The sequence below is a fragment of the Anomalospiza imberbis genome, chromosome 10, assembly GCF_031753505.1.
Source record: "Anomalospiza imberbis isolate Cuckoo-Finch-1a 21T00152 chromosome 10, ASM3175350v1, whole genome shotgun sequence".
Taxonomy (NCBI): Eukaryota; Metazoa; Chordata; class Aves; order Passeriformes; family Viduidae; genus Anomalospiza; species Anomalospiza imberbis.
This window is the reverse complement of record NC_089690.1, coordinates 13709469-13781557: the sequence shown is the minus strand read 5'-3', so window position 1 is coordinate 13781557 and position 72089 is coordinate 13709469. Positions and strand designations below refer to the sequence as shown.

The following is a 72089-nucleotide window of genomic DNA, read 5'->3' as shown; positions in this document are numbered from 1 at the left end:
TGCTATTGATAATCAATAGGGGAAACACATGGAATTTATTACAATCCTTATCTAGTGTGGATTTTCCAGAAAAATCATACAGTAACAGTTATCCATTAGCATCTCAAATGGGTCAAATAGAATCCTAGGAACTTATCTGGGACACCAAGCTACACAGTAAGTGTTTTCTGCCTCGGTTTGCCTGGACCATTCAGTGGGCACCGAGCAGTCACTTTACTACTGGTCCAACCACTCCTTTTTATAGACATGTTCATGCTTTAGTCTTCTTAAAGCAGATCTGGAAACTTGATTCTTTTTTCCCGGTTTGTTTTATATTCCTCCCTTCCTGTATCACAGGTCAATTACTGGCAAAATTAAAATAATAAAAAAACCAACCAAAATCACAACAAGTTTTTCCATTTGTTCTTGATCCCGAAAGCAACAAATTTGTACTTTTGATTCCTGCAAATCACTTTGCAGATTGCCTGTTATACGAAGTAAGAGAGAAGAGGAAAATGTTAGCAAATCACCAATGTGATTAAGTAAGCAAAAAAAGCTAAGGAGAAAACTTGTGCATACATGAAAATGTAGACATGCTCAGAACTTCAGAACTGCTTGTCCTGCAAAGACAGGCTGCTTCTTTGACCTAGCACCATCTGTAAAACAAATGAGAGCAAAAGTGAACACTAGGAGGTTGTGTGTGCACAATTTTTCTAATTAGTATGTCTTGACAGCATTTTCCTTTCAAACTCCCAGGTTGATTATTTTCAATGTTTTACAGCAGTACAGAAGCCAAGACAGTTACTGTGTAACAGAAAGAGAATTACCAAGAAGAGAGTTTGTAGAAATAGGTGAACAACTTAAAAGTACGTGCTGTAATGGAAACGCCATGTGAACGTCTCTAACACATCTGCCATGGCTGCACAGTTCCTCTCCTCAGCACTCACAGGAAGGGGAATGGCAGGAGCTGCTCTATTCCCATAACAAGATGCTCTGGTAGGAAATTGGTCCTGCTGTCTCCCCATCTCAGCTCCCTAAGGATTGATCAGTTCTGTTGTATATCCCACGAGATCCCAAAGTGACACCCTGGTGCTACCCTGCCTCTGATGTATGCAGGAAAATGACAGATGCTGTCTCACATATTGTCTCTAAGGACTTTACAGCCATGGACAGTTCATTGTCATAGGCAACAACTTCTTGCAAGGCTGTCTAAATACTTGAGCTTTGTTTGCTTTATTTTTATTTTCATCTCCTTTTCATCTCCATGTGGTCCATCGAGGAAGCCTAATTAAAATGTCCCTCTCATATCTTTGTTTTTTTCTTCAAGCACATAATAGCAATTATTGCCTGTGTTTATTTCCTACTGTTTATGTCCCAGGCATGTTAAAGAAGGATGATTGTCAGCAGAATTATTAACATGCCTTATCATCACTTTATTATGCATCTTTTTGAAAGGCTTTGTAATGTGTTTGGTAGTTTACTCAGAAAAACACAGAAGTTTAGAGAACTTTCCCCTCTACACAAGAAAACAGGGCAGTGCTTTCAGAGATTCATTGCTCTAAAATTTTATCTTCTCAGAAGAATCTGAATCATGGAAGACTGAGACCACAGAAGCAGGGAATATTCTTATTTCATATTTTATGTTTTTTAATTAGAGTTTCAATATCTCAGGATTTATATTTTTGCTGTAGTGAGGACTGGCACAGATAGATTTTTTAAAAGTAATTTTTCATTAATAGGACTGCTAAATTAATGCTTAATAATAGACTAAATAACATCTTCATTAGCCTGTGCTTGCCAGCTCTTATACTTCTTGAGTAACAGGTAATACAGAACCAGATACAGAATTTCAAGTGTCAGATCTGTTCAAAAGAATGGGAAGTTAAAAGAATAATCCCCCTCCTGCTAAACGCACACACACCATTTTTATGATGTAATTATACTATTTTACTCTGATACTTACAATGTGAATGCAGTAGAAAGCCAGGGAGAGACTTAGCATGTCAAAACCAGAAAATGTATTACTTATAGCAGCAAGAAATAAAAATAATGAATTACTGGGAGAAATTCTACTCTTGTTTATTCCAGCACAATAGTTTGTTCTGGTGACTAGTATATGAGTGTGGCATATATATATATATAAAAAAAAAATATATATATATATGTATATACACAGAACTATACATTATATTTTATGGACTCCAACATTTGGTTAATGGTTACTAAATCTGGCATTTACAGAGACATTAGGAAGGATGGTATTTATTTGCAATTCTATTTCCCTCAGAGTGAAACATGGAATCCATACAGCTGTACAATGAAGATGATTAGAATTGCCAGAAATGAAGGCCTCCTGGGAAAAAAAAAATATCAGTAGCATAGTTTAACTACATGAACCATAATTGCATTATTAGCTCTGCTGTGCTCTACCACAGGAAAGCTAATGACATGATTCTGAAGAAGCTTTATAGATTATGGAAAACTATATAACCTCTTGCTCTCCCATTGACAACACAACTCATTTGAGATCCCTGTCATTAAGGGAAGGAAGACTGTCTAATTTTTCACAAACCCCGTGAAAATGTCTTTTCATTGATTTTAAACTTTAACTGTATATATGCCCAAGGACCAGTAGTTGAAATAACAAATAACCATTTGTACAACCTTAGCCATGCCAACTTTAGCTGTGAAATGTATTTTCAGTCCCAGTCCAACACATGAATGCAGAAGGAGTGAGGAAGAGGCATTCCCTGCTCCAGGTATGGACTTGGCGGCACCTGGAAGGTAGCAAGAGGATTATTATCATAATAATTACTATATTATACAGTTATATATTATTATCATCATATTATCATAAACTGATAGCAAAACAAAATGTCTGGGGTTTTTCAGAGTTCTAATTGTACTCACTGTTTAATCAGTCTGCCTACAGTTTACTAGCAGGTGTCCATCTTAAAAGCAGAAGACCAATGTAATTTTCATTATGTTCTGACAACATGCAACAGTTATTGCCTGTGAGTGACTCCCACTTTGTCCCTCCCAGCCTCCAGGTTGCAAAGACATAAATATATGATAACCATGACTTTTTCAGTAATTACTGAAATAGAAACGTGCAATCAAGGTTATTAAGTCTTAAAACACAAAACAATCCAAGACACAATTTTCAAACACTGGGCCTGGGAGACGTCTCCTCCACCACATGACACAAAGCCAACTCGCTTGAGTGTTTCACTAGAACACTTTTGCTCCAGGACTCCTTGGAGACCTGCAACAACCCTCAGGGATTTTTCCTCACTTTACATGCACCCTGACAGGCACCTGTGGGTCTCCCCCAAGTTCTCCACCATACAAGGATCAGCCGTTTCTTTTTTCACTGGGAAGGCTTAAAAGTGAATTTGTGAGCTCTGTGGGAACTGAGAGAGAACCAGCCTTGGGGTTTTTCCCAATCCACAGCTCAAAGTTGGGCATAATTCATTTAATCCAGTTTTGGTCTTGGATCACTTCACCACCCTCCAGGACAGGGCAGCCCGGCCGGGCACTGCGCTCACCCCACAGGGCTTGGACGGGCAGGTCTGCTCCTCTCCTGCTCTGGGGCACCACCGAGGGCACAAGAGGAAAGGCTTGCCTTTAAATGGGACATAGGGTAGCAGGGTAAAAAACGAGCACTAATTTATCAGCAGAGTGTCCTGTCATTATTTACACATTATCTACTGCATACCTGACTGCTGGGGTGATCCCCACTCTGCAAACCTGTTGTGCCCGGCGATGATGGAAAGGGTTTCCTGAAGGACCGCCAGGAGGCCAAAGCAAACCCTGCAGCAAGGGCATTCCCCAGCGGACACTCCGTCCGCATCCCCCACACGGCGGAGGACAGCCCTAGCGCCCAAGTCCCGGAGCCGCGCCGTGCCGTGCGGTGCCGTGCGTGTCCCCGCTGCCCGGCCCTGTCCCCGCTGCCCAGCACTCCGCGGTGCTCGGCCCTGTCCCCGCTGCCCAGCACTCCGCGGTGCCGTGCGTGTCCCCGCTGCCCGGCCCTGTCCCCGCTGCCCAGCACTCCGCGGTGCCCGGCCCTGTCCCCGGTGCCCGGCACTCCGCGGTGCCCGGCCCTGTCCCCGGTGCCCGGCACTCCGCGGTGCCCGGCCCTGTCCCCGCTGCCCAGCACTCCGCGGTGCCCGGCCCTGTCCCCGCTGCCCGGCCCTGTCCCCGGTGCCCAGCACTCCGCGGTGCCCGGCCCTGTCCCCGCTGCCCGGCCCTGTCCCGGCCCATGTGCGGGAGGATGTTGCCATCCAGCGGCCGCTCCCTCCATTACAGAGCGCTCCCCTCCGGGCCCGCCTCTCCCCGGGGCGATTCCCCACCCTGAGCTGGCTGCTGGGCGAGGGCAGGAGCTCAGCTGCTTCTACATCACTCAAAAACACTCCTGATCCCAAGTGCTTTCAATCTCCAAAAAGGAGGAGGAGATTTAAAGCATCTAAATTAAAGGTATCTGACATATTTATTAATAAAATCCAAAGAGGTATTTTTTCCTCTGTAGCTCAGAAGCATAACATATAATTCGGATTCTACTAAGAGAAGGTATGTAGGAAAGCATTGCCCTTAAAGCTGTTGTACATACTGCCTTACAAACCATAGGGGGCATTATGTTACCATGGTTTGTTCTTCTCATTTATCAATTTAAAATTATGTTCTGCTATTGTCATATTCATCCCGCTCTCAAAATCCCTGTCTTTACACCAATGTAAGAAATAAATGCAGAAAAATGTGTTCTACGTAGTCTGCTGTTTCAAAAGTCATTTTCAGGACATTCAAAGCATGGGATATGTATGTTTTTATCTCTAACTTCATTTAGATCCATTTACATGCTCTGAACTGTGCAGGTTAATCTGTAAAGTGTCATAAATCTGTTACTGGGTGAATGTACAAAGAAAGTAAGGGACTAACTTCCGAAAAGAGATGAAAAAGGTCATTTAACATCCTGGGCTCTGCACAGCATGAAAGTATTCCCCCATTGTTTACCTGAGAGGAAATGCAACTACAGGTTGCGCAAACTAACAGGTCTCTAAACAGTGCCTTCCACAAACCTTTCCCAGTCCGTGCCCCACTTCAGCTCCCACAGCCAGTGCCAGGTGTCCACGGAGGAAGGGTAAAGTTCTTATGGCTACAGGTGCTCCCAAAGCACAATTTATAACCTTTGCATGCTTGCTGCAGTAAGAAGGTTTGAGGATCCTGTAAAGAGCAGAAATAAAAGTAAATTCAAAACTGGCTCAGATTTTTGCTTACAGGAATTATCTTTCAGGCAGCAAGAACAAAGCCTTTAAAACATAGAATTCACTGTGATTTAGCCCAAATTTAGGTTGAAAAGGCAGGTATTAATTAGCAGACTTTGCATTGAATCTAAATTTATTTTAAACTTTAGTCTGACAGGAGAAGGTTAATTGAAGAACAGGTCCTCATCTTGTTCCCTTTATTAAGAAATATAGAAAAAAGAGGCAGATTTTGTAGATTGTTTTAACAAACAGTATTTAGATCACTTCAGGATAAATACCAACCTCTCAGGGTGAGATTTGATACCCTCTATGGTATCAAGAGATCTGCCCAGTTCCTTGTTCAAAGACAGGCTTGCCAAAACAAAAATCAGGAGTAATGGACAAAACCTAAAGTATTAGATTGTAAAATGGCACTGAGGGTTGGGTTTCGCAAGGAAAAAAATGAAATACCTGCCACTATTATTATCGGAAAATTTCAAGTTTTTAGTATCCATAAATTCACTGTTTATTATAGACTGTGATCCAGAAAAGAAGGATAATATAATGAGAAAGGCGGGAACATTTTGTGGTGAAATGTATTTTTCTGAACCACTTCTAGGAACAAACTAGCAATTTGATTCTAAGGTAGTTCTCCAGAACTGCACTCTGTGATTAATTTTGAAAGAGTTGGCACTCCATCATGCCATCCAGGTTCTCTCCCGTTCCTTTCAGCAGAGACCCTCAGATGCAGAAAGGATGCACTGATACTTCTTGGTCTCACATCACATCTCAGCCACTAAATGCTGCCAAAAATCTTCTGCTGAAGAGAACAAAGCCAGCTGCACCTGTCTAACAGCAAACAGTGCCTGAAATCTCTAATAGAAGGAAGGTGTGTACTGACAGCAATCACCATGGGTTTGGATAGCTCACAACACAAAACAGTGATGCATCACTGAACAGGCAGCAGAAGACAACCTCTAGTGCAGGAAGAGTGGCAGCTCCAGGAGCACTGGGAAAGTGCTGCTTGTGCTGCACACAGTGGTTGAACGAGGGTTCACTGAACAAGGTTGTTCCGTGCTCCTGACACCTACAGAAACACTGTCCAAAGAGAGAAAGGGAGATGGGGCCATCTGATTTTGCAATATTTGTAGAATACTTGCCTAATTACAGGGAGCCTGTGGCAGCTGCAGGTGGAGATGTATCCTTAGGTTTCCCATTCGTCTGAATGGAAAGCAGCAGGGGCAGCAGGGGCTCTTGGCATCCCCTATAATGGCGAACACTTCAAGCAACTACCATGCCCTAGGCCCCAGTTTTAATTCTGGGGAAAGGATATGGACTCACCTAGTGCCAGTTTTAGGTCTGTATTCTTTATTTTCAGAGATGTCATGGGACAAAGAGGAGATGAGCAAGGAACTCAAAATTCCTAGGACTGTTGCCTATACAGACCTGGTTTCTGGAATTTTCCTTTATGATGTATTCCCTATTGAGTGTTTTTTACATGAGATGGTAAAAGAGAGCTGTGCCATTTAAAATTCAGTACTCCAAAATATCAGCAAGTGCAAAGACAACTGTTGGTAGTTTGAAATAATAATACATGTCTACAAAAGCCTTCTTTGTTATTTTATTTATGCCTCAATTATATCACTTCTAAAAACACAGTTTGGAAAGAAGGGCACAGCTCAGTGCATATCCTTTCACCTCCTTCATGCATATGAGTACACAAAATTCACCTCAGGGTCAGAAATCAAATGGTTATTATGGCTTCAGAAGGAACATCACACATGCCGTGCTCTGTGGTATCTCACAATACAGTCTCTTCATCTCTTCAGTTACCATCCACTCTTTATTAATAAGCAGTGAGCTCAAACAGAACAAAGCTTTAATCCTATACTTCTTTTAAGCAGGATGGTGTGCTAACTTCACTTGTTACAGCCTTCTCTTAGTGGTATCCACATACCATATACTTACAGTGATATTTACTTTCTTTACTTTCTTTTCATTTCCATTTAAGAGTATATTTTACCACTTTTTCCCTAGTGTATTTTAATCACTTGTTGAGCAATGCTATCACAGTCTGACTGCCTTGGTCTTACCATGCTTGGTGAGCCGCCAGAGCTTCCAGCAATAACAAAAGCCAGTTGAAGCCATTCCTATTATTCTGTCTGCCACTAGGAAAAGCTGGCAGACTCTGTCACTTTGCAGCTGGGTGGCATTTATGAGGTGTGTTTCATGTTTTCACAGCACTAAGTTGCATCACAGAAAAGCACAAAACTTTAATTTTAATTGGAATGATCATAGGTATCATTCTTGCCACTGTATATTACATTAAGTTAATGAACTCTGGGAGATACACTTGAACACATCGTCGCCATCAGCCCAATTCATTACAAACCCTATGCCTCATTTACATGGGTTCCTGGGTTATTTTAATGGGGATGGGGAATATGCATCCACTGTTAGCAGCTCAACTTTTTTTCTCCCACTCACAAATTATTACTTCTGACAGACAGTCTGAGGTGGCAGGGGAACCAAAGAAGCATAAAAAGAATATACAGTACCTAATTCAGTACTGTACATTCAGGATTGGATGCTAGATATGAAGGAGGTATACAATAAGGTTTTGCAAAGCTGGGTTTTTTTTGTTTTTTTTTTTTTAGGGGGGGTAGTTTGCAGGGTGGGAAGGTTTGCAGGGTTGTTTGGTTTTGGCGTTTCTAATCCTTTTACTTGTATATTTGTCATGGGAGAGTGAGGCAGATTTTCCTACCATTCAACAGGACTCTGCAATTGTGCTTTCCAGCAGACTTCATGCACAGGAGGGAGGGCTCCTACCTTGCAGCTTTTGGTTCTTGTTTCCCTGCTCCCCCTTCTCCTTAAAGCTCAACTTGATTTAAAAAGAAAATAATCACAGCTGGTTTAGAGTTAAAATTAGCTTGAAGGAAAATGGAGCATCTCAAAAAGAAAAAAGGAAAAACCGCAGAAAAGTCACGCTCCCTACAGCTTTGTCTGAACAATCACTTCCGTGAGCTGACTTAGGAATTCTCCCATCTCATTTTACTGTTGTGCCATATATAGGAAGCTATTTCTGAATGAGAACATACCTGTGTATTTTACTTTACTGTAGCTGAGACTGTTAATGTTTTAGAGCTTGGTGTAAGGCCATTCCAGGGACAGGAACAATGCTCTTTCTCTACTCGCTGCTTTTCCTTGGAGTTGTCAAACAGTCCACCTAGAAACTCTTTGCTCTTGCATAACTGATTTCTTTACTTCATGCATTTTTCCTTGCTGTTTTCTGAAGCCAAAAAACAACAAAAATTTTGCAGCTTTCATAATTTTTACATATGCCTGTAAAAAAGTGAGCATTTAAAAAATATAACTGTGGAGAAACTGAAAGCTCCAAGGGCAATTTTTTCAAAAGAGCAGTTCCAGGGAAGCATGCACAAAGTATCAAAACCTCAAATTTCAAGGTCTCTTTCATCAGAAAGCCTAACTTAAGCCCATGGTGTGACGGAATTAGCAGGTAGCTCATGCAATACTTCTTAGTAAGTCTGTCTGGGAAGATGATGAGTAGAACATACAGATCCTGATGACAGCATGCATCTAGAAAATAGCTCACGTTAACTAAAGCTGGCAACTGCAAATCAGCCAAAGAATATTTTGTTCCCAAAACCCAAGAATTTTCCTTCTAGTTTAGTCAACTCAGGCATTGTCTTCTGATTTGCACATAGCCATGTGATATCACTTTCTCCTCATTAGCTATTAATACATTAAAAATGGACAATTGTAATTAAGATCATCAAAATTCCCATTACAATACAGATCACATCTCTCTGTTGTAAGGATGAACAAACTGCAAAACCCAGAAGCATTAAAAGACCTCAAGCTCTTATCACAACTCCCAAGCTATATGAAAGCTGAAAATTTTGTTGTGGGACAATATATTCTCTGGTGGAAAGCAGTGCAGCCTGTAACACTGCAGTGTTGAGAGCACGTATCTGTGCCCATGCAGGAGGAAAATTCCTGGTGCCCATTCCAGGGGTGCAAGGACTGATGCAGGAGGTGAGTGCTGTACCTTAAGATTCACATATCTGTGTGAATGAACACCAGAGACACTGTGCCAATAACCAAATCTCAGCTGCTGTCAAGTGTTCTGTCATCCTGAAGGTGACTCAGGCAATCTTGAAGGATAGAGATTTCAGCATATTTTGACTTCTGCTAATCTTACCACCGAGGCAATACCAATGTTTCAGTCTCAAAAATTTCTTATCTGCCCACTCTTGCCCCCTTTGCAAGTTTTCTACAATGAGAAGATGAGACTATTACTTGGTTGTAAGAGCGTGGGTGGATAAGATTAAAAACAAAATATTAAAATGGATGATGTGAATAATTAAAACCACTTTTCTATCTACTGAAGGAACAGAAAGCACAAAGATGAAAGTGAAGTTGCTTGTTTTATGAGTCGCCTGGCCAATCAATACCATCCGTCAGCAGCAACTGTATAAACACATCCCCTCAGCAAAGCCTTTGTAGAGCCACCTGCACCCTGATCCAGACTGAACCTCAGTGACATTTCAAACATTCTCACGAGAAGTTTTCTTCATTCAGTGAGTACAACATACTGCGTGGTTGAGCAAATTACTGCAACATATGCAGTGGCAGTTTAGGATTTTCAAGCAGGAATTTGAGTTGTTGGGAGTTTTTCTAACAAGTGCTGCTTTTTAACATTTGAAACCCCATATTCATTTCCATCCATGTCCCAAACAGATTTGACAAAACTTCTGCACACTTTGCAGCTTGGCTCACAACTGCCAAATTCCTCAACCACTGTAAATCAGTTTAGCAGCACTGAACTTAATGGAGAGGTGAATTCAATCTAGCTGAGGATTTAGCTATTGCATTTTATAGCAAAAAAAAAAAAAAAGAAAAAAAAAAAAAGAGGCATCTAGAGCAGCTATTTATTATTGGGCTACCAGGTTTATTTGGTTTTTGCAATGTTTGACAGAATCATAGGAGTGAATTGTCACTGCAGTAAGCAGGGGGTTATACATACAATTCTCATTAACAGTAGTATTTTTCTGGGGATTTTGCAATGCCAATGCCATCTAATCAGTCCTAGCTTTCATGCTTCTGCATGCACAAAGCAGAAGGAATAGGACTTAAGGAAAGAGAAGTGAAATTACTATGCAAAAAAAAATCCCATCCTGATTTCATTACTGAACTTCACAATCCCCAAGCAATGTGAACCATGATACTTAATGATATTTTACACTGAATTCAAGGCAGTCATTACCTTAACCAGTCTGCTCTCAGTCTCCAGGTTTGCTCTATAGAATGTTACCTTAATATAGACTTTAATATAAAAGGTCCATTTTGAAATTCTATTAAAAAGTCCATCTTTACATTAAACTTCTGCCAAAAGAAAATTTATTTATTAAAGATACTATGTACTCTTCTGTTTAGGCCTGAAATCAGCAGGTGTTTTTTGGTTTCTTCAATGATCAAAAAACATAACCCGCAACTGCTTTACTGCATGTGAATAAAAGGGGAAAATAACATTGCTTCAGTCTCCTCCTCATTTTTTTTTCCAGGGTGCAATTTAATTTTGTTGCTCCATTCTCAAATTGTGTAGTGGTTGTCTAGAATTAGGGTAATTCAGTGTACAAAGGGAGAACAGAAATGAGAGCTGTGGCAGGAGTGATATAAGGGGTATTTCCTGCTAGCATTTTTACTTTCCTCTCTGCCCAGTTGTATACATGGATAGTGGTGCTGTGGATTCACCAACATTTAACTACTTCTTCTTACACAATACTGGCAAATTCCTCACCAAAACTTTTCAATCAATTGATTCTCAGGTACTAAATAGCATTGTCATTGACAGATCTTCAAAGGAGGTGGCATTACTACAATACCTACAGTGACACTGGAACATAGAGGGGACGGAAACCCAAGGAAAGAACACAGGCAGATCTACCAAGCTTTCATGTGAAACTTCCAGTATTTCTTTAATCTCAGTCATGAGACAGCATTCATTAGTCAGCTCTCTCTCTGCCATCAAGACCAGGAGAAGGAAAAAAGCAAGCACAACCAAACTGTGAAAACAGTAATTCAGAATCAATTTTGGCATAGGAAAAGGGAAAGTTTCTTCACCTGCCCTGAAAATGAAATAAGCAATGAAGTATGGCATTAAAGTTCTTTAAATGAGCTCTGTTACTATGATAGAAACTGCTGTAGTTTCATAAGGCAGACAAAATATTTGATAACATATCTTCTGCTTCCTAAAAAAGTGTAGTTTCACTGAAATTGAAATATTCCAAACAAAAGCTTGCACAAAGTGGTATGCAGCACATCTCATATATTTCCATGGGAAATATTAAAGGAGTAAAAGGGGTTGAAGCATAAAGAGCATGGCAGAAAATTTGTTTTTCCAGTAAAAGCCAAATACAGTGAGATTATGAAGCTCCACAAGACTAGTTAGGCAACCCTATGTGCCTTGCCTACACAAAACTTTTAGTGCAGTAACCACCCAATAATTCATTGATAGATGTGTCAAAAAACAAACAAACCAACCCAAAACAAAACACCCCTATAGGCAGAATGTGTTAAGTCTCCTCATAAATCAGTAATTATCTTTCTCAGTGTACTTCCCAGAACAGAACAGTATTACTGGAAGCAGTGGCTAAGCAAATACCTCACATTCCAGCCTCTTTCTGACCTTACCAAAAGTATAATACAGCATAACAGTTTGTTTGCTCGTTTGTTTTTTTTTTTTTTTTTCTTGCAAAAATATTGTGAAAATGGATGATTCAAGTTTAGAACAGCTTGTATTTTAGCTTGGGAGTCTTTGAGCAGGGGCCATCTCTTTAGCCAGGACTTGGTGTTCACCTGTGCCAGTGCACAGCAGCACACATGGAGAGCCTGGATTGTTCTGCTGTGGGCTTGGACGGCAGAAACAGCACTGGCTCCAGAGGAGTATCTTCCTGCAAAACCTCTTCTTACGTTTCCACTGCAGAGCTGAGGAGTGCTCAAAATCTTATGTTCTTCTAATTAAATAAAATAAGCATCAGGAAAAAGCACTGAAATATATTTTTGAACCGGAATGAATTCAAAGGTGCTGCTGTCAAGATCATACACCACACAATACAGAAATGTGTCTTAGCTGATCACATCCCACTGTAGTAGAAAATAATTTTGAAAAGGCACCTTTTTCTGTCACCTTGTCTGACAAGCTTTATGTATTTTATTTGTATGCAAGTGAATGGCAGTTTATTGTGTCCCGGGGGATGAAGTATTAATGATCATTTGCTCCCTGCTGTGTGGCCCGTCATAATTTTGAAGAAAGACTGACAGAAGTAACAACCAATCAGTCTGGTAATACTCACCTGACAGTGGCCGCTCATTCCCTTTTAACCAAGGTCCTTTGCCAAATCCTTAGGTAATTTTCATTTTAAAAACACAATTTTTGATAGCATCTGCCAATTGCTAGATAGAAGCAGACTAAACAAACTGAATATTTCTTTTGTGCAGCTGCCAGACTTCTATCTCAGCAGGTGTTTTCCGGAAAAAAAGACTTCCAATCTGAAAGCCCATTTTGGTCAGCAAGAATCAATCTCTAAAACATTTGGCAATTTGTTATATCAATATCTTAACATGGTGAATTCCTTGCAGCATATAAGAATTAAATCCAGTTCTGACAAGTAAATAGAAGGCAGAATTTTTTAAAATGATAGTACAAAGTCAAGTGTCAAAAAATCCCACAGATTTATACAATGTGTTGTCATTCATTTCTCTCTTCTCTGCAATGCTGCCTGCTTCATTTTACCTCAAGGTTCATGGAATAACCCAGATAAAGACAGTTGTTACCAACTCTGACATGGAAATAACCCTACATTTTATTAGTCATTTTATATCCTACAGCCTCACAGTAGATGCACTCTGAGCTATTAAAAAAAGTTTCAAGGAAATTATTTCTGAATGTTTACTGAGAGAAAGGTACAGATGATTATGGGGAAGATTAGCAGATGTTGGTATCGACAGGCAGTTGCCATGTCCCCCACAAAAAGAGCTTTGCTCTTTTCCAAGCAACTGCTTTTCATTCCTATTCACACTGAAACAATATGGAGTCCCAATACCCCTGCAATCTGTCTGAAAGCTAAATACTGACATAACTGATCTTAGTGAAAAACTGATACTGGGGAGGAGGGAAATTAAAAATGTGTGTGTGTGTGTGTGTCAGTGACAGGTGCACATCAGCTTGAGGCAAACCCTGCCTCTGGGGTGACAGATAGGTTGTGACAAGGTGTGACACGGCTGATGGACCCTACCTGGAGGAAGCAGCATCACCCACTCCCATCCCAGGGAGTGCTTCTGAGACCTAACGACAGCCAATATCACTCAGGTGTTGCAGCAATAACATTTTGATGGAAATTAAATAGATACATTGCATCAAAGGCATTTGTATAAATGGCATAAGAAAGGGAAAGAGACTTGTTTGCTGCCTGCTGTTCTTTATATGCAAATCTTAATATATTACATGGCAACATACTTGCCTTCCATAGCCACATAAATGTTTTACTGTTTTATGAGATGTTTGTAATAAATGTGATTGATGATGATTTTTTTTTCATAATTGCCTATTAGAAATACACTATTTTGGTGGCAAACCCTTAAGGGATATCTCAGTTTCAAAACTGAAGAGAATGAGAAGTACCTGTGCTAGGAATAGGGTGGTGCTGCTAACAAATGTCAAAAGGCACATTCAATCTGCTGGTTAATTTTACTCATACATTTCTTTAAGCTTGTTAGCATCCTTTCCAGGTTTACTGAGTTTTGCATTTCAATCAGATACAAAGATGTATAAAAATACTGCTACTGTACCTTAGGGCAGGCAAATAGCTTTAAGCTACACACACAAATAGTCACAAGGGTGAATAGCTATAATTATATTGGAGTGCATCCAAGAAACCAGCTATTCTGTTTATACTTCTTGCCTCTGAATTTATGTGCACTTCAAGCAAACATACTGTAAACTGATTTTAATACTAAAAATGTTGACCTTTGTATTACAGCTTCTTGACTATTTTTCATAAGATTGCTCTTGTGCCGGAAAAGATGTAAATGTCTGGATAAAAATTTATATCAGGAAAACTGGACCATTTGTAAAATAATCTTGGCTATCACTAATAGTCACTTTAAATGCAGGAATGTTAAAGATCTTTGCCCTACAGATTTCAAGCCAAATCCTGTCCTGAGCAATTCTGAAATTGATCGAGGCACACAAACAGAAAGAAACCAACTCTATTATGCTGAAGTAGACAGGCATTTTGAAATCCTGGTATCCATAGGTTTCTTCCAGCACAAGCCACATCAGAGCGTGGAGACAGCTGCACGAATGCTCTAAAGGTCATACATGGATTTGCACTCATTAGTGGCCCTTGTAATTTATTTGTCAGAGGTTTGGCTCCATTGTTTACATTAGATCTCACATACATTAAGGAAGTGGCAGGAAAGCAGGACTATAGCTGTTGGCATGAAAAATATGAATTATCTTCCCAGAGTATATGCAACTATATCCCTTTTATCCATATCCTGTCCACATAAAATCAAAGTAGCAGCATAGGCAAGCTTACTGAACCCACTCCCAGCCACAGCTTTGCTTTGGCTTCTCTGGGGACTTAGAGCTTTGGTTTTTGCAGCATTAAGACATGAACAATGAGAACTCTTTTTGTACCACTTTGAGTTCTAGCAAAATTGCCAGGGAAACACTGTTGCTGATGAAAATGCATCATCCACTTATTAGCAGTGCCCACAAGATATCAGTAACATATCAAGGAAATCAACTGGTAAATATAACACTCAATAAGTATGCAAATAATCACTTAGGACAGAAAAATCTTCTACAACATTAACTGACAAAAAATTAATTTGCTATCATTTATGAAGCTTTTCAAATACATACATGGTACAATGGACTTTTTTGAGTTAAATTATAGGAAACAAAAATAGCAATTGTAAGCTACTAAATGAATGGAACCAAACCCGGGACTTTCACATCTGTGAATTATTAGTCCCAGATTTCCATAACAATACATTTTTTTTCTTCTAGGTTAATTGAATTAAGAGGAAATTTGTCCAATTTTTTGCCAAATAAATTAGATTTAATATATTAACTTGGGAAGACATCAGAGGAAATTTACTGGGTTCATTAGGCTTAGGAAATTAAGTTACAGAAAATTGTGCTTCCTTGTAATGGACTTAAGCAGTAATATTTAGCAGTCTGCCAAAGATACACATTTCTCATACAAAATAGATATCTTATAATCTGAAAGAGTCACTACTTCACAGCACCTGCAGTCATAATTTGTAATGGAAATATTATTCCTACTTCTAAAACATCTAGAAAACCCTACAGAATGGCAAACGATATTAGTTACAACCACAAAAATGAACCACTTACCCATTATTAGGGGTAATGGCAAGGGGAGATTACTCTGAATAACCAAAAAACTTGGGTAACCTGCTGAAGACATCTCAGACAGACACTCCAGACTGGGCAGTAGTTGCATTATCCCCTGCTCAGCTGTGCTCACCCTCAGCACCACCCAGGGAGGGCAGGGAGCCCCCAGTCCAGTGCCCAGCCTGGCCTCTGTGTGGCTTCTCTGAATTCACAGGTAGATTAATCTACAAACCAGACAGAACTCCCGTGATAAGAGTATGTACTGAGGTACAGAGGTGCAAATTCATGGCTTGGGATATATTCTAGTGGAATGCAGGTGTGCCCAGGAAGTGTAGGATAACATGCACAACACTTCATGGAAGTGCTCGTACAGCACTACCTTGAAGCATTTTCCAGTGACAAGTTAAACAAGGTGTTCACTCCATAATTCCACACGGAGAGAAGCCCAGGCAGAACTATTTTGTAGAAATTCTTTTGTGAATACATTATCTCCTATTAAAAAATAACCATGTCAAAGAAACGAGAACAGGTAGGAAATAATCTTCGTGTCTTGCAAGGAGGGAAGGATCAAACCCTTTTCCAAATGAGCCAGAGGAGGAACCCCTCCCCTCCTGTGGTTGTATCCATGGCTGTGGCAGCCCAGAGCTATTCCTAATCTGATCAGGCCAAGGAGTACAGTATCCTGTGTGGTTACAGCCATTTCTGACAGCTCAGAGGGTACAACAGGAGACACTGAAACCTCTCAATCTAATGCCCAACCTGAACAGGAAGAGAAGAATTTAAGATGCTGAGTTCTCCTCCTGAGCAGGATGACACAACCACCTGGGTTGTGACCTTTTAGGAGAGCACTGTCAAATCTCATTAAATTCCATCCTAGAGGTACAAAGATTTTCCAAAAAGTATTGGCACAACTGTACCACGTTCCTACAAATGCTTGATGTTTGAAAAAGTTACCTCTATGGCATGAAATTTTAAAAAGAACTTAAAAATTCTGAAATAGAACAGCCTTCACATGAAACAGAAACTAAAAAGGTTTGTCATGATCACCCTTAATTCTAACAGGAAGGATATTGCTCAATATGAGGTCCTCCCTACTAAAGCAAATTATTCTGTCCACATGAAGATTGATCTGAGTGAGAGAATAAAGTGGCAGCCTCCTCATGATATCACATGCATAGTTAAAACTCGTGTGAAATGTTGTCTAGTTTGTAGATAAATTTGGCCAAAATACCACAAATTAAAAACTTTTATTTGCAAAAAAGCACTAAGGGTTACAACAGTAGTTCCGTAATCTAAACACTTTGACAAATTGGGATCACAAACTCACTAAAAATCTATCCAGAAAGAGCACTGCAGACTCCACAGAAAATTCTCAGTGGCTACTGCTTAAATTCACCCACCCAACTTCAGTAGCCAACCAGTGTCGGTTCCAAAGCAGAGAAAGACACAACTTTTTCAGAGGGAAAAATAAAACCAACTCCCAGTAATTGAGAGACCTTATAGCAGACCTTCTCAGTGGCCCTTGAATAACTGATAGCAAGGTTGCTTTAGAGCACTATTGCAGAGACTTGCAGCAAAAAGGAGCGGAGCAAGACAGACCTCTACCACCGCACTTGGGTCAGTGTTGTGGGCAAACACCCCTTTCTTCCAGGGATATAAGTGAAGTAACTAGAGTTGTTACTACTTCCCTGCTCTTTTCTTTCCTTTCTTCACACAAATTGTCTTTTCCATCTTATTGCTCTCCCAGTTAGCAAGCAGATAGTTTGATTTGCAGAAGAACGCACAGAGGACTCCTTAAGTGGCTTATTCCAAACTACTGGCACTAACAAAACACTTCCATGGGCAACCTTAGCTCCCAGAAAGGTTTGTGTGATCTTGCAAGTATCAAGCACATAGCACTTCATCAGAGGTGCATAAGATGGCATTTAAAGAAGTGAATTGAGCCACGGGTTTAATATTCTTTATCTGGTAATAACCAATTTGGTATTTGGTAATTTGGTAATTCAATTTTGGTAATATTTGGTATTTGGTAATAACCAATAACAATAATTTGATGATTGAGACATTCTGGTATGTGATACTGGTGTAACTGCTAAACAGAGCAGAAGAAATGTGGTTTGGGAGGACTCCTTTTTTCTTGTCTCCTTCAGCAGTATTTCTAAATATTATGTTTGTATTTTCATCCTATTTTCATCACTGCCTTTAAGCATAGGCTGCTGGATGGACTCTCTGAAATATTTGATGATATCTAGATGTAGCTGCTTAAGGAGATGAACAAAAATGGGTGAGAATTTCTGGCTTTCTTTCAAATTCTGGCATTTGAGTACTAACATTTGAGAAGAATAAAATAAGAGGCAACAAAGGTAGAAGATTATCCCTTGTGGTTGTATGCTCAACTCAGTCATATTCCACAGATATGCTTTTTATCTTAAATTGATTATATGGCTAGAATGCAAAGGGCTGGAAATATTTTTTTTATTTAAAACTGCTTCACCCAGCAAATAAAAAAATATTTTAGATCAATAAGGATGTAAAAGCAAGTGTAAGGGAATGGGATTTTCTAGGAAGGCAAACAATTAAGTAGAAGTGCAGGCCAAACTCTGGTGTGAAGCTCTGAAATCCTCTTCATCTGTTATATTTCTCTTAAAAGGTTCAAAAGAGTCAAGATAACACAAGCAGCTTAGCAACCAGGACTATCCTACTAGGATATCCTAGGATATTTGACCATCCTAGAGTAAGGATGCTGCTGCTGATTTCCTCCACTTCTTCTCCTTTGTCTAATGATTCCCTTCCCCACTCGATGACCCCAGCTGAGAGACAAAGTTTTGTACCTTGCTTAAGACACACAGTAAAGACCTCTGTTATTTTTTCAGCTAAAAACTCAAAAGAAGGTGCAGGCTTACAAGTGCCAGTTGCACTGCTGAACTTTGTGAAAGGCTTGCTTGAAACTACTTAAAACACCAACTTCATCCCATATAAAATATCAGCTCTTCAGCATTTACTCCTAAAGCTTGTACAGCTGGGACTTTGACCTTAGTGGAGCAGATGGCGTACATGGCTTAGCATATATTTCCAGGATCCACAAAAATGAAAAGCACACTATCATATGAACTTTTCTTATTATTACTCCTTGTGGCATCAATGGTTGGTTAGAGAGAAAAACAAGACCTATAGATTCAAGTTTTCTAGACATTTTAGGGGTCTCCTAGACTATATACTGCAGACTATAAAACCATTCTTCACATTTGATGAACACACTTAGAAGTGACCATCTGGAAATTATCAAAATTCACAGGAACTAGAAAATATATACACAGTGTGGTTTCATTACTCCCCACACTCCCACATTAACTCCCATATTTAGAAAGACAGAACTGCTCATTTATTTATTTTTAAAATTCTTGAGCAGATTAAACTCTTAGAGAGGATGACTAGAAGAAGAATGTAATGAACCAAACCAGACAATAGGGTTTTTCTACTCTTGGCCATCTCGTCCTCCTTCCTGTACCATGTCCCTATTACACAAAAAAATGCCACTGTCCCCATGCCCTGGGTACAGGCTGTCCCCAAATGTCTGTCCCCATGCCCGGGGTACAGGCTCTCTCACAAGACACCGTCATCCCGGTGAGCTCCGTCTTACACTTTGCCCATGCATCTCTAGCAATCTGTGGCCTAATGAAAGCTCTGCTTTTTCTCCCTTTAATTATCACATCTTTACTGACATGCAATGGGAGGCATGACTCAACCTCCCCACTCCAGCACTCTCCTAAATCTTTTTACTTTCTTCTGAGGTTTACAAAATGCCTGGCACTATTGCAAAACATCAGCTAAGCCAGTGAAAAGTGTAATTTCAGTTTGGGGCTGTCTTTTACTGGAATGAAAAAAAAGACCAACAGTTTTCACACAATTACCTTAGGCCTGTGGGGATTGATTCATTAAAAAATAACTTTGTGGCTTCCATGGTTTGATGCCAGTAGAATCATTAAAATAATGTGTCTTATATTTCTTAATATGAGAATTCTCATTAACATGATACATCCACTATTACCATATTCATCTCAAATTCAGTGCCAACAATTTCCAGAGTGACTTCCCATATAAAAAGGCTGATTGGAGAACTAATAATTGAAACAGACATTAACGAAGACAGTTTGATTATTAATTACCAGCCTGGGCACCTTCCTATGGTAGTTTAAGCATGAATTGGTTTTCTACCTGTAACATCTATTTTTCTATGAAACTTTGAAAATAAATCAAGAGAAATCAGCTACTGTAGGTCAAAGTGTATGAAAAAAGTTTTTCCTACTTTTATTTTACTCTTTAAAGGAAGGCTGAGTATTTCAGGTAGTGTACACAGAGTAGCTTTGCTTAAGACACTGTCTCAAGGTTCTGTAAATTTTTAACAGTGCCCTTTATAAATGTTTCAGGGCTATAGAAATGAGACAGGCCTATAAGAAGTTTAATGGGTCCCTGTTTAGCCATTTGTAATGGGGATTTAACTGCTTTGTTTGTGAGCTTCAGCCAAGAAAACAGATTACCTTCATCAAGTACTAATACTCCAGAGTCAATCTAAACTCTGCTCAGCTATGGAAAGGTATCAGGGGATGTCAATAAGTATTATAAACACTAATCCAGCAAACCTGTCAGCTGCTTTATAAAAAAAATATTATATCTAAATTCAAGCTCCAAGTTCAATACTGCTCTTCCATGTCCAAAGCCTTTAAAACATTGTGATGGATCATCAGAGGCACATTTCAAAACATTCCAGTCATAATTTAAACCCTTGCAGGGAAAGTGGTGTTCTCTCAGCAGTAGCAAGATAAAGGCATGCATTAAAGATTAACTAAAATAACAATTTTAAGGCCTCAGAAATGACATCATATCCACCATTTCCATCAGAACAACTTCCTCCCCATATTTGTTGTGTCCAGCTCACAGGAATGAAGCTGTTGCCAGAAGAGTGTAGAACCACTGCTCAGCCCAGCCAGAGCATCCATGGGTAAGTCTATCCAGGATTTATGGACACCACTCCCTGTGAGTCCCCTTGACATTGCTACAATGAAATCATAGACAGTACATGGGAATCAAGAACAAAAGTCTGCCTCGGCCTCCTCTCCAGATCTACTGGCACAAGGACAGAGACTGTGCTCTGCTTCACACCCTGGCAAAGCCAGAGCAGGCTGCAAGGAAAGCTGGTGCAGGATGCACTCAGAGCCTGTGCTCCAGAGGGGACAGTGGGACAGAAACCCAGGAACAGCACAAGCTAAGCCATTTTTATCCACAGGACCCTTCCAGCAGCAATCACGTCACCCCGGCTTTTGCCTTGTGGACTACGAATTCCCATTTCTCCTTCAAAAGTTGCTTTTCCATAAACCAAGCAGAAGAATGGTTCATAGCCAGCAATCTTATCTTTTACTAGCACAGCTAATCCATTTGGGATGAGAGAGGAGCTCGGGGCTGGGTAGCAAGCTGCTGCAGCACCTCTGCCAGCCAGGACTGCTCCTGGCAGAAGGCACCACGGGCAGCCTTTGCTGAGGTGCTGCTGGGGCACAGGCTCAGCCTCTGGAGGAGCTGAGCAACCTGATCCAGCAAAACTCTTGAGGGTCTGCTCAGCTCACCTTGTTTTCTCATTGACTTCAGACAGACAGCAAATGTGTCTTTGCAGTCTTTTAGACCAGGGACAGAATCACTGTGCTTTGGCAGATGGAGCCCAGCCAAAGAAATTCTGCAGTGCTGCTGCAAAAATATCCTTTCTTCAGAGCTTTCAATCTAGTACCTTTTATGACCACTAAAGGAAAAAAAAGAAAATAAAAAAATGAAAAATTGGGGAAGTAATGTCTCACAGGCTTTATCCTTCAGTTCCACCTCTTTGCCAAAAATAATTCTTTACTAAATATTTGTAATGGCATTGTCATTCTCCTAAAACAAGCTCTGTTCTCAAAAAGTTTGGGAAGCTATAGCAGGCTGCTGTAATATAACTGTCGTACTTACTACATATTGTGTGCTTGGTAGTAAATATTCCTGTGAAGAGGAATGTTTAATGAAGAAAAAAATCATAAGAGTTATACATGATTGGCATATGGAAAATATAAACAGAACACCATTTGCATAAGAGTACATTAGGAGAATTTCTTTTATGTTTATTCAACAAATGTTTCCTAAAAGGTTTTCCTCCAAACCAAGCAATTTAATTTTCTTTTTAATGTTATTCTCAGTGGTTATAAACTTAATTAGCTTCTTAAGCTTCACATTTATTTGCATTTGAGATAAATGTAATCTCTTCTTGGTATAACTTTTTGAAATCAAAATATGGACTAAAAAGGTGCAAGTTTGATTAGTGGAACAGATACTGTAGCAAGTAATCATAGCAATGAGATGTTAATTGGTGTCTGGGTGGTTCTATTCATAGCAACAATAGGCCATAATAACACCCGGTGTCCTCTACTGTTCAACAGTATTTTGCCTTCTCATTTATCATACTGACAATTATATTGTTCTCGAATTTCCTGCCTGACTTAACAACAGAAAGGTATATAAAATGAGTCAGGCATCTGTGATTTTTTTGAGGCAGATGAAATCAGAAGGAATGTACTGCAGCTTAAGTCCTCTTTCTTTCTGGAAGTTAGCAGCCTGGAATAAGTCTATTATTTTTTTCCACAAATAAATTCTAAAATCATTATTTTAAAGCTGCATTCAGGTGTGTTATTTTCCTCTCCTGAAAAGTGTGCTCCATTCTTATTGTGCTCTGTATATCCCCTAAAAGACCTAGGGATTGCAGTGGTACTTCACCCAAGAGAAAAGGGATCAGGATGTGTCCCAGGGACAGTCCTACTCCCGTTCAAAATAAGCACAGTGAGGGACAACATTTAGGGCATGACACAAAATCTCCATCCACCAGCCTAATTGCTACTACTTTTTCTTCTCTCTGGCTGTATTTTCCACCCCTATCATATTTTCTTTATTCGAGCAGAAAGATTTTCACTGTTGAGTTTCTCTGGTTAGAAACTCAGCTAGTAGAACTCCTACATTTAGTTGATTTTCAGTTAGACCTCAAACCATTACTTGTGCCTTAAAGCTTAAGCACATAGGCAAAGCAGTTATCCATGCTTGATTTCTGCCCAGTTTTGTGGGTCCAACAGCAAGATCATTCGTTCCCAGTAGTCCCAGGAGCATAGGAGGAATCATTTGCCCATGGGTTCATGGGAACAGACAGGTCAAATCATAGACAGGGCTCTGAAAAGGACAGCAAGGGCAGGATGAAGAAATCCAAGGATCCAGGAAAGAAGAACCCATACTGCAGTTGCTCCTTCATTGATATTGTATACTTTAAATTTTCACTCATTATTTTAAACTGAATGTTATTTCTTTTCCTCCATTTCCATCTGCAGAGTTTCCAATTATGGGGTCAAATTTATGCTCAATTACTTTAATTCCTAGTTCCCCTTGTCTGATATTTGTACTATTTATCTCAAAAATGCACATTTCTTGTAATTTAATTTCATTGACAGTTCTGGTTTTTTCTTCCTAGCAGAAATCTGGGATTCACATTAACTTACCTTCCTTGCCATTTTCTGCTAATAGCATTTCCCTCAGTAAGCCACCCATACTTCTGGGTCAGGAGCCTTTTCCATTTCCCTTCAGAATTTTGCTATTTAATTCATCTGAACATCTGCTAATTTTGAGTGGTACTTTATAGATAGCAAGTTATGGGGAAAAACAGAAAGTTCCTGAATTCCAGAAAAATACACATTTGGGGGAGAAGACGGAGAGTCTTGCAGTTTATTTCAATTTCATGAAACAAAAGTCAACTTCATGTTTAAGAAAAGAATAACCCACTTTATGCTGTAATATGCATAGTGTTTGCTTAAGACATGCAGACCATGAAATTATACTATGGGGTGTGTTAGGAACTCAGTGATGAACACAAGTTCCTTCTTCTTTTTAATGGGACACATAATTTTGCTGGATTTAAATATTTCCTTTCATTCTGAAAGTTCTGCTTTCATTCTATATGCAGTAAGATACATCCAAAGCATTAACTGGCTCATTAGACAATGTACCTTATTTGACTGCCAGACAGGGAAAATGAAATTGTAACAGAAAAGTAGGAGAGGACAGACTTCATCTCAAAAAGTTTTGAGTAGATGAAGTCTGCTTATCAAGAATTCTGTAAGTTGCCCTTCCAGTTCACTACATGGTCATACTTCACAAACTCTTTCCACAAATACTTTGAAGTACTGTCCTTACTAAATAAACAACCCTATGTAGATAAATGAGGGTTCCTGCGCAGAAATCCAGTGTCAAGACACTGATGCTTTATCAGAAAAGCAACCTTCAGTGCTGCTGGAAGTATCAAGCTCAGAGACAATTCCTCTCTTTGACACTTTTATTTCTCTTCAATTTAAAAAAAAATGGTGGGGGATAAACAGGTTTTAGGTATTTTTGTCCAACTTGTATATGAAGGATCCATACTCTCCTCATAGCTGCTCAGCTCTAACACATTCCAAACCCAGTGTCACCCGGAACATATAAACCCCTTAATCTCTAAATAAAGGAACAACTGACCTAAGGTAGTTTTCATCGCTTCTGTGAACTGCCTGGAAGCAAACAACTCCAGCATGTAAAACAGGTTCCTGATCCTCTGAAATTGATTAACTAAAACAATTACAATCGATTAACACTCTTCGAAGTGTTGCTGCAATCCAAAGAATGAAATCAGCCCGATGACCTTTAGCATTAAGACATGCTAGAACATTTACATATTAAGTTCATATTTAAAAAAAGAAAATAACCTTCTATTACTCCAAGCCCTGATCCTAAGCTGATATGAATAAATAAACATGAATATATTTAAACAACAGGGAGTTCAGAAGCTTCAACCAGCTGAGAATGGAGCACTCCAAATGCTTCAAGAGAAAAGTGCCTCAAAGGAATACCTATTTAACATTTAAAAAGTGAAAAACGAGACACTGAACTACAATTGCACTATGCAAAAATGTGGGAAAAATATTATGTAAATATTGTAAGACCATGAAAAGATAGACAACAGATTCCGCTTCTGTACACCCAACTTTCCTCATCAGAAACCCTTAAGAATAGGCAGAGTTCCTTCATTTTAAGGACAGTGAATTGACTCTTAACTTTTTCCATATAAGCAATTTCTGAATAGTTTCACACACACATTCAGACTAAAGTGATCAGTTTGATTACAGCTGCTCCTAAGAACTTACTGCTCTTCCATGATGACCTCTGTTGATAAATGTGCTGACTAAATTTAATCTGATTTTTTTTTTTTGTTTACTAAAATCAGATTTCTTAATAGTTTAGCATAAACTTTTCTCAATACCAAAATGTTAACTTTCTAAACTTGTTTCAAAAATACCTCCTGTCAAAATAGTATAGACAATTTCTTTAGAAATTTAACACATGTTGTGTTGTCTTAAATGCTAGCCAACAAATACTATTTTCACTTGCTTCCACATTTTGTATACACTGCACAAGAGATTATAAAGGAGCCAGTGAATCATTTCAAGGTTACCAAGGTCCTCATATCCATCCCATCATTGCAGAGTACAAATTCCCACATAATTTATATTTCTGTGCCTGATTATACAAGCCATCAGCATCTAAAAGTTATTCAGTTATTAAAAATTTAAAAGTCTGGCTTAACTCACTGATGAGAGGCCAAAGCAGAGACACCTGCCAGTACAGAAAGTGTTTTACATTAAAATTTCTGTGACATTTTCAGCATTAAAGTGAAAAAACAAATCATGGAGTTGTTTTCATTCATGCATGGAAAGATATTGTTTGACTATGTCTAAATCTTGCAGAGCCACACCAGGGAATTTTACCTCAGATGTTGCATTGCTTGTCATTTACATCAGTGAATACTGCAGATTCATTAGAAAGAGAGTTAAAGAAAAAATTGTAAATAATAGCATCTCACCAGTTGGATCACAATGACCAATTTTATTTGCATGTCTGGTAACCTCCAAGATATAAGTGTCAGCATTCATTAGCTATTTCTGAAAAAAAATAATATTTCTCCATTATAACAACGTAGAACACATTTCATCGCTTCCTTGGAGAAAAGGGCATTCTTAGTCTTGCTATGTGGACAGTAGGAAAGACTTGCATAACTCAATCTTGCTTTATTTGAGAGGATGTTGAAGATGAAAGATATAGGGTAACATGGGAAGAGTGATTCTGATTGCACACTGTCTCCAAAAATTTGGAGTTTCACTCTGGATTAGATATATAATCTCATCCAAGACTTATGAGAGTGTCTCTGATTGTGAAGAGGCAGGGCTGAATCAATGCTGTTTCACTGGAGGCTTCTGTATCTGTAGGTTAGACAATGCTTGTTCACAATATAGTGGCAAAAATACCATTATTGCTCAGAGGATGGACATGTCAGTGATGGTTGAAAAGATGCTTATTTCTGTTCCCTTCCTACATTCAAAACCGAGAGTCTCACAAATAGTATCTGCTGCTTTCCAGTTGTTTTCTGTCTCCCTTTGGGCCATATTAAGGATGTATCCAAGGTGTGTCTCATATTTCATACCTACATAAGCATATTACCTACCTACAGGCCAGCACTGCCTTACACCAGCAGCACTTATCTGTGGGATCAGCAGGAGCCAGTGCATCCCCCTAAAGGCTTCAACTGTTCTAGAGAGATGATTGCTGGTGCCTTCTCCCACCCAGGAGCTGACAGCTCCAGCCCAGTAAGGACATCCCACAATGCTAGTCTGGGCCTTCTTGAGGCAGCCAGGAAGAGGGATCACTTTTCTAGGAGCACAAAGGGAAGAATCTGTCCCTCCTGCAGGATGCAGGAGGAGGTGGGGGGCACTGGGCTCTGCATGCAGAGTGGCTCCAGGCAGGCAGCATGGGTCCCAGCCACAGAAAGGCACTCAGAGTTCAGGAGTCAACTGAGGGTCAATACAGAGAATATAAAATATATTACACTTTGCAAGAACCAGTTTCTGTGCTGGAGCCAAAGAGGAGAACAAAGCTACAGTAACCAAGATAAATTTACTCTGAGTGGGGTACTCACAGGGGAGAAGGGATTGCAGTCATGTGCCCAAGTATACTGTAAGTATCTTATTAAACTAAGCCTTCCCCAGTTGTCCCCTTGTGGTCAAACCATACGGCTCTTGCACTTAACACTGAGTTGCCTTAATATGATCTTTTATTAGTTTAAAATCTCTTTCAGAGTATCACAAATACAAGAGAAATACACAGGCTGCCAAGTAGGGCTGAACAAGGGGAATGGTGGATCTGCCATTTCCCCAATGTCACATAATTAGTAAACCCAATGTTTACAGACCCAAGCTGCAAAATGCCAGGTCTCTTCTCCTCCTTAAGATATAGGAGTGTCATCTGCTGAAAGACCAAGTGATCCAGTGTTTGGATGTGATCAATGCAGTTATACTGCAAAGGCACAATGGATACATGTGCATGAAGGTCATGGAGGGAAAAGCTTATGAACCAATCTCCAAGTGCTACAAAAGGTTTTGGCCATGTGAAGAAGACTGAATATGTGCAGTATAGTGTTTCTCTATATCTCAGCAGAGTTGTTGTAAAGGCTACACCTGGAACGTTTCACACTTGCAAAGTAAGCTCTTAAAAACATTTCCTGTAAGATTTAAAAAATTAAGATTTAAAATTTAATCGGAAATTCTTAAAAATCTATTCTTAAAATTTAAGATTTAAAAAATTACTTATCCCACAGGAAAAAAAAGGGTTTATGCCATTGCCTGCATATTTGGTACTGTTCCAAACAGTTAGACAATTTTATTGATTTTAGTGACATATGATCCAGTAACCCTTACTCTATAAGGAGATTAAAAGTAAATTAATAATGATCTAGAAAACCATCTTTGAAGATTCATGTCTCTTGGAGCTTTTAAAATTACTGATAAATTTTTGTATAGAAAGAGCATCCCCTTCTATTACAGAAGGATCTCTATTAAAGAAAATATAAGTCCTTATGTTTCCAATATTAGCTTAAATTTGTAATGAAACATAAAAATGTTCCTGAGCTCTCCTCAGAGTTAAAATTACTTGTGCTGAAGTTCAAACTTCACTCAAAATTAGAAGAAATATTTCAATAAGTGAACAAAAAAATGTCAGCAAGATTAATGACAAGCAAGTACTAAAGATTTGTTATCAGGTTATCTGCTCACAGTGCCTGTGCCTCCACATCTCTTGTCACTGAATGTTCAGTCTGCATCTTAAACTGTCCCTGCCTTTTTCAGTTAAAAAGACATTTGCATGGTAAAAGTTTTTCTGTCATTATCTTATTTAATAATTACTGAAGTTAATATTACTCTCCAGATAAGTGCACTTTTTGCACTCGTGTTAACCTGAAAAGAATAAGGTGCAAGACCCTGTATGTGCCTTGTACCTTTTATTTTATAGTATCACTTTAAATAAGGCCAAAAAATTATTTCCAGACGGAAAATTCTACTACATATGACACATCTTTGTAAGCTAAGTTTTCTGTGTAAGCTGCAACTATGACGATGAGGTTTCTTGAATTGCAATAAAATTTCCTGTGATTACTGACACTTCCATGATGCAATTCGATGCAGCACATGCTCCTTTTGTCCTAAACATGTACATGCTTAAGTTGCTCTAAATACAGGGGAAAGCTGCAGTGAACTTTACAGCATCACTGAGGTAATAGATAAATTCTGCCACTTCAGCACTGAGTTGGGAATTACCCACAGGCCTGCTGCTCCAACCTCAGGTCTTGGAGGCTGCATTATATTCCCACGTGCCTTCCAGCACTTGCCCTCGCTACAGCCTCATTTCAAAATAAACGATGCCTTCTAGAAAGGCAGTAGACCCTAACTGGCTTCTCAAACTGGTAATTCTTAGTTCCACTTCCTGGGGGAAGGAAACCTTCATTGGAGAGAAGTAAAAGCCCTTTGGCATCTTTGGGATGAGGAACGTGCAGAGAAGTTGCAGGGCTGTACTCTCTTCCCCTCTCTGGGCAGCTCATGTTCTAGGCCACTCCTCTACCTCCTCCAAATTCACCACAACAGTTCATAACAGATGAGAGACTAAAATATTTATTTATAGTTTTAACTAATTTATAGTCTGCAGTTGCATATGTCATATTATATTTTATGCAGTAAGGCACTTTGAACTAAAAATTAACATTTGACAGGGCCAGAGCTGCTGAAGTGACATGAATGAAAGCAGTTTCCTCAGCAAATCGAATTCAAGCTTCCACAACTTTTAGACAAAGATTTCTCAAACTGCTGGTACATTCCAGTACCCTAAAACACAGAGCACTTCAAGAAAAATTAATCATTATAAAAGACATTTACATGGTATAAAAACACATTACTCTTGCTGGTATAAGAGCACAGTCAGCTGCTTCACCTCCAAGCACTTCACTAACGAAGACATCTTACAGTGTTTGAAGTCCTTACAACAAAACACTCTGCCAACACAGAATGTCCCAATTTTCACCTTCTGGAGAGAAAATCAGGTCATCAAATCAACTTCTGAATATGATCTCAGCTGAGGGAAAGCCAACCCTCATACCCTATAGAGTGGAAAAGACAAGGAACTGGAGCCAAGGGACTTTAGGGAAGCTCCAGCCTGAAGGATGTGGCAGCACAGCCCAGGGGCTCCTGCACCCCCCTCCCCACGCTGACCCTCCACGCTGGCAGCAGGGACAGAGCCGGCAGAAAAGATCCCACTTGGTCTCCTCTGAGGCTGTTCCACTGGAAAAGCTGCTGCACGGGGGTTGTGTATCTTTGATGGATGAGGACAGAGCAGAGTGTGGCGTATGTCATCAGAGGTCTGTGTTTGCCCACTTAATTCAGCTGTTTAGCACACTACTGAATCTGCCCAAAACAGTCATGCTTATGAAAAGTAAAAGAAATCTATAGCACTTTACATCTCCTGGCTCATGCAACTGAGATCAGTCCTATTGAGTGAACTAGAAAAACAAAACCTGAGTGATTGCTTTGCATCTATAAAAAACTTTCTTATTTCATAATAGATAAACTAAATGCTTCTTGAGTAAAGAAAAATATGATAAAAACAATCTATTGCTAATTAAACCCAATATATAAAATTATGTTGGAATAAAGGCTATCACTTTTTTAATAAACTAAGAATAGCTGTAATAAGCACACATATTTCTGATCATCTCAATGAATGAATAAAATGCAATAAAAAATTTAAGGAACTTGTTTTTCTATATAAAGCTCTACACTTTTTTCCATCAACTACTCAGTTAATTCAGATAAGTCAAAGAAGTTTTCATTATATGAATAAATTGACAATTTTTTCAGCACCTGTATAATAATGCCATGTAAATTACAGGCAGTAAATAGAAAATACTACAAGGAACAGTGATGGTATCATATACCATAATTCCAACAGCTCCTAAATTGGGAAACAAAGGATAATCTATATTTTCTGGATTCCAATCTACTAAGATCATAATGTTATAAAGGTTTTGCAACTATTGCCTAAGATACAATTTTAAATTCTAAACTGCTCACATTTTTACTTCGGAATTCACCTCATTCATTGAAATGATACCTCAGCATCTATTACTGCTTTGCCTTGAGCAAGGAATTATTGGGCTTTTTGTTTTATTTTGTTTTTCATTTTTACATTTAAAAGCTGTCTGCTTCTAAAATGAAGCTATTTAATCCCTTGTCATCACATGGTCATAAAAATTGCAGGCAGAGAGAAGTTAGCAGTGGCTGCTTCACAGGCCCCACAGCAATGCATGGTAACAGATTTTCAAAGCAGTTCAAAGAGTCCAGTTTCCATCTGTGTTTGGTGAAGGGTGCAAAAACCTTGGGGCCATCTGAAAACTCTGCTTCATCTCTAACACTTGGAATAACAAAGGTGTTATTTTTCAAAGCCACAGTCTCCCCTCCTGGGGTGGCTCTGGAGATACAGTTCAGGGAAGGTGGGAAACTTCAGAGTAGATATTCTCCTTCTAGACTTTGCCTCCTTCAGGGAGTTCTTTTGAGGATGGCACAATGGTGGCCTATATAACATGGGTTACTGCCAGCAGAGGCCAACAGTTAATGAACCCTATAGACAAATTCTTTCTTCTGATTTCAGTACAAAAATCTACAGGAAAACAGCCTTGACATTTCCCCTACACACCCTTCTCTTCAAGCCCAGGAGTGTTATTTGAACAAAAGAAAGTAGAGGGTGCTCTACACCCATTGTACAACCCAAAATCGTACAGTGCAACACAGGCATCCATTAGACCCAGCTAAGCCAGCCCACAAAACAAAACTAAACAATATGAAAGCAGCAAGGAAGAGGATGATCACTTTGCTTTCCTCATGATAAACAGCCAGTTGCTGATCTGCACTTCATTGTCATACACAGAACAAGTGCTTCTCTGATGTTTATTTCCATTATGCAGCTGTACAAAGTCTAAAAAAAAAAAAGAAAAAAAAGAAAAGAAAAGAAAAGAAAAGAAAAGAAAAGAAAAGAAAAGAAAAGAAAAGAAAAGAAAAGAAAAGAAAAGAAAAGAAAAGAAAAGAAAAGAAAAGAAAAGAAAAGAAAAGAAAAGAAAAGAAAAGAAAAATCCCCAACAACTTGCTAGTTATTTGCTAGGCATTGTGTATAATAGTCCTCTATTAACCATTTGCTATTGCATTTCTTGTGAGCTGGTATTGCACAAACACACACCAGAGCAGAGATAAGGAGAACAAGTTGATCAGAAAACATCAGTATAACAATAGGGCAAAAGGCCCTATCAGGCAAAAGAGCCTGATAATCTCTTGAATTCTTCCTAAAGGAAGCTTCTGGACAATAAAAGGCTGTTGAACTAAAAAATTCTGTCTAGATGTTCACTTACATTCAAATCAAATTTTCATTATACTCACATTAACTTTAATGGGCGTTGATCCAGCTCACTTCCAGACTAGCAAAAGAGTTTGTAGCCAGGATAATTTCATGACACTGACAGAAATGTACTCCTATTTAATGCAAAATTTCTGTTAGAGTCAGTGAGATGTTTTATATGGAGGTGCTGAGTGAATGGTTTTGAATTCTGTAGTCCTCTGGTATGCATGCCTTAAAACATACATCCTCAAGACAAATTGCTTGGTTTTCAAAGATGTATTTACCCCTAGGTAACTTACTTGGTGATATCTACTACAGCAAGACTTTCTGACAGTTTTGAAGTTAACCTTCTTGACTGGCTCCACTTCTGAAACTGGATATATCTTCAATATGCCCTCCCATACTTCCCCCAAGACTCTTTCTTCCCTCTCCTAAAGACAACACGATCATTTTCTAGCCCTTTCACATTAGTGTTATGCAAATCATTTCAGTGGAAATAAACCAACACAAAATCAGCATGAAGGAGCTGTGTTCCAAGGTCCCTGCCTCTTCTGCAGCGCTGGGATTGGTGGGTGGGAGCACAGAGGATGGTTCCTTTTGGGGAGGAGGTGTAATGCACCATCTGTTCCCACTGCTGGTAGGCATCAAAGTGGTAGAGAGCACAATCACTGTACCCTCACACCACCTTTTCAAGAGCTCACTGCTTATTTTCCACATTTTAATGAAATTCCATGCCTACCACTGCCCACAGGGTTCCACATTTATTCACAGGCATTTCTTTCTTTGTTGCAAGGCTCCAGGCCCTCTCTCTTTGTTCAACGTTTCTCTTTCAGGGCAATCTCTACCCTGGCTCCCATCATGTTTCTTCCACTTTGACGTCACTGTAGGCAAGAGTCAGGAAAAAGGTTAGTCTCAAATCTTATAGTAAAGATATATTCCTTTGAGATCAGGTATTATTTCTTCATAGTTTTATCATTACCTCTATGCCTTGACTATTGTTTAAATCAGAGTCAGAAGGATCAAGTTCCAATCAAAAATAGTTTCTTCCTTTTGGTTTGTGCTTCGTTGCCTTTATATTAATTATTCTATTGTTCTGAGTCATTTAAAATTGAAATGCAGTAAGCAGTGGGTTACATTAATGCTGATCTCTGAATAAAGATGGTTGATTTTGGCAGAAGACTTTCCAGGCACTTGAAGGTTTAGAAGGCACATGGAGGATGGCACGACTTGGCTTAGCAGAAGGTTGGGCTATTCTTTCTGCTTTTTTAGAACTCCTTGGTGTTATGGCACATACTCTTTGATGTATAGGAATTGCTGGGGAATGGGAAGCAGAGACATTTTTGGTGGGAAGGGGAGCACTTTGAAGTCATGCATTGTTCTGTCTCTTCTAGCTCCTGCACACTTCCCATCACCATGGTAACTGCCTGCTTTAGTGGAAGAGGAAATCTGCTTGGAATTTATTTTTGAGTCATGCATGTACTGTTACAACGATGGTTTCTTGACTAAATTATTAATCTCATGACATCATCAAGTTTAGGTAAACTATGCAAACTTGCAGCAGCTGAGGAGTGAACCTTGACGAAGATTTTTGCACTATGTACAGGCTGAAAACAAGCTATTGTTTCAAACACCACAATAAAATAATATGTATTAACCTAGAGAAACTTTCCATAGATTTTTTTATCTTGTGCTCTTAGCTACCAACAATAGCCAGACCTGAAAACTGGCATTTAAAGTTTATATGTACAGCTTGTCAAAATATATTATTATGGCATTGCAATCATTGCTTTCTTTGATTGCAATATATTCTCCAAATGTTATCTATTACATTATATATCTGAACCCACAGACTCCAGACATGCTTTGTAGTTGTAAATAAATAGTTAAATCACATAAAAGTGCTAAGACACTAAACACAGCATTTCCTAGTAAGTGTGTAAAGTATAAGGTGACCAAGAGCTGTTATTTTCAAAAGGGAAAGATGATAAAAACCAAATTATCAGGGCTACATTGGCACGGGAACTCTTTAAATTTATCGTCAAAACACTAATCCCTGCTCAGTGGCACTGCATAGTCTTAGAGCTGATATTTTAAACTCATTTTTCACCAGATGCTACACCTAAAATTAAACTCAGTCGAGAAGTGTTTCTGTCCCTACCACAGTGCTTCATGGAGCACAGAAAACTTTGGCCAAAAAACTTTTTACCAAGTCCAGACTAGCACATGAATAAAAATATAACTCACACTACATATTTTAGAAATTCCTTGTGCAGGGAGATGACCCTTCTGTATTTTTATGTTATAGCTACTCTAACACACTGAGTTAGCAGGCACAAAATAAAAAAGAACAAACCACCAGTTTATGCTTTCTTTCACAATGTGTTACTAGGTATCATCATAAAAGTATGAAACCAACTTTCTTTTAATCTAAGGTATGCCATCTACTAGGCAAAGAATTTTATGTTACAACAGCTGTGCATATGACAGTAAATTGTCTCCACACATTAAGTCTTTAGACATTTCTGTTAAAGCAAACAGAACCAAACCGCCATGCTCCACATTCCTCTTGGTGCCTCCTACACCACGAAAGGTGAAAGTTCTGACGTGGATTTAGCATAAGCCATCCCTGTGCATACGTAACCTAACACGTACCCAAACAAAAAGGAGCATCCATATCTTGCACCGAGCCATTAGCATAGGGGCAACAGCAACCTAAGAGACACTACAGAGCAAACTGGAAATGCATAAATTGAGATGTCAGGTCTTCACCCTTTACACAAAATCACAAAATTTCTTATGCAAAGTTACACATGATTTAGCTTCATTCAGATGTCTGCCCAGAAACTGGCTTGAGTCTGAAGCCGACACAGACAAACGCTTCCATAAAATCCAGCGAGCACTTTTCCAGGTTCTTTGGCTACTGTGGCTGCAGCTCACACAGGCTGGGCTGAGCTGGTTGTAGTTATGCAGCTCTGACACCACCTGGATGGGGATAGCCATCAGCAAACTCTGTGATGCCAAGTCCTCAAACTGCTGGTCCATATTGAGCTTAACACCAAAGACACTCGGCTGGTAACACTAAGGAATTTACCTATTAGTACCTCAATCATGTATATAAAATTACTTCATTGTAGGCATGACTTTAACTTCATTACCAGTGTTAAGGCAAAAAGGCCAAGATAGCACTACTGAAAACTTTTCTTCCCTTTAAACCCAACTCCCAATTACTAGGGAGCAAACTAAAGATTTTTAATCAGTAAGAAACACATCTACACATTAATAACTACTTAAATAGTCTCTTGAAGGAGATAGGTCTCACCACAATGCAGAAAAACAAAAAAGGAAGTATTAGCCAGTATTCACATTTTCTCCTTTGTGCATTTCCTCACAATTTGCAGTGTACAAAGCAGGAAAACAAAGCATAGTAAAATTTGACCTTAATAACTAAGCACTGGGAAAAAATTCAGAACATTTTAAAGTCAGACTACTGGTTGTAACACAAACATAAGCCCATTCATTCATTACAAAATATTAATACAACAATATAAGTAGGTAATTTATAATCAAGTGAATTACAAAAAAAAATTTCTCAGCTTTTTACCTAAATAACCTTCTTGCATAGCCATGTGTGGCATAATTTGATCAGAATGTATTAAAGTGCATAGTGTGTTTATTTATTACTCTTTCTTTTCTTCATGGATTACAACTTCATCACTCAATAAAGGGCAATCCCTTTAAAACAGACTATTTACATGTCTTAAGAACATTTCCATCAGAAACATAAATTAGGATCTAGGTATAAATTAGTCTTTGTGACAAGGCACTCAGACTCAGACCTAGAGATTCAGATGAAGCAATTATACTTAAATTTCAATTTCCAGACATCCTCAGATAGGTGGTTTAGGGAATTCTCTCGATGTTTTTGTACCCACAGTGCAGGGCACACAGAGGAGGCAAGGATCGCCTCCCCTGCTGACAGGTGAGTGGTGGTGTCCTGTGTCCTACCTGGAGCAGCCACTGAGCTGCAGGAGCACCCGGGAGCCCAGCTGTGCTTCCTGGCCAGGCTGAGCCTCGCTGCAGCTCATCCCTGCCCACACAGCCAGGGTCAGCCGTGCACAGGCTGGTGTCCAGGCACACAGGTGTCCAGGCACACAGGTGTCCCGGCACCACAGAGTGCAGGACACTGCCTGCAGGTGACTGCAGAGAGCAAGAGGCATTCACCAGTCCTCAGCCAGAACCACCTCCACATTTAAATGTTTTCACAAAGGGAGCCCTGCCCTTCACATATGCTTTTGGCTGCAAGGATGATTATTGCAGCCTTTCAGCAAGTTTTCTGGAAGCCATCACTATTAGAGATTAACATACAAAGGTGGGAGCTGTTTACACCAGACCACAATACATTTTAATTGGCTATTGATAGCCCAGATAGATATGAATGAAAACAGTCCTCACAAAAAGGTACACTTACATTAAATGCATCCCTTTGCCTTGATTTGGCAAATTAATTTATCTCCATTTCCTGTTTCAGCAGTGCAGTCTAAAGGGATGTCTTTGTACTTGGCTGCTAGATACTCCCATCCTGCTCAAATGAACTCAAAAATCTGGTTTCCATCCATGCCATGAGAAGATCAGCTAAAGCAGATTTAACTGATTAGCAAATCACCCCATCTGGCAGGAGGGCTCCACGCCTGTCCTTCATGCACCAACATCTGATGCTCCTCTGGCCCAAACTCCGCTGTGCTGCCGGGGGCTGCAGAAGGACTCGCCCTGACCCAAGGCAGGGCCCACACTAAGCTTGCCTTAACCTGAACTTGTGCCTGCTTCAGTAACTGTGAGCACACTGCTGAAGCTTTGCCTCTGTCTGTCCCAGCAAGAGAGAGACAGAACTGATCTGGCCAGTTTAGCTCTGCCAAGGGGAGTGCAAGTGACTGGCACAGATCTTCACGTGAACACTCTGCACAGACCTCTTCCAGTACAGGATTCTCAGCTGGATGGACCTGTGGGGTTTCCCAATACATTTAATTCCACTAAAAATAATAATCCCCTGTAATAGGCTCATGGGTTGAGCTAGAGCCATTAATCTGACTCCCCTCTCCCTACCCTAAATCTGACCAGCAGTCAGGGAATCTCCATCCTTCCTCATCCCTGAGCTACAGATTGTGTCAACAGGAATTAAGCAGGCACCTGTGATACCACCTGCTGCAATCCATTTAATTCTTTGTCACAAAACCATTTTGGTCTTTTTATAGTTCATTCAGTGCAAGAGGAGGAGGAGGGGAGGACTTGCATTTACTATAAATGTAGTGGGTTTCCAATTCCTGGAACATAGTATATGAAATTAATAACAAAATTAATAATATATCTACTTACAGCAGATGGATTTTGTGCAAGTTTTTTCTAAAGGCACGTCATAAAATCGTGAAAATGAAAGGGCATAAGAATATACAAGGGCAGATGGGAGTCAAAAAACAGGAGAAAGTATTCTTAATAGAGTTTTATCTCTGTATTAGCTATCTAAATTCCCAGGCAAAGGAATGGCATTCTATCTAGGAGCAAAATTGACTGAAAAAAAATGCTTTGCTTACAAAAAAAGAGGAAGTTTTCCATTTTCAAATGTAATATAAATCTACATATAACCTGAACCAACACAAGGTCAATGGCCAAAAGGTAATGTACAGACATTACAGTGCTTTGCATTCTTTCTAGGGTTTGAATCTCCAGTCAGACCATTTTTAGCAGACATTTTAAGACACTAAAATGCTTTACATCAGCATAAGAAAAATTACTGTGAAAGTATAGCAGGAAAAATTAAGAATGAGTGAGGTTTTGCAGAGTGAAAATTCCCTTTGATTTTACTAATCTATTCAAATTCTAAGTAATTTTGCAAAAGAAAAAAAAAAAAAGAAGTATTACCAGTATTACAATTGCCTGTCAGAATAGAGAAGTTACTAAACCTTTTCATCATAGCTAAGGAGATAGAATATTATACTTTCTTGTGTCTACCTCTTGCACTAAGCCCATCTCCACAAAGCCTGTGCCCTGTCACCAGCCACCCGCTTATCTCTTGGAGCTCTTGTTGGAGCAAAAGAGACTCTTCTGAGAAAAACTAAAAGAAAGTAAGACAAAGCTCTGCTTTAGGGTAGCCTGCATAGCTGATGCCTTTACATTAATTCCATGAACTCAGATTTTTCAATTTATATAACTATGATTGGATGGCCCCTACTTGGCTCCCATCCAAGGCAACAGAGCTTTGGGTGTCCTTCTCTGGGACTTCAGAAAGAGTTTGCATCCATTTGTACTTTGAGCAAATTTTCAGTTGTCTCACCCCTCACATTTTCAGGGCAGACTTTGACTTCTTCCCATGTTTCTTGATAAAGAATCTGCAGAAGGGACCTAGAAGGCACACAGCAGGTGTGCCCAGGTGATTCTGTGAGTGGCACTGCTCCACTGAGTTACAGTGCAGTGCTGCTCAGCTCAGCACCTTTCCAAGGAATAGAGATGTTCTGATGAATAGAGAGGTATTACTCAAGAATTGGGCCCTGTTAAATGCTGCTGCTCTAAGCATGGATCCCTTTGGGGATTACAAGGCCTGTTTACATGGTCAGGCTGAGATGGATAAGCTGTAAATTCCAAGCAGAAATGCTGATTTTTGCTTTTTGGTGCCTGAGAAGGCTGATTTTTGAGGGCAGCCAGGTTGTTCCATCCTAGTTTCTTCCATCTTTGTCTTCAGCAAGTTTCATTGCCAGGGGGAGCACTAAGGCAGTGAAACATCATTTTTGCTATGTACAATGTGCTTTTTAATGGTTTTATTCCATTTTGCTTATGAAACTCAGAAGCCAACTATTGATTCTACCAAGACCTTGTGAGTGAAGATTAAAGCATTCCAACATGCTTGTCTACAGGTGTGCCATGGTGAATTATGATCTTCGCATAATTCATAGAATGAAAAAGTTGCACCAAGAAACCAACTGTTAATCAGTGTATAGGTACAGGAGATCAATCTTTGATTCGTGTATTCACAAATCCTGTTTACTTGGCCACATTAGAGAACAGACGGGTGTTCTGGAATGGATTCTTAGAAATGATGGATGTAATTGTCAAAACTGCCAAGGTCAATGTATAATGTTCAAAAAAGAACCAACTCATTTCAAGCACCTTCCATTTATCATTCATGCAATTTGACCCCCAGTTCTCTTTGTAATAACATACTATGAGGGAACAACTGCTGTGTTCATTCCTATATACTCCTGTGGACTTTCAAATATCATGCAGGTCACAGCCTTTCCAAAAGACTGAGGACATTTGTATATAACTTTTTTCCACCCTGAAGTATGTGGAAGCTATTATATTAAACCTGACTTTAATAAGAGTATGTTTGTTTCCTATAGAATTTTTATCCTGCAATGCTATACACATTTGAAAGAAACTTGTTCCAGAATTTCATGGTTTTTCCATTTAAAAAAATGTAGATTGATTAGTAATAAGTTTTGAAAAACATACCTAAATAATTTGCTTTTCAGAACTGATGTCTCCTCCATTGATGATGTATCTTAGTTGCTTAACATCATGCTGTGGAATATAAGCCAAACCTAAATAATGAGGGTTAGAGAAAAACTGTCCCTGTGGACAGTTAACTCCATAACTCAGCCATTTCTTTTAAATACCAGCCTTGATTACAGCCAGGATACTGAGTCAAGGGGGGTGGTATGATAGTTTGCATTTGTATCTAGGTCTAAGTGTCTGGAAGTAATTCAAAGTAGTTTAATTTTCAGATTTCAAGGAAAAGAGAAATGTACATTTTAGCTTTTTTAGGGTTTAAATGTGGTATTTTACAATGCCAGAATCTCTATTTTCTGGTGTCACTTTTCATAAAGACAAAGGGAAGACCTATGCTTCTGTTGACTTTTGGTAACCAACCTGTACGGTTTTTTTACTTTTGAAGTTTGCAGCTTTTACCACTCTATTTTCACAAACAGTGGTACAGGTTAGTGGAGAGAACCTGAAAATAGATACCCAGCAGGTCGTTTTCTCTCAGAAAAATAGAGGATAGGACCATGTTTCACAATTGCAGAGGTTCACATTTATTTTTCAAATTGAATAGATTCATAACATACATGAATAGCACAACCTTATTTCCCCCCACAGGGCATGATGATAACCAGATTGAGTTTGCTTCTCAGAAAAATCTAACACAGAAGACTGGGTCATATTCCACTGAACAATTTAGAAACCAATATAAATCTAAGGATCTGGCTCAAGAATTGTAAAAGCCACTAAGCATAACTGAACAGCAAATCAAGATTTGGCACCAAACAGCTTTATGAAGAAGGTGAAGGGGGCTGGGACCAGCAGGCATATGAACAGCTTAAATCATATGCTTTAATCTTATTGGTTTTTGCAGATTCAATAAGAATGCTTGTGGATGTGAAGAAATGCCATTTCTGCACTAAGACAGCATTCCTGAAACAGAAGCCTAAAGAAAAAAATATTTACTAAATTTTCCCTTTTCTTCTTACACCATTACCTTTTCATGGAAAAGTAACAGGCAGCCACACACTTCTGTTGGGTGGCATATTTCTCCCAAATAAACAAGTTCATTTCTCCTCAAGCTCATGACATTGTAATTGAGTGGGGAGGTAATTTGCATAATTTCTTCATTTCTCATATAACACTGAAATAAAGTAGTTACTTGTAGGTGCAAAAACTCTGATATCACCCTGAAGGGCAACAGAAAGGTACATAGAAAAGCAATCATGTCTGAAAAAGTAGAGTAATTTTTGTCTAACATTTGCACCTTCACCTAAGCCATAATCTTAGTAACAGAGCTTCCTAATTAAGGAGCACTTTCTCCAAAAATACTCTATAAAATAGGGGGGAAAAAAAATCTGTGAGATCTAGACCAGAAAATATCCAGAAAAATTAAGTGACGACTTCTGCTTACACAATCAAAACGTTCTTTGTGGTGAGAAAAAAATTAAGTAAAAATAAAAAAAATAAAAGATTCTGTTCAGAAGGTGCTTCAGAAATATAGCGTGGAAGAGTGGGCAGTGCAGAAGAGCTCCACATTCCCTCACAGGATCATATCTGCTGAAGGCTGTAAATCTGCAGACTGGCTGAAAGGCAGGCTGCCATGGGATGTCAGTGTGGTCTCCCTGTCAGACATCAGGCATTTATCAGACTTAACGGAACATGAACTGTTCCATCCCCTGGCTCAAGAGCCAGCCATGCCTTGGAAGGGCAGCTGGGGGCCAGCGTGCGTCTGGAGCAGCAGTGACACTTTGGCACACGGGGACACCTGCCAGGCAGTCCAGCACGTGGTGTGGGGCTGGCTCAGGCTCAGCCACAGGGACATGCACGGTGCCAGCGAGCAGTGGGCTACGCTCAGCTGAACTCACACGTCCACCCACTCATTTTTAATGAGCTAACATGATAACAGGATAAAAACTTGCCACTTTGAGGATATATTTCATTTGTGGTCACTACAAAGGGAGATGAATTAATCTGATTAGTTTTAAAATCCTTTGCTCTCCATTGCTTTTTTCAGCCAACTTGATATTCAGGTAATAAATCCACTGTGGAGACAAAAGAATGCTTTGTATGCAGCATCAGCTTTGAAGTATTACCCATGCTGCAGGTGGAGTTTGGGTAATGCTGCTTTTGTACATAAATCTCGGTCAACAAGTCAGACACAGATCCTGAAAAAATACCTATGAAAAAACATACAAATTAGTGCTCCTGAAGAAGCTACTCATTACACACTTTCAGTGCATCATGACATCAGGCTACTGCAAGTCTTCGCCTGTTCACATGGAATTTATCAAGAAGAGCCAGTGGCAGCAACTAATCAGTAACCACAAATATCAGGGACACCCAGAGGCAAGATTGCACCCCTGCAGATATGCTACACAACACTGGATAACAGGCACACTAATGATGAAGGCTCATGCTTAGGTACTAGATATGACCCACTTACTTGCCTTCAAATTAGATCATGTAAGCTTGGGGTGCAAACCCACAGAGGTATTTCATTAGAAGGGCTGCACGGTTCCAGGTGCCAGTCTTACACCACAAGGACAGGAGCTGTGCATTACTCTGGCCGTCAGCACCCTTCACACACAGGCAGTGGTGTCAAAAGTTATCACTTGCAGATGAGAACTGTGAAAGATGTGAACACAAGTGTCAAGTTCTCTCTCTGGAGCGCAGTGCTCATCCACTGAATGTGCATATATTGCTTTACCTCAGAGACTCAGTATATGTGAACAGAAGCTGCTTTCACATCTCACCTTCTCCATGTCTGCTGGGGCTTCCATTGAGCAATTACTATGCAGTTTTTATAGAAACAGGGAGTTTTATTGCTTGGTGGACCCCGCCTCAACCAACACAGCACTCAGTCCTTGGAAAAGAGTAGGTGAATTTACAATTGGAATACTAAGCTGGGAGATGTAAGGGCCCTACCCTGAGATACCTGTTGTATTGTGCAGCTATAAGAGGTTGTGTAGAACTCTGCTCAAAGACTGAAATTTCTGTATCTCACAGGGCTACGGAGTCTTAACAACTCTGAAGAGCTTGGACACTCCCTTTAAGATGAGAGGTTTTACTTCCTAACATAACATACAGCAAAAATTGTTATTATAGGGCATCCCTGAATGCCTTGACTGTAAAGATTTTTACAGGACAATGATTACAGCCCAGAGTGAGAGTTCAATTCATGCATTACCACAGAAAGGTATTGAAGAAGAGTCACTGAAAGAAATAACGAGGCAACTGTCATTAATGACCTGAGCTCAATGAGCATAGTGCACACCCTCAGCTGTCTTCCTACCAGCACAGAGCTGACTGCAGCTGTACACCTACGTTATTGATGCAATGCAGAAAAGCAAGATCATTTTGTTCATCAGAAGGCAAGCTTCTGTCAGATGTCAAACTTGTCCTTTTCACAGTTTAAGTCATCCAACCCTTAAAACATACACAAGATGCTCTAATAATCTGAATGCATGATTCCTTTTGAGACTCCTAACATTCCCAGCACTTCTGATTTGCAATAAGAACAGTTTTCAAAATGTAGAAATTACTGTTTCATGACAATCTGGTTATATCGCAGTACTGCATGCTTTTACATTTTTCTTATATAAATACAGTTGATAATATGCATCTCTTGTATATGCCAGAAGTTAATCCATCTTCACTGTTCTTTCATATCTTGGTTAATAAAGAGAGTAATTATATTTCTGCTTCCATTTTTTGCTAACACTGTCAGATAATGAAGTATGTATTACTTTAGGCTTCTGCAAAACAAACCAAAGGGACAGTAATGTCAGAATGGAAAATGGAAGAAGAAAGTCAGCTTTGAAGTCTACCTGTACATCTCTGCACTGCCAGCTCTGAGCTCATTTTGAAATCAAAGAACGATCACACAAAATTCTAAGCAATCAGACATATATTGCTACATGGAGACTTCACATCAAGTTCTTTCTTTTTAGCATGGAAAAGTAAAAACCCTGATGTTTTGAGATGAAGAGTACAAGCAAATTAGTCACATCTAACATATAAATAATGTTTTCAGCATAACGGTGAAGAAAAACACTTTGAAAACTTATTAAAATGTAGGTTTATTCTCCTGAACATTTAGTAGGAAAACCTGTCATTTTTATGCAGCGATGGTAACCAATTTTGAAATATTCACAGATGTGCTCTTAAAGTTATTAATTTCACCAAGATGATTATGAATGCTTTACTCAGCTGTTCCACAAGCATTAGAACAATACAAACCAAATCAAGTCCTAAATTATGATACCTGTCCTTCATGCAGAGATTTTGGTTTTGCCTAGCATGCTTTGAAGCTTACTTTGTTAAACACCAAGGTTTTATTTAGTAAGACCTGATATCCTGAGAAGGGGAGATCTTCATCTGTTTGTAAGCTTCTCGTGAAAACGCCTGGGCATTAACACCTGGGAGAGCTGACTCCAGTGGAAAGCAAAATAACCTGAATGGGGCACATCTGACAACATGACAGTGTGAACAGAGACAGTGAAATAGAAGACTGTACAAGTGTCAGACATGTTTGGTTCAATACCTGTTTCCTGGAACACTGTGGATGTTAAAATTTGGCAATCTGTTATTATAGACAAAAACTCGCTAATGTTATGTAACCCAATAAAATACTGGGTTAACAGCATCCCATTCAGGGCAAGACAAACAAAGCTGCTGTCAATATTCCTTTTAATTAACCCAATAGTATTAGCTGCTTATGACTTCATTCCCCTCGGTCCCAGTGGGCAACCTGAAAGGCAATTCTCACTATTACTTAGCTCCCGTGGCGTAATCCACAAGCGGCTGTCAGCTTGCCGTGGCTGGTGACCTCTGACCCAATCACTTGCTTCCTTTTAACATTACTACCTTTGCACATTTAATGAACTTTGTACATGGCTAAAAAGATGTCAGCACAGCGAAACGATAGTTCCTGCTGTGAAGGCTCCATTGTTTCTATAAGTCTAATTGACCTTTCACATCACAGAAAACGAGAAAAAAATCAATATAGTTACTTAGTCAGCAGCCCAATGCTATCTTTTATAATTAATATGCTAACCACATTGCTTTTGGAACACTGACACCCAAACATCCCTCGATGTACAAAAATGAATTCTCATTAATAACCATTATATTAATCACTTTTGCCCAGAACTGGAACCTGACTGCGAAATCCCCTGGTGGAAATTGCTATAATCGTTCAAACTACAGGAATGAATTTTTTTCGGCATAATTACTGCTGTCTTCTGTTGAAAAATATCCATTAGATGGCAGCTTTTAGTTACGTAAATCGAGCTGATTAATTTTTAATTTTTTCCCATTTATATGACTTTGCACAAGCAAAGACAATTTAAACGATTAGCTGAACAATTATTAAAGCAACTTGCAGTGGTTCAAATATTCATTTAGTTACTAGAAAAGCCATACATCATTAACTTCCAATTAAAAATCTGGGAAATGGTAAATGCTGATACAATAAAAAAATATGCTTATCTCCTTGTCAATAAAACAGTATACTGCTGTAAAAATATTGCTTTCATTTCAGCTGAAAGCAGGAGGTTCATCCAGTACCAGGCTTCTCCAGCTATTTCATGAGCAAGGAAGAAGAGATCCTGTTACGTGTCTAAGAGTCATTGAGAAGAGGCATCCAATGGCAGCACAGCACTTCTGTGCCATTCACTCCAGTGCTCCTGCCTCTCATCCCATGTCCCAGACCAGGTTGGCACAGACTGCTAAGCTCAGAATATGCCAGAAGAATTATCTTTCCAATTAAACCACCCTGCAAAAAGCCAGCCACTTTTTTATGCAATAGCCCAGCGGCTCGATTGATTTATTCCTAAATACAAGGGGATTAATTTCAAATCTTACTCTCTGCCTCCTTACAATGGCTATGGCTGAGTTGGATATCAGCTGAGTTGCCTAAAATTTTTCATCTGAATAACACCATGAATAGTCAGGACCTGCTTCACTGAAATCAGAGCTAGCAAATAGTGAAGGAAAAGAACTGTGATGCTAATGCTAAGCAATGAGCCTCATCTCCAACATCAAGTCAACAGCTGTATTGCATATGGACTAAAAGATATTGTACTGTATTGCATATGTACTAAAAGATATTGGATTCCAGTACAATATTCTGCCAGTGTGGCAATCAAAATCTTCACATACATACACAGCATTGGCACTATTGCAGCTGTATATATAATTTTGTAGCTTTCTGGGCCCAGCTGTTTCAAATATTCTAATGAGGTATGCTTAAAGTGTCTTTTTCTGAGCCAGTAGCAGGTTAGCTTTGTGTGGTACAGTGTTGGATGATGCAATCTAATGTTTCTCTTATACCCTACATAAATTTATTAAGAATTCTGCTTTAAAAAGCAGTGTTCACCTAGATTAAGTATAATCAGAAATTGTAATTGATATTATGCTCATGTGAGTTGTGTAAAACTTTAAATCTTCTCTAATTTTATTATTACTGATATTATTTCATTTGGACTTGTCATAAGACAAGTCAACATTTCCTTCCACTGAAGAGAAAATAGAAGTGCTGAAATTTAGAAGTGATGATTTCCAGCCTATTATCATATCTTCTAAATATATAGCAGACTGCATCTATATTCAGCTCCATTTTTCTTTCCATACAACACACTGGAGCAATTTATAAGTTGTAACACACACTCATATTTGCATTTTAACACAGGTATCATGACACCAGTTTGCAAACTGAGCCTGAAGCTGGAGGTGAAAAAACCCAGACTTACGTGAATTTTAAAAAGTCTTTCAGAGAAGTCTGGCAGGAAAATTGGAAGAGATTGAATGAAACACAGGTCTTTGGTTTCCCAGTTTTCCATTTTAAATCTACCTATACCTTCTTCTAGGATATGGATGTCTCTACAGCAATGATAATTTTAAGGCTAGTTTTAACAGTTAACTGTCTCTTCTTGATATCAAAACTTATCCTAAACATTCTGCTTTGCTGTTTTAATGTTCAGGATATTTGGCTATTAGGGAAAAGAATATGATTTAAAGAAGACACTTTTTTCCTTTTAATAATAATTGGAGGGGTTACAAGTCCATTGAATATGGTTCTTTGGAAGATTATTGTTATCAACATCCAAAGGGGAACATCTCCACAAAGAGAACAGAGAGTATAAACCACTACTGTGTCAATTAAATCTTGGCATTCATTCATTATGCCTTATGTCCTTTTCCTGCCTCTTTCTTCCTTGGTGGTCTTCTGGTATTTTTCTTAATACCAGCAGCCAAAAAGAAAAAAGAAAAGATACTAAAGGCAATTTCTTTAGTACAGTCACAGACAGACTTTTTTGTAGTTTAATATTTGAAACTGCAGCTCTTGTAACTTAGAGGGGCCACCACTCCAGTATTTACACAGATGTTAGAGAAGGCAGCCTGGAACCATCCACCTCCGCCCCTGCGGTCACCTTTGCCTCTGAGCAGTCTTTGGGAGGTACATTAATAACATTTGTATTAGATACCCATTTCTCAGCTACAATATTTTTATTTCGCATTGTCTGTGTGGAATGTAACTCAATATATATCCTTGATGCAGGGAAATGTTTACATAGTATTTTATGATTAGTTCAGTTGGAGACCACTGGGTTTCACAGGTTAGTAACAAAGGCAGAAAGCAGGCAAGATGTAATTATGGAGTTCCAAAAGAACTGCACACAAAAAATCAGGAATACATTTAAAAGAGATAACAAACAGCCAGCTACAAAGAGATAAAATTGATTCAATCTTTAAATCTTTCTTATTGAAGTTAAAGTAAAATATCTTCAGGAAAGCCTGAGTAAAGATACAGAGGCTGAAATTGCAGAGGCATTTTATTTTTCGAAAGTAAAACATAATTGCTTAGTAATATAATTGAGCAATAAATTTTGTCTCTCCCTGACCATCTTGCTTTGGCTTTTTGAAGTGCTCCAAATAAGCAATAGTACAGTTAATAAAAAGTAAGAGAGAGACTTACCCAACATTTCCTTTGATTCTACCTTTTAATTTGCTCCTCTCCTTCTATGGAACACAGAATGAAATTGGCAGAGGGTTTGTTCCACAGGACCTTCCTGCCTCTTTCATCTGCAGCTTTGCTTTCCAAGCCCCTGCAGGTGCCCGTGCCCTGCTGGCAGGGCGAGTGCAGGTCTCCCACGGGGAATTTTACTCAGCCAGGTGTCCTGCTGCCCTGCTGAGCCACAAACACTGAGCAGAACCTGCCAGGGGAATGTTTGCATTGTGGCTTTGCTTTCGAATCAAAAGGTGTTAAAGATGTCATTGAAGAGCTTAGACTAGTGACTAAGCAATTTCTATACTTCAGTCTCTCAAGGCCTAACTTAGTCATATGGCCTCCTGCAGGTATGCCTAATAACTCCAGGCCCAGTGCCTATATCTTTTCACACCTTTTTACCAAGAAGGAAGCATTGTCTTTGATTGTCCATCAGCCCTAATCCTTTCTCAGCATGAAGCTTGTTAGCATAATTGGAGAGAAGAAACCAAAAAGGTACATTATGTGCATCTATGTGTTTCTCTTTCAGTGAGGGAGGCTGTTTGGACAAAAGACCACTGTATTTATTGCACTAATCCAGCACCTACAGGTTCTCTTAACAGAAGAAAAGTCTCCACCTTTTCAGGTTCTGATTTAATGCAAGTGATGAAAATCACACACACAGCTCTGCGATTGACAGTCACCATCCTCATGACAGACTAGCACAAGTGCCTGTCTCTAATATTAGGCTCTCTATCCAAAAATAACTGTGGAAAGTGACTGGCATCCCTGAACTCGACCTCAGCGTCCTGGTCAGTTAAACTATAAAACTGATTGCAAAGAAATTAGTGATGATTAGTTTTAGGTTTTTTTCCAAGAATAACAAAGATTTTTAATATCTTACCCAGGACACTGGAGGCTAAGAGAATAAATAGGAAAGTAATGAGCCATAAAAGCTTCCAAAGGAGTTTCCCTCTTCTACCATCTTAGTCTTTAATGACAAGAAGTTAAAGAACTATAAGCAACAATAAGATAAAGCCAACCATCCATCAAAGGTGCTCTGTACTGGGATTTACTTCGTATTTCAGTATTCATCTCTCATCAATAATAAGACGCAAATGCCAAGATAAGTACAATTTATCATTGATTACACACTCTGTCAAGCTAGGAGAAGAACCTTTAGTATTTCTATTTGCATGACCCAGGATTTCCACACAGCAAGATTAGAATGACCAGCAGCAGTGAGGTATTTGCTTCTCTCTCATGTAATACATCCAGTATGACATAATTCACACTAATTCAGTCTTCATCAGACTTCCCACCTTTCCTTTCTATAACACCCAGCCGCCCAGTCGTGTCACAGACAGGAATATGACTTCAGTTACCTTGGTTTTTAATCATTTCTGACCTCATAAACACGACGTTTTTCCTCCATTCCATCGCCATAACACTTGTAACATGCTAACAAGAGACCACTTTCGTAAGGAAGATGAAAGATAGGCAACAACCTATCCAGATTTTTAGTTATTCCTTCTATCAGAAGACACTGTAGCCCTAGCATTCAAGAACCAGGGAAGGGGAAGGTGAAGCAGATGGAACTCAAGACAAAAAAAAAGGAAAAAAAATAAACTAAGCAACAATAAAAATCCATACATCATAAAATGATGCAAAATAAACTTTTTTTTTAAACTCTGAATGTAAAAGGGAGAAGGTGATGAAATGAAAAACAGGATTCCTTCCATACATTGAGTCATCACTTTGCTATTTTTTATATCAGAAATGTAGGATTTAAAGGATTTTGAAGCACAGACACAGAATGCTCAGTTTTGAGCTACAATATCAGTCAGTTAGTTTTCCATAGCTGTAGATACATACATATACAGAAAATGAAACCTTGGTCTTATCCTGGCAAATGAGCCCAGCACAATTACCCAGGTAACCTGGCCATCTACAGTGGCAGCAGCATTCCTCTCCTAGAGCCTTCATAAATCATTGCCAAAGTCTGCCTGGGGATTAAACATTTACTGAAATAACTGAAGTGATTGCAAACCACCTCAAGCAGTGTCCTCAGGTGAACGCACTTTTCCCACAAAGGAGCACCTTAGACTCCAAGAGAACAGCACGCTACACACTTTTGCAGAGCCAGAAGATGCATTTCCTTAATGGTTTTCCAGGACATTATCAATATTAAATAAATATCAGTCATTACTTGTAAATACATATAACAGTTTTAGCATAACAGTTTCTTCCCTCTGCAGGAAAGAAAAGGAAAATCCATCAAAGAACGGTGCATGGGGAAATCAAATATCAAATGCTTCCTGCTTCCAAGAAGAGATGTAATATTCTGTGAATGACTGACCTGGCTCTGACCTTGATCACGGTAAGAGATTTGTTTTGGTAGTCTGCTGTAGCCAGCAACCTGCAGAGCAGTTTGGGAATCCTACCAGAGGGAGTTCTCAGTGCTGTAGTTAAGAAGCACATTTGTTTATGTGGAGATACTACTGCAGATATGGTATTGCAATAATATATTTCAAATTGCTTGAAAAATACATTAAAAGAATGCTAGATAATTAAATACATAAGCATGAAAGGTTTTTCTTGAAGATAACATAAGGTGAGATGTAGCACTCACCACAGTGATTTCTGTAACAAATGCAGCATTAGAACAATATCAGAGGATTTAATTATGGCCAGACAACAAACTCAATTTCTCACTCAATTTATGCACTACTGACTCCAGATACCACAAAAGATTGGAGAAAATTCAGACCTCCGTATAAAACAGCAAGTACAGATATTACCTCCATATAAAGCACACGAAAATACAGAGAAACTGAACAAAGCACCAACACTTTCATGTTTATCTCAGACACAAGCCCTTTTTTTTTATGCATTTAACTTGGTTTTGCTTGCTATTAAAAAGTCAAAGAATGTTCAAACTTCTAGGACTTTTATCTGAATAAATATGAAATTTACTAATTAGACACTGAAAACTGTTGCATCTAAGCAGCTTTCAGGCCACCTAAGGGTTATACTTCATACCTAAATATTTGTGTAATTTGTTTCCTTCTCATACCCAGGGGTTTTTTAGGTGGTCTGACATAAATACAAGTTGAAAAAAATATAAAAGTTCATCCTGCAGTAATTGTCCACCCAAGATTTACTGCTTATTATTCCATATTGCTGCAGCCTTCCTGGTCTTAGAGAGGGCTTACAAAAAAGAGGGAGAACTACTTTTTCCTCAGGCAGATAGTGATAGGACAAGGGGGGATGGTTTTAAATTAAAGAATGTAGATTTAGATTACATGTCAGGAAGAAATTCTTTAGTGGTGAGGCCATCCCTTTAGTGATGCCACATCCCTGGAAGTGTTCAAGGGCAGGATGGATGGGGATTTGAGCAACATGATCTAGTGCAAGGTTCCCTGCCCATGGTAGTGAGTTAAAACTGAATGATTTTTAAGGTTACTTACAACCCAGGCCATTCTAGAATTCTATGATTATATATATATATTTTTTAATATATATTATACATAGACTTATAGATCATTTAGGTTGGAAAAGACCTCTAAGATTGAGTCCAACCACTGAGCCAGCATTGCCAAGTCTACCTCCGAACCCTTCCTTAAGCATCACATCCACACAAATGTCTATTTATTTATTACAGGGAGGCAAAACTCACAGCTGGGTAACACATGGTGACTTGAACAGACTAGAGAACCAAGAACAAAAAAATACCCAAAAATTATGCTTCTTGGAAAACTAGAGGTAACCAACAGTGAGTATCTGTGGAAACCTGTGAGTCTGAGCAGGTGAAAGACCAGCAAATTCAAGGACTCTCAGGTAAATTCCAGTAATTGAACAGAACATCCAACCTACAAGGCCAGTTTGATTCCATGGTGCCACGGGATGTTCAGTGCTTTAGCAGAAGTCCTCTGCCCTACAAGCACAGTGCCCTGCTGCACAGGGCACTGGTGCAAACTCTGTCCCAACAACACTGAAGAGTTTTCTCTAAAAATGCTCTGCCAAGCCTACAGTGGGGTCTTTTCTCACTACTGAAATCACCAAATTGTGCATGGAGCCAACGAAGACAGAGACTGCCAGGTGGGATGAGCACAGGGCACAAACTGCTGGCTGGGACAAGGGATGTTCCCTGTGGAACAGGAGGAGCCTCCAGCAGTGCTTTTACGTGGGGAAGACAGAGGACACACCCTGAGTGCTTCCAGCAGCCAAAGGCAGCACACACCTAATTGGCAAATTCCACTTTCAGATGTGGCAGAAAGCAGCTAACTAGAAGGCTGAACATGAAATGAAAAAATATTTCCCTGAACAGGGAGAAAAATAACATTTTGCATTTTTTGTACAGGCATAAAAGGACTCTGCTAACCAGAAAAGCTTCAGTGGTATCACAAAATAAAGGTGTGAACCTTACCTCAGCATGAGAGTAATTATGGATAAGCCATAATATGTTCTCAACTCCAGTGTGATGGTGTTTATCACACTCAGGTGTAGCGCAAGTTTAACTTTAGTGGGTTGGTGATTAAATTTTAGGTATATATGAATAATACATGGGGAATAAAGTGGGGCATTTTATAGACAAAAGAAGTGAAATAACCAGTTGGAGATGTTGTTACAGGACTCTGGAAGTGCAAGCTTCCAGATGTTTATGTTCCCCAGCTTAAAAGATTAATGAGAACACTAAAGATTTATACCCAGCCCCTGGAGCAGAATACAAGTGGGGTTTTCTAGGCATGAATCTCACCACTTCCTGAACGAGGCAATTTTCCAGGTTCAGTGTGGTTGAAGCTAATTTGCCTGGAATTACCTGAACTCAAAGCCATTTAAATTCAGTCTTGACAGAACCTCAAGGGAAACTTGCTGTGCTGGCACATAAGACATTTGAACCTTTGGAGAAAATTCATGGCATAAATAACAGTTTTCTGTGTTTTGAATTCTTGGTTTAACAATGATTAAATAGATTGCACTGCCCTTTGAGCTCTAAAGCTGCTTCCAGAGCAGAGAGAAAACACACAGACGACAGCATCTCGACACATGACCTGCTACTGCTTGTACTTCACAAACTTTGTTTTGATGTTATTTTGTCATCTGTCACAACTTGGTCTTGAAGGAAAGAATGAAGAAAATCAACCCAGCTCCATCATCCAATACCCAAAAAACTAGCCTCCCATCATGGTAACTCCACTTGATTTGGAACACTGTGCAGCATTTATCCAAAGTTGTGTCAAAATGCAGGAACTGATATATTGCTACCCTTGCCAAACTGTAAGCCTTCATTTCCACATCTCTGCTACATTTACAGTAGCTACATAAAACATTTTACAGCAATTATTTTTTTTTCTTGACTGTTTTGTATTTCAATAATATAAGGCTACTTGCTTTTGGGAAATTGGTTTCAGGGAATCAATCAGCATGCTTTTGAAGGTCCACACTTGCCTGTTCTTAGTCACCCTCCACTCTGCCAAACAGCCTTCTCACTAAACCAGCTTACAACTCTTCAGAATCCCTGAGGTGAGAGAATTTGGGAGCCACAGGAATAACCACTTCAACAGGCTAACCTGGCAACAGTAACTGTCTCCTCTACCAACATCTCTTCCTTATTTCCAACTTTCTTTGAAACAGCACCATTTTCATTTACCCAAGCATGAGTTAGTGACCATAACATCCATGTAAATCACTTACCACTTCCAGCCAACACTTTCAGTTTCTAAGCCAAAGGAACACAAGGAAAGCCTTCAAATCAGCTGTTTTCTTACTAATACCTAGAATTACCTTCTTCCTTTGCTCCTGCACCTAGTCAGGCAAGCCCAGCCTGCAGAACTTAGTAGCCCCAGCCAGGGTGGTGTTGCCCCTCAGCTGCACAGGGTTAGTGCTGCTGTTAACCCTTCACAGGTGGCACAGTGAGAGCCCAAGCCTTCTCCACCCAGGTTCAGAAATAAATAAATTTCATTCTGAACATGAAATGTGGTATGGGTTACCTAAGAATGTTTTGGGCACTGCCATAGCTGACTGTCATTAATCTAGTAACTTAAAGTTTATTGGAAAAAAACTTATTGTAAATTCAATGCCCTGAATTTATTTTTGCCTACATAAGGATGCCTTGCTAAGAAGTAGCAGTAAGTTTTGATAGCCAAAAGACCTGATCAGAGCATTAAGGTCAAAAGTGTGTGAATTATTTTTGTATGTGGACTGACGTGCAGAGGTGTTAAGTAGAAGTGGTCTCTCAGAAAACTCTTATGACATTGCACAAGTTAGCAGAACTTGCATAAGTGTAGGGAAATGTATGGATCAGAGTCAGAATTTAGCATTCATGATGTTTTTGAAAGCTCTCTTTGCCCCAGACATGTTTAAAACATTCCTGTTCTCCAAGGAGTACAGAGTTTGGATGGTGCTTTTGGTAAGAAGCAGTAGATAAGTATTTTTATTAAACATGGTGCTTGCAAAAGCTACTCCAGACCCTCTGCTTTTACTCAGCTTGGAGGCACTGCTACCACAGTTTGTGTTAGGGCAGTTCAGCAGCAGCCCCAGTGGGTTGCATGTCGTGTGTGCGTGCCAGCAGCTCTCCACACTCTCCTCCTCACTGAGAGTGAGGGGCTTGGTGACATTTGATGCAAATGCTCAGAGAAGCAGAGAAGTGTTATAGAATTCAAATCCAGCACAGTACACATGTATCCCACAGCACCTCTGTGAGAAATCAGGCTTGGCTCACTTAGACTAACCAAGTAGCTCCAAAACAGGATGAGTTTTGCTGCATCAAAGCGCTCTCCTGCAAAGCTATTTGGTATACCTGCATTATGCTCTAAACACCTGGTTGCATGGACTTTATTATATTAAGGTGACCAAAATAGCCCTTTGGAAGCCTGACTGTTACCAAAAAAAAGTATTTCCACATGTTCTGTTCAATGGGCACAACCTGAGTGGACTTAGAAGACCCCAGCTGGAGCAGACTGGCTTTAAGATAACTTATCTGTCCTCTACCTCTTGCCATGGAAACACAGCCAGGCAAGCCAGGAGGTGAGCACACACACAGCCATCATAGATCTGGATGGTTTATTGGCTCAGGCCCTGTGTGACAGGAGACCAGCTGTACTTGCCTGCTCCTGAGAGCAGTGTCAGTGTTGCTGCACCTGGGCAGTTGGTCCTGAGCTGTCCTTGCACCCATGGCACAAATAACTCAAATTTAGCTGACTGAAAGCTGACCACATTATCCTTTAAAAACCCCCTTCTCCTTATGTGAACAGAAAAAATGCAGCAACCAAAAGATAAAAGAATCATTTCTCGCAGGTCTCCTTTCTACTTACTAACAGGCATTTATTCTTTGACAATGCAAATAGAATAGTATTTCTTACTTTTATGCTAATAATGTTTAACTTAATATCTTCTTCTGAAGGTGTTTGCTGCCAATCACCAGGATATCAGATGCAGCCCATCATATAAAATGAGTCTGACACGACTGTTTTTAAAAAAGCAGGCTTACTAAAGATACAGTGTGGAATCAGTGGATGAATGTATAGATGTACATATGTGCACAAAGTCAAGCTAGATTATCTTCGTGTTTCATCTGGTTTTACAAAGTACATATGAACTCACTAGTTATTTCTTCTTGGAATATAGTACTACCTTACATCCCCCCCACCCCCAGTGTAGAGACTTCTTTTACAAACTTTGTTACAAATCCTGAATTAATAATTTATCTGCCTGAAGCTAATGGCCATGGCAGCAGTGAGGAGTCCCAGGGCACAGCCCGTGCTGGCACAGCTCTGGGTGCCAGCTGCCGTGGGCTCCTGGATCAGGTGCCAGCCGTGCTCGCCCGCGGCTGCGCTGCAGCGAGCGTCCTGCCAGAGCCTGCCCGGAGCAGCAGCAAATCCTGCCTGGGACTTGGGCAGCCAAGGTGAGCCCTGCCAGCTCCCATCCTCACCAGCTCCTTCACACTGCCCTCCCAAGCACAGACATTCTCTGTGGGTCACAACCCGGCCTGATAGATGTCAGTCATTTGCTTTACAGCAGTTAAACTCAGGGACTAATCTAGGAAATGGGAAATAGATTAGTCCCTGGAAAAATGTTTAATAATATTTTAGCTATATTAAAACATTAGTCCAACACTTAAGAAGTGATAAAGTAATTTCAGAAACCACTCAAACCCCTGGCACAGGCTGAGTCTCTCTGAGTTCCTTGATATTTCTTATGCAGTGGATATAGTAACTCCCTGATTTCAAAACACCAGTTACATGGTCAATATAATATAAACTTTAAAGACATTCCACTGTAAGTTTGATCTCTACCTTTCATATGCTGCATTTATGTTCTCATTTGCAAACTATTAGCAGCAGTTTTATCCAGTAGGCTGGATTACATTTGGAAAATCACCCTGGTGATTAAGTTGCTCTTAGTTAAATATTCAGAACCAAAACATGCTTATGATTATCATGGTAATTTTTTTTCTCTCTGTGCTAATTTGTGACAGGATGGTACTGATATTTGTAAAAATTGATTAAAAATAGTAATTATGTGAAAAATTTGTATACTGTTTGCCTGGAAAATGAGAACAATGTAAGGCTTTTCTTTGCCTATTTAAAAAAAAAATATAGCAGTTGTTAATATTTGAATTTTTCAATTCTGTGTAGTTTGGGTCTACTTGATAAAGCATACTTGAGATTGTTATGGGATTTTACATTATAAGCAGGACATCTATGATTAAAATATATTCTTTAAAAGGTTTTTTCTTTTAGTTATCTTTCACTTTCATCTGATGAAGGATAAGAGATAAAACAGGCTTTTGTTGTTTACTGTACATCTGGAGTATAAAAAAAGTGTTATATGAGGAAAGGATATTCCATGAAACACTATGTCAGACACATTTGCAGTCAAAATTCCAGAAATAGCAAGATGTTGGATAATTAAAATGTCTTCCAGGTCTAAACCATAGGGAGCTGGAGTTTTAATCACGTAGAGTATATTCATGAGAAGTTTCCTCTTTTATCTACATGATCAGATCTTGATGCTTTCTTTTAGGAAGAAATAAGATCCTGCTCTGGAGCACAAACGTTGTTACATTCCCTTAGTATTGGCAGCACTCACGGAATCAAACGCTTTTGTAGAAATCCGGTTTTTTGTTTACCTTTGCCTTAAGAAGGATGTGCAAAAAAAGTTCAAGCTCAGTTTGTCCTCAAAGTACACCCATCCCTTTGGGTTTGACCCACCTGGGAAGCAGCTGAGCAGGGAAAACCTTCTGCAAACAGCTGCTGCCCCTGCCAGAACAGCCCTGGAGAGCAGCAGCCAAGGACCCGAGCCTTGTTTTACTGGGAACCCCAAATCATCCTTAAAAGGCTTAATAAAGTTCCTGCTACAATAACAAGGTAAATGTAAAGGGGACATTTCTGCTGTGAGGCCTTCGCTGGGCTGCAGGAAAACTGGAATGAGCTTAGTGGGGGAAAAATAAGATTAGCCATTTTTTCATAGCTAGAAGATGCTTTCATGGCTAAAGCACTTCACTAATCTTATTTTCCAATTCCACCACATCTTTTATTAACTTATTTTTCATCTTGTAGCCCCCCCACAACCATAACATTTGAATAATGATACACTGGTATTTTTACCATCTTAGTCTACTCCTAGTCAGATCTAGTTATTGAGCAGTATTTTAACAGCTATGGTAATTTTAAGGAACAATTTAGATCTAGGCTACGTTAAGAGAAAGGAAAACACATCAGTGCCAAATTAGGCTCTGATGAGGCTCTTGATCACTTTCCTTTCTCCTGACAAAAACAGAAGGTGCTAGTAATGCTGTGAAGGTCTGTGTCCCTGATGAACAGATGTTAATAACAAAGAGCATCTTCCCCATGTTAAATAGCCAAAAGAAGAGATATTGCAGCCATTGATAATGATGCCCATATATCATGCATGCTAAATCATGACTAAATAATTAAAATCTGTGCATGATACTTGTTTCAGGCAAGTAATGCAGATCACAGTTTTAGTGGTCAGAGGAAATGAAATGCAGCTTTGCAGAAGTGATTGTCACTGAGCACACAGAGCACTATAAAATGCACAAAGAAAATTAAACTAGGAAAAAGGCAATTGACTGTGAGCAGCTTATTCAGGACTGAGGGCTGGCAAATCACTGGCAGTTTGCCTTCTGGTTATTTTGATGAATTGTTTGAATATGCATTAATGTGGAGAGAGTGAAAAGAGAGAGGTGATGAGCAGAAAGTTCTCCCAGGGTAAGGTTGGTGGCTGGATGCTCCCTCTTGCTGGTGACAGGGCCTCCTCTTGTCACTGCACAGGCTCTCTACCCTTCCTGGCCAAAGGAAATCATGGATGGATAGACTGAGGATATTTCCTGCAGAGGGGAAGAGATCTGAATAGAGGCAACTCCAGCCCGTTAACAAATGCTACACCCTGTATTCTCCGTGGTCTCCACTTTGTGAGCTCTGCTTGTGTTGGCAGGAGCACTGGAATGATGGTATTGCCCCAAACTCACCCAAGAGCGCACGTCACACAGCTGCCACGTTCCCTTCTTGTGCTGTGCCTGTGACCTGCAGGGCCCCTCCCCAGCAGATCTCTCCTCTGCACACATCTGTGTGCAGAAGTGGGGGGAAGGCTCCATTTCCTGAGGCCTGCCCATGTGCTGTGGCCAGCTGAACTCGTGGAGACCCATGCAGAGAGCAGCTTATCTCACGTCTCATAAAATGAGGGCTACAAAGCCGGTGCAGCTTTGTTAGCTGTCACACAGACCTTTCCTTCAAAGCACAGAGAAGAAAAAAAAAACCCAAAACAACTTATTATTCAAAACATGAAAGAAGAATTGGTCGAAATTAAACTTTTCCTCATACCCATTTATAGAAACAGATTAAGAGACTTCTGAAGAATAAGAGAAAGTATCTGTTTCATGGAAGGTATATTTACTTGAAGTATTAAAATTGAAGTTAAGTGTAGCTTTTTGCACAAATTAATTTAAAACAGATTTCATTCGATAAATTTGCATAACCACATAAACAAAACTTTGAGAATGTTGCTTTATTCCCATAGTCATAGGAATACTTTAGAGAATGAATTAGCAACTTAGCTAACAATAACTAGCAATAATTAGCAATTTAGTGTACAATAAATGGATATTCCCAAGGAGAAGCATGTACTCATCCATGCTGCTTTGCTAAGACTGGTGTTCTTTGACAATCCAAATTCAGAGGGGTGGAGGGAACCAAACACACTTGTATGTCATGATATCATGACAATCTATCCCTATTTTCCACCAGTTATAAATTTTATTAGCATCTACATTACATGGAACTTTATTTTCAAATTTAAAAGTGTGGTAAAGTGTTTCCCTCATTTTCCAATCAGCTGCTAATATAGCAATACTGAGAAGAGTAAGTTGTCTTTTCCAGGTGCAGTTGTGGTGTCCTGATATTAATTACAGAATAAACACAATGATACAAACAACTTACTTCCCATTATCCTAATTTTCATATTGCATTTTTCTATTATACCCACTCTTTTAGTAATAAAGAGCTACAGTACCAAACAACACATACATAGCTAGTTCATTTTGATATCTTTAAGCACGGTACTCTTTTCTTTGCACATGCACCCCAAAGACATTGTGCTGATTAATGTCAATGTGTTTCAGTTAGACAAGGAAAGTTTTATTTTTGCAATTGTTTTAGTAAATGTAGAATTTGTCTAAGGCACGGACACGTAGGCATTTGTCGGAGTCTTTTGGGAATATGCTCTTTATTCTGTTTCTTGCTCCATCTCCCGTAATCTTACATGGTTTGGAGTGCTGCAGGTTAATGATGTAATTTAATCAAAGATTATTCTTTCTAAGCAGTCATGGTAATAGTCAAAGATTATGGCAGTGGAGTTGTTAAAAGGACTTGAAATAATGGCAAGAGATCAACATCACTTCAAAAGTGCTCCTACGTGTTCTGACTCTGAAAGTGGAGATCCACTGTTTGCATCTTTGTGAAAAGCCAAAATTGTTTTTTAAAAATTTGAATTGAAATACACCTGTGGCAATTCAGGCAGCCCTCAGTGAGAGGAGATACAAACAGGACACGCTTTGGATCTCTTTTATGTCACTGAAAGCGCATCCTTTGGCTTGGAAAGCAATCCTAACCAAGTGACAGTACATGAGGAGTCTTCCAGCTAAAATGAAACAATAGAAATAACAGTCTATTTTTTGTCTCTGTTATTGTTTTTTTCTTTTATTCTAGACTTATACTTTCCTGAATCCTGGTAGGTCTTTTATTTTTTTTTCTTGCAATGGGCACTAATTAGTGGAAGTTTTAGTTAGTAGTACAAGATGGAGGCTTAGCTTTATATTCTGGCCAAGATCTGAAGTTATTTCCTTTAGATGTATCTATGTAGTTTCCTCTGTAAAATAAACACTTGAAAAATGAAGTGTGTTAACTTTATATTTCTTCTTAGAAGCCTGAAGAATGACTCTCGTGTTGGACTGACAGTTGAAGGTGAATCTAGAAAGCACAGAGGATAAAAAAAAAACAAAATCCATATATTTCAGATTACAGTTCTAAGCAGTTATATTTTTGTTCTAGAGATTTCTGTATGTGAGTTAAAAGGGGGAAAAATGCACACAAAAAAAAAAAAAAAACCTATAACACACTTTAGCATCATAAAGAAGTTCTTTGGGGTACAATAACAACTGTAAATCTCCAAACACAGTAAATAAAGTGGAGAAAAGTATTTTAGCAAAAGGCTATTTTAACAACTAGGAAAATGTTCTTAATTGTAGCAAAAGGAATCATTTAAACTAACATGACAAGGTACAGGCAAAAATTAATATTGTACACTAATGTTCTTTTTAGTGAGTAGCTTAGGTTGATTTATTCATTTAGGTAATTATGTACCATAATATTAGCAATTCAGAGTGAAATTGAATTAGGAAACACAGAATAAATTGAAACTGTAGTCATATTTCTTTCTCACTGTGTAAGGAACAGAGATGTATTGATGTAAGTTCTAAGTGTACAGCATAAGTTAAATTCCCTAGACTGCAATTTGATCAAAAAGCATTAGACATTTACTTAGGCTATAATAGGTCCTTGCCATTGGATGGCAGTAAAATTCTACATCAATCACTAGCAGCAAAGTGAACCTAGGAAAACAATGAGATTTTTTCTTTTTTATTTAAGCGTAGAAAGCTGAGGGGGGATGGTGTTGCCTTAAATGCTGTGATAAGCACTAATATTGAAATATGTTTCCTTTTTCTATGTTAGGATCATTTTGGAAATAGTAAACTCAATTTTCTATTATGTGGAAAATCATTTATTTCTTCTTGAAAAGTAAATCTGAGCATATTGAAAAGACAATACAAATTTATTCTGTTTATTGCTACCAGTCTATCAGAGGTTTATAAATATATATATAGTGTACTTTTTTTACTCAACAAGATTTGTTATATTTTGCACACTATGGAAACTATTTTATAAATAATCGGCCTTCTGTGGTAGCATTGTAGAAGATTAATTCTTTTCTTTTGCATCCATTATTACTGCAAATACTATGACCAAAAGAGTTCCCTTTTTAATAAGGAGAAAATCCATCCTTTCGGTGTGCACATGATGCCAGTACATGCGCTGAAAACACCCTCTGCATAGACAGAGCCTTTTTGTGCAGCAGTTTCCCAGCACAGGCCTTGTTTCACCACCTTTGTTCAGACCACACCAGGATCAACAACCATTCAGGTGGCTGGAAATCTGGTCTACGAAGCAATTAAGTTTCTACAAGGTCATCAGCACTGAAGATTCACAAGTCATTAAAACAAAAGGAATCAGTTTAGCTCTATGCCTTGTCCTTGACTGGTAATGTCAAGATTTAGACCAACAATAAGCATTTTTTTTTTTAATTGATATTATAACAAACAATGAATAAGGTGCATCTATCATGTTCTTAAAATATTGTTTATATGAACTGCATATTAAGTAAAGATAAAAAAAATATTATCAGACAAATTATCCTGCAATATTCATTTTCCACTTCCTATTTTGGGAAGTTCCACATGTAAATTAGTTTCACTTTTAAATGTGCAAGTCTCGATCAATGAAAATCAATATGAATATTACAAATACAATGACTATCACAGTAATTACACTAGTTTTTTATTGGACCCCTTTCATACCAAAAATAGATTTCATGTGTTTAGCAAATATAGAGAATTATATTTTAACAGGACTGAACTAAATAGAGTAGGAAATGTGTTCTGCATATGGTCTCAAATGAAAAAATACAAATTCTTATGTCTTCATTTAATGTTTTCTAAAAAAAACTTATAAATTTAGTAGCTTGAATTACAGCCTAAATAGCAATAAAATAAGTCAATTGTTTTTCACAATGTAGTCAGGGTGGTCTAAGAGAAGCTAAAGGCTATTAATCAGGATTTCCTGGGATCAAACCACAGACTCCCTAGCAATTTATTCACTCACTTTATATTTAGAGTCTGTTAAAACTTTATAGCTTTTCAAAGATTATATTTGGCATTAAAATTTGGAAATCATTTAACAAAAACTGTTATGGAAAAAAAAAAAAGAGAGAAATTAGCTTATCACAAACTCATTCGTCGGAAAGAATGTGCGAAATATATTCAATGGATCCATACTAATCTGGGGTTTATGACAGTGACTGTGAAGTGAAGCAATGCCATAAACCTGGTGGTACAATCAGTTTCACTCACAAGGAGTTATAATTACAATGCTCCTGAACTGAAATAAGAAATCTCCCACAGAAATATTTCTCCCCCATGTTAAGGCTATGATCCTACAGCTATACTATCAGCTTTGGGGTTCTGAGCAGTACCAGCTAAGTCAGGTGAATTACTCATGTATTTAAGATAATCATATACTGGCAGGATCAAAAGTGTAAGATTTTGTAGTTGAAATCCCCCGAGATTTAATGCTCGGAACTAAATCTTCTGAGGTCCAGACACTATAAATTCACTCTATTTAGTGAGCCTGAACAGCCAGCAATTGGCTGTTGGTATTCTTCTCACATTTCTGTTTAGCCCAAGTGTCATTAAGACTCATAAGCAGAATTTCTTGAGGTGTTCAGAATTCTTAATCTATCAGAATTTGAGAATTTTGGCATTTCCCAGTGGGATTTGGTGCAATATAGGCTCAGACTGCAGCTGAAATAAAATTTACAGTGCTGTGATATGTAAAACAAATCTGTCAGAACATGTTCTTCTAGAGTCATGCATTAAGCCTACAATTCCATATGAGGAAGAAACTAAACAAATTGCTGCACTATAACCACTCTTGGTGATACAAATGAAGCCCATGTAATATCTAAAAGCCTTTCTACTGCCACACAGACACTGCTACCCCCAGTCTGGCCTTACTTCAGTCATACACCAAACTAATTCTACTTTTCTTTTGAGCTCCTAACTTGCTATGATGTAAAAAGGCCTATGGTGTTGGTGTGAACATTCCAGGAAGCTTTACCCTAATCTTTGGAAATGTGCTTTAGATTTTGAAATAGGAAATTACTCAATTTGTGCTTTTATAAATTTTAAACAAAAGTGGGATCACTAGATATGCACAAGTGTATTTAAAAATAATATTAGCACAAATTAAGAAAAAAACAACTTCTAAGGTCATTTTTTGTACACAGTGAGCAACTGCACATAATTGTGCTGAACTTGAGAGCAGTACCCACTTTTTGGTGAAAAACAATACCATATAGACTTCAAATTTAAAAATATAAGCATCTTTATTAAAAATAAAGGCTCAAGTAACTCAAGAAACACTAAGATTAGTCTCAAGGCTTAAGTAACTCAAAAATCACTAAAATTAGACCCATGGTCAAACAGCACCAGGCTTAGACTGGCTGATGTTAATGACCAGGTGTGGCAGCTTGTTGATTAGTTACTTTCCTGCTTTACAAGCATAAGAACCTGGGGTAATGTCCAGATATTCAAACCACTCTGTGTGTTCTGTGGACAGGAGCTGTGGGGAACAAAAAAGGTGTTGGGAGAGCAGTAGAAAAGCAATAGTAAGACATCCTATATAGCAAATGAAAGTTTCAGAGTCAGATGAGCTGTGGACATCTGACTAATAAAGGGTGGGTAGAGTGGGACTGGGGAAAGTGGGCAGAAAATAAAGCAGTAAGGCAGGAAGGTGTAGAATCAATTAGGTGGACAAGCAGAGTGTTGAAATGTCAGTGAGTCATTGTAGTGGGAGCTGGATTGCAGGTGCTGAGCTCAGGGAACTGTAGCAAGACCAGCAGAAAAATTTTCTGAATGCCAGAATTTTCTGAATGCCAGTGCTGTCATCAGAGGGCAGGGCTGGTGTTACATGGGTGCTGAGGGTTTCTGCTAGCACTCCAGCTTCTCCCAGGTCCTGGCAGACCTTCCTTCCAGAGAAAGGGAGGTAATATCAGAATTTTCACAAATTCTCAAACATTGCCTTCCTACCATAAAACCAGCCTATTTGTTACTCAAAATCCATCTTATTCTAAGTAATTCCAGATCAAATTATGGCCTAACATCACTGTACTAATGACAAACTTCAACTAAGGACGTTAGATCTAAAGGAAGGACTTCAGTTATGCTTCTTAGGTCTTAGATCTTTAAAAAGGTAACAAATGTAAAGCCTCTTTTCCTATGAAAATCTCAGCCGAAGACCGATAGCTGGATCCAGTAGACCATGGATACCCAGTTCTAGAGATACCCAGACCATGGATACCCAGTTTCATGGAGACCCAGTTCTAGAGAACTGAAACCTACACTTCACGATTACTAAGTTGCTATATTGATTGGTAACATACCACTTTTATTCCCTGACGAGTAACCTTGTAATGTCAGCAGCTCAAACTTCAGGCACATCAAAATAGAAAGATCTTGTAGGTGACAAATATCTGAAGAGGGAATTGAGTAAGCAATAACCAGCAGAAAAAGTCCATTTCTTGCTCCTAATTTTCCCTTTTGTGGGAGTCTGTCATTAATACAGTTCTAATGCCCAGAACTGGTCTTAGTCTTACAGATCTCTTTTGTCTATGTAAGATGCAAATTGAGAATGCACAGACATGTACACAAGGAGAAGGACTGAAGTGCTGACCCTACTCTGTGACACTGCAATCAGCTGCTCTTCTCACATAATGAGATATCCATCAGACAGAAGCAGTTTGTAAATTTTTGCACAAATTGAAATAATTTCCTAATCTCTTTTATACTTGCTCATACCCTAAACATTCCCTTGAGGGAATCAAGAGGCTGAAACTTTAATCTTATATTATTTAGTTGGGTTGTACAGTCGATGTGACTTGATAAATGTTAATTATTAGTACCTCATTTTATCAGTTGCAGCATTTGTGCACACAGAAGTCTTCCAAAACAGACAATTTTTGTTGACTCTCAGAGGAGAAGTATGAAGGATCTGTACTTCCAAACAGGTCGCTCCATGCTCCTACAGGATGTACATTCCTTCTGTCAAGTAACAGGCACAAAATTATGCCAAGAAGTCATTAGCTGTAAAACAAGTAGCAGGAACCATGTGCTAAAAATAGATTTTGAAGACAATCAAGTAATTTAGAAACTATGATACTTTTACTTGATAGAACTAATTACAAATAGTAAAAAAAAAAACTTGTCAGGAATCCAGTAACTCAAGAATCAACAACTCTGCCCAGAAACAAGAAAATGCAAATTGTCTACAAGAGCACTCACTAGAAGCATTTCTCTCAGCTATTAACTAGAATCAGCTACAGGTTGTCTCCAAAGGATGTCTCCAGTGGAGCAGTTGTGGTGGGGAGGACACACAGCCCAGCTCTTTGCCCTGCCAGGTTGCCCTCTGGCTGGGTGTGCCCCAAACCACCAGGTGTGTGACTGCAGATACCTGCAGATACCTGCAGACACCACACGGCCCTCTTAGTGGGGATTAAGCACATCTATTAGTCCTCCGGTTGCCAATGGATGTTTTAGTTTCCTGAGCACAGACTTTCATACATAGACAAGCCTCAAGTTAATTTCAAGTCATGATTAGTTTTTGACAACATTTAAGATCTCTGAATTGGTGTTTATTTTGAGGCTCTTGATATGCAAATCACTTATGCTAAATTCTGCAGCTTTGACTCAGTTTAGATTATCAGCGTTTACCTGCAAACATTTGAATAAACACAAGTGAGACCATCCTTTAACAACCCTTTTAAGATCAAAGAGTCAGTATTCTGCCTTTGAGGCTTGTCAGTTTAAAACCTACACTAACAATTAAAGGATTCCTCCCCCTCCTCCTTGCTGTCTTCCTCCCTCCCAAAACCAGGAATGAAAAGATTCCACCCTGCAAGAAATGTCCAGTTTTATATGAGAATTTCTCATTAATAAGTAAACATGCACTGTTCTGCAATATTGTTTCACTGCTCTTCTGCTTAATGGGCTCCATCCTGCATGGCTAAAATCTCAGGATAAAAAAAAAGGGCTCTGGTGAGATCTGAGCTTCCATTAAGAATTCGATCTATTTCACTAGGAATACCCTAAGATTTTTTTCCACCACAGTTAATGTCAGAATGCCATAGGAGAAACACAGTGAATAAGTATTAATATGCTTACTACTAACATCCCTCAATCAATAAAATGGAGTTTTATGCTTCTTGGCTAGGTAGAATTGGGCATTGTATTTTTCACAGGCATACAAAACATTTGTAAATCTGTGGAATAATAACTAAAGAAAGATTGAGTGTCTTGAAACACATTTTTATTACTCAACAGTGGCATTTCTGAGCTAACATCAATGTCCGTACTAGGATGGAGAGATTGTAAAGAGGACAAGAGTAACCTTCTGCTCTGGAGGAGAAACTATATTTTGGTTGTTTTCAGAAGCAAGATTACACTCAGCATCAGTTTTGAAGTATTTATGTTTTCCATTTTTTTTAAAAAAATTAGGTTTTCTATCTGAAAATATTCCAGAGCAGAACAGGGTTATTGGCTGCTCCACGGTCTGACAGTGTCTTGACTGACAGGCATCTTCAGCCACATTTAGCAATTGGAACAGCTGCAGAACACTTCAGAGTATTCAGTCTGTCTTACAAAAATTGTGTTGCTGATTTTGTCTTCAAGGATTAGCCACACCACCTGTGGGTGGGTGGAGCTACAAATGCTCCTGGTCCTGAGGCTATGCTTCAGCAGCAGAAGCCTGTGGCCACCTGCACCACCAACCTCCTCTCATTCGGAAAGGGTAACTCTGAAGGATCATGACCATACAATGATTTTTTTTGCAGCCACAAAGACAGAAATATCATTTTCTGTGTTTTTTCCATGACTCTGGATAGGTGGGGTTAAGCATAAAAAACAGGCCATGCTCTAGATGTCCTAAAGCAAAAACTATAAGTTTGCATGTAGAGAAGGCTATAAGAAGTATAAAAATGAGAAATAACCTGCATGAATGAATACAACTTGAATTCATAATGGATTCTGATTCACACTAGGTTTGACTTATGGTTCACTGCTTTGCACGCAGTCCTATCACAGGACTTTTTGTAATTTTTCCCAGTGTTCTGATAACAGACAAAGCCAAAAATCTGTTGATAAAGCATAAATACATTTATATATCTGTGTTCTCTGAGCATTTTTTGTGAAAACTTCAGTATTTTGACTAGTCATCATTATTTCTGGAACACACACAAACTAATTTTCATTTGAGGATGTGTTCTATAGTGATTAGTCAGAAGTCAGCAGTTAATGTCTTTGTTGTTATGGACAGCTAAGATAAAAGTCTGCTAATTCATTTGGGAAAACCAGTACATGAGTAGTTGCAAACTAAATTAAAGTTAAAAAAACATGGATAGTATATCTCCTGACTGTATAAACTTGGTTTGTTGTCTGTCTGCTTCTTTTCCCCCTTGCAGTAAGGTATTTCCACAGACTCTTTAATGTGCTCAGTAGTACTCAGTGTGCTACTTCTGTGAAAATCCAGTAAGTATTGGATATTTTAAACATTGTGAGCTCAGTTAGCGGGTTATACCAGCAACTCAAGTGTCATGAAGTAAGTTAAACCCCATGTTTAATGAATACCACATTAGCTGCCAAAAAGTACCTTGGTATTTTCAGACCTCTGTGATGCCAAGTGTTTGTAAATAAAACAGTTCTGTCTTTGAAAGAGAAGTTACACAGTCCAGTTGCTTCCACAGTTCTTATTGGAGGAACTAAAAACTGCAAAGCAAGTTTTCCTCCTGCAAGGTAAACATTTACTGATGTTTGAGAAAAACTTGCAATTGCATAAGTGGGATGTTATCAAAATATCACAAAATATGTGAACTAGAGAGATACTAGATATTACCAAAACACATCAAAATATTCCACCTGTGATCAAGAGTTCAAAACAACTTCTATCTAAACAATAACTGCATTTATTATGGGTATCATTCTGTAGACTGAAAAAGATAAGACTGTGTGAAATGGATTGATATTTTTATAAGGAAAAAAAACCCAGAGAGAGGCAAAAATTCACATTTTAGAAATAAAGCAGAAAGTTATATAATTCTCAAGCAGTTTTTGCAATCCTTGCCCAGAATGACAGTGATGAACCCCTTCAGAGGCAATAACAGGAGTTGAATCTTGGGAAGGCTTTATAACTCCTGTGTTTCCCTGTTGCATAATGTTCATTAGGACTTAACACATTTTCTAGAGAAGGCAGCTCAACCATTTCTCTTCATTTTGGCTAAGGAAATAAGGGGTATCTCAAAGTGAATACAAGAACTACATTTGCATGGGATTCTTCCATTTTTGTTTTAATTGAATTGCCAAATAAATCAGGTGTTTCATGCCTTCACATGGTAAAGAGGACAAGATCCTAGTATGAAGTAACATAAGCAAAAGGTAGAAGAAAAAAGGCAATAGAAAAGGTTAGGAAAAAAGAGGTCACAGTAAGTCTTCCAGTTAGCACGAGGCCTCTTTATTCATGCCTTTACACAGTTATTTATAAGTGTATTTATTCATACATTATATTCAGTAAGTTATCCCAAGAACAAAGGTGAGGAAATGTGAAATTATATCTGAAACAGATTGTTACAAAAGAAAGGAAAACTGAAGACAAGATGCTCACACAAGAGAAATGAGAGAGTGTGGGGAGGAGAAAGTGGAAGATTAGAGGGTTGAAGACAATTGGCCTAGTGACAAGGGACAGAGACATCAGGTGTTTGCTGTTGCTGAGAGAGCTTGGTCACAGAGTGAAAAAGTTTTCTGAGAAGGCAGGGTGTAGGCTCAGCAATACAAAAACTCCTGAATGGCTGGTAAAACACTGGTGCTGAAGCTTTTGTGGAAACCTGAGGTTTGGAGAAATCAAGAAAGATGTGGGGATTTTTCTTGGAAGACCTTCTGGGGAGATGCAGAAGGAAAAGGTAACATATTCACTCAGGATGAAACTGTGGAGGTCTCAAACCTCACAGCAGCCAGAAGGAGCCATATTCTAATCATTCCACACCCTCACTCCATCTGCAGCCCCATACAGGGTATTTACAGAGTTCTTGGAGATGGCCAAGAGAAACAGTTTCGTAAGCCATGGCCTTTTCCTTATTGGGCAGACCTAGAAATGTTGCTGCCTTTGAAAGATATAAATGGGACAGAATGGGATCAATCAAAGTGGTTACAACTTGTGCATTCTGTTGTAATTTTTTATCACAGCAAAATAACATTTATTTAATAATTATATATATATTTATATAATAAATATATTCTATTATAAAATGCAAATAAAACTCTTACTTCAAAAATAAAATATTACAGGAATTCATAAAATTATGCAGAAATTAATTCACAGAATAATCTACACAGCAAAAAATCCAAAATTTTATTTATAGAACTGGTATCTGACAACATCACTGTCTTTAACTACAATTATTTTATGAGGCAAATGCCAGCATTTCTAAATGTGAAGAAGGGATTTAATATTAATCGTTTTTAGACATCTAGGGCTAATCACAGAGGGCTTTGATATAACCACAGAAGGGAGAGAGCTGCTCCAGCTTCTTGGCTGCACAAGCAGCCCAGCTCAATGGGTTAGAACTTCACTGATTAAATCAGCTGCATAAACCCATGGGGAAATCCTCTGGCCAGCTCTCAGTCAGCTCCCGTGCCTCCTTTGCTGGGTTTGGTGGCAGTAGGTGACACCCCTGTGTGACATTCACATTCTCTGGACAGGGAGACATAATCCTGTCTCTCAGGAGAAGCACAGAGAGAAGAGAAAACAATCTTTACCTCTGCTCCTTTGTTTTCCCCATGTGGAATGTGGTGTGGAGATTGTTTACCTGCAGTGATTGCTGGGTTGGATTCCGGTGAAGGTTGTTTGGGTTCAGTGACCAGTGGGATCCAGCTGTGGCTCGGACTCAGCAGAGAGTCACGAGTTTGTAACTTAGGTAAGTAAGAAGTATGTAGAATAGTATAGTATCTCTTTAAATAGTATGTTAATGTAATATAGTATAGTTTTAATAAAGCTAGCCTTCAGCCATCTGATCTGGAGCCAGACATCATCATTTCTTCCCTGAGCCAGGGCTCGCTGCATTTTGTGCTATAGCCCTGCAGCTCCCTGTGTGGCACCTGCCCTGCCCAGGGTACCAGGGTGAGAGGGCCAGGCAGGGCACAGGCACTCCCCAGCTCTGGGGCCACAGCCTGCAGGCAGAGACACTCCCACTCCCATGGGCCACGTGTGGCAGGGACATGAGGGTCCCTGCAGGCAATACCCCAACCACCAGCACCCACCAAGGCTCTGCCAAGCTGGAAAAAATCCCCGAAGGGAATCCAGGACAAAAGGGGTACCACATAGCAAATACTGCCTAAAATCTATTGATATCTCTTCTCTGCTAACATTATTGGCACTGGTTCTACCGACAAATGTTTACCATGATTAAGGAACAAGTAATAAACTTATTGCTTCAATAAGATTTTTTTTAAACACTGTAACAATATATATATATCAAAAATATAAAAATCATCATATTAGTACTGCCTTAGCAACCAAAATATACTAATACTGCCTAGAAATTTTAGAGAATTCAGTGGAGAAAAATTAAGTAGATATGAATGTGGATTGCCTAAGATATACTTTTGAAAGCAAAAGACTTAATTAATGGGACTGTGACATAGAAAAATACAGAAGTTGTTCTTGTTTATGGGTTCCTATTTGGAAAGCTGTTGGGAAAATTTTGCCATTATACTAAAGGAAATACAAATGTGTCTGTTTTAATGTTTATAACTATGTCTGCCTTATGAAACAAAGATGTCTATATAGCAGCAAAGTGAGTTCCAAACAGAAAAGACAAACTTCTACTGAGAGCTGACATTAAAAAAATAATGGATAGAAATATTTCCATGAAGCTTGGCAGGAATATGCACACTGTAGATGAACAACTGTTTTAACAAATGTTCCATAGAAGTATCCAGAATCCAAGGAGGAAATAGCATAACTACTGATGTCTGATTCCATTAGGATCAGAACCAATGCACTGCTAAATTATCACAGGATATTTTATGAACTCTTATTGATGATTTAGTGGCAGGCTAGGTTATGTAGCTTACAAGCTGTCACCTTTAAGGTGAAGCCAAAAGTGAGCCTAAGGATATATTCTAAAGGAAAATGTAACAATTATTATAGCATGTGTGTCAGCAAAGTTCATATGATTCATTGTCCTTCTGGTAATAGGAAAGCTGTCAGTGGGTGCTCTTGGGCATGGTTCAGCTAACTATATAAAGAATGTTCTCTTAAACATTCACCTACGGCTTGGGATTCAGAGGTTGCTTGTCTGATTAAATGGAAAGGAGGTAATTTAAAAGCATCTTCCATTCCAAATATGTTACTGTCAATTGGCTTTGGTTCAGAGGTTTCCAATCTGAAGTGCATGAGGCAGCTGCAGAAGAACTCTATTAATATTCCTGCATAAAATGCTTTCTTAGCCCAGGTCAGCTCCCCTATGCACTTTTGATGTATTAGAATTTTAATGTTCAACCGAATTGACAAGTGATGGGTTTTACAATCAATGTGCACAAAGGACATGCCATTCCCAAGCAAGCTCAAGATTTATTAATATAATGATAAAGAGGAGCATGTCAGGTGGAGGCTACTGTAGAGTGTTTTGTTCCTCTGTAGTTCATATATTGTGTAAGTTACATCTGTGATATCTGGTTTAAAACTGGGCTGCAGCTCAGCTCTGTTTCAGTAAATGAAAGCTTTGAATTGTTAAAATGCAGAGTGTCAACCTGAGTGCTTAAGAGAGGGAAAAATAAATCTGTGGCATATTTTCCTTAATGTTTTGCCACAGGTTCATTTCTGAACTCACAGCACAGATGTTTTAAATATGATACAACCTATTTGTTCCAATGTTCAATGCTAATTCTTTGGGAAATATGTACTAAATTAAGGGAGGCTATGTTTTCTTGTGATGAAGTAGCTCAGCTCCCACCAGTGTTTGCAGGAACTTTCTCACTACTTTGTGCTGGGTTTTTTTTCCTTAATGGGTAATGTTGGAATGAAGTGGCAGGGCCTTTCAGAGAAAGGCTAACTTACAGTAGTTTTTGTATAATGCTCTACAGATGTAGATGTTCCCCAGATGTGAACAGACTAGAAACTTAGTTTTGTCTCTGGGTGTTCATTCACCATATAAATCTCCCAACACATTCTTATCTGCTATGTAAATAAGATGTGGAATTCCAATAGTGTCTCAGCCTTCTACAGCAGATGGTATAGTGAGATTTACCACACCATTACATTTAATGGGATTGAATTCATTTGGATTTCTTGATGTTCACTCTGTCCTTCTCTGAGCAGCAGTGTTGCCAATGTTCCTGATTATATATGATTTGAGAGAGTGCTTAAAAAAGAAAAAACCCTTTATCTTAGAAATACGAGTATTTTCTGTCAAATTTTAAAGTGTGTATATATTGCATTTCAGAGGATTTATAAGCCTTATGAGAAAAGGATATTTAATGAATATTCAACAAAGAACTTGAAGTCATTACATTTGAAGATTTTTGTAAATATCAGCTATCCAGTTAACTGTTTTAGTACTAGCATCATTATATATTCATTTGGAAAGAAATGAGCTT

The 72089-nt window shown here is 38.9% G+C and overlaps 1 long non-coding RNA gene across 1 annotated transcript; it reads left to right on the top strand.

Annotated features, from left to right (window-relative positions):
- Positions 1 to 47169: 47169 nt before the first annotated feature.
- LOC137479568 (uncharacterized) lies at positions 47170 to 50797 on the top strand. The gene is made up of 3 exons (XR_011002347.1): positions 47170 to 47548; positions 49291 to 49412; positions 50697 to 50797. It is a non-coding gene; the product is annotated as an uncharacterized lncRNA (long non-coding RNA).
- The last annotated feature ends 21292 nt before the right edge of the window (positions 50798 to 72089 follow it).